Source organism: Cyprinus carpio, chromosome A22 (assembly GCF_018340385.1).
Source record: "Cyprinus carpio isolate SPL01 chromosome A22, ASM1834038v1, whole genome shotgun sequence".
Taxonomy (NCBI): domain Eukaryota; kingdom Metazoa; phylum Chordata; class Actinopteri; order Cypriniformes; family Cyprinidae; genus Cyprinus; species Cyprinus carpio.
In genome coordinates, this window is record NC_056593.1 from 331,171 (window position 1) to 391,170 (window position 60,000).

General features: G+C 40.1%; 11 protein-coding genes across 13 annotated transcripts in view; 4 read left to right on the forward strand and 7 right to left on the reverse strand.

Annotated features, from left to right (window-relative positions):
* Positions 1-567, reverse strand: part of necap2 (NECAP endocytosis associated 2) — a 4,851-nt gene extending 4,284 nt beyond the window's left edge. Inside the window, exon 1 of the mRNA XM_042711578.1 lies at positions 410-567. Within this exon, the coding sequence (XP_042567512.1) occupies positions 410-510 (101 nt within the window). The 5' untranslated portion in view covers positions 511-567. The remainder of the gene's footprint in view (positions 1-409) is intronic.
* A 624-nt stretch (positions 568-1,191) lies between these two features.
* tmem240b (transmembrane protein 240b) lies at positions 1,192-3,984 on the reverse strand. Its single transcript, XM_042711581.1, has 3 exons — positions 3,088-3,984; positions 2,112-2,314; positions 1,192-1,619 (listed from the first exon to the last, which is right to left on the reverse strand). Exons 1-3 carry the CDS (start codon positions 3,171-3,173, stop codon positions 1,447-1,449), a joined length of 462 nt encoding a protein of 153 aa, XP_042567515.1. The 5' UTR covers positions 3,174-3,984; the 3' UTR covers positions 1,192-1,446.
* A 1,064-nt stretch (positions 3,985-5,048) lies between these two features.
* On the reverse strand, positions 5,049-10,073 carry ssu72 (SSU72 homolog, RNA polymerase II CTD phosphatase). The gene is made up of 5 exons (XM_042711580.1): positions 9,876-10,073; positions 9,121-9,264; positions 6,895-7,034; positions 6,703-6,821; positions 5,049-5,811 (listed from the first exon to the last, which is right to left on the reverse strand). The coding sequence occupies exons 1-5, from the start codon at positions 9,953-9,955 to the stop codon at positions 5,710-5,712; spliced, it is 585 nt and encodes a 194-aa protein (XP_042567514.1). The 5' UTR covers positions 9,956-10,073; the 3' UTR covers positions 5,049-5,709.
* Positions 10,074-10,230: 157 nt separating this feature from the next.
* On the reverse strand, positions 10,231-12,362 carry fndc10 (fibronectin type III domain containing 10). Its single transcript, XM_019102650.2, has 2 exons — positions 12,240-12,362; positions 10,231-12,109 (listed from the first exon to the last, which is right to left on the reverse strand). Exon 2 carries the CDS (start codon positions 12,015-12,017, stop codon positions 11,196-11,198), a length of 822 nt encoding a protein of 273 aa, XP_018958195.1. The 5' UTR covers positions 12,018-12,109; positions 12,240-12,362; the 3' UTR covers positions 10,231-11,195.
* Positions 12,363-15,844: 3,482 nt separating this feature from the next.
* Positions 15,845-18,334, forward strand: LOC109073245 (olfactory receptor class A-like protein 4). Its single transcript, XM_042711582.1, has 2 exons — positions 15,845-15,931; positions 17,214-18,334. The coding sequence occupies exons 1-2, from the start codon at positions 15,845-15,847 to the stop codon at positions 18,162-18,164; spliced, it is 1,038 nt and encodes a 345-aa protein (XP_042567516.1). The 3' UTR covers positions 18,165-18,334.
* An 886-nt stretch (positions 18,335-19,220) lies between these two features.
* LOC109073246 (olfactory receptor class A-like protein 4) lies at positions 19,221-21,743 on the reverse strand. Its single transcript, XM_019089413.2, has 4 exons — positions 21,398-21,743; positions 20,607-20,870; positions 20,284-20,538; positions 19,221-19,451 (listed from the first exon to the last, which is right to left on the reverse strand). Exons 1-4 carry the CDS (start codon positions 21,653-21,655, stop codon positions 19,221-19,223), a joined length of 1,008 nt encoding a protein of 335 aa, XP_018944958.1. The 5' UTR covers positions 21,656-21,743.
* Positions 21,744-24,522: 2,779 nt separating this feature from the next.
* Positions 24,523-27,510, reverse strand: LOC109073243 (olfactory receptor class A-like protein 4). Its single transcript, XM_042712270.1, has 4 exons — positions 27,262-27,510; positions 25,913-26,176; positions 25,586-25,840; positions 24,523-24,795 (listed from the first exon to the last, which is right to left on the reverse strand). Exons 1-4 carry the CDS (start codon positions 27,508-27,510, stop codon positions 24,568-24,570), a joined length of 996 nt encoding a protein of 331 aa, XP_042568204.1. The 3' UTR covers positions 24,523-24,567.
* A 3,414-nt stretch (positions 27,511-30,924) lies between these two features.
* LOC109073244 (E3 ubiquitin-protein ligase dbl4-like) lies at positions 30,925-35,920 on the reverse strand. The gene is made up of 4 exons (XM_042711583.1): positions 35,729-35,920; positions 35,456-35,557; positions 32,590-32,759; positions 30,925-32,508 (listed from the first exon to the last, which is right to left on the reverse strand). Exons 1-4 carry the CDS (start codon positions 35,805-35,807, stop codon positions 32,065-32,067), a joined length of 795 nt encoding a protein of 264 aa, XP_042567517.1. The 5' UTR covers positions 35,808-35,920; the 3' UTR covers positions 30,925-32,064.
* Positions 35,921-37,278: 1,358 nt separating this feature from the next.
* Positions 37,279-47,104, forward strand: LOC109046425 (ubiquitin carboxyl-terminal hydrolase 47-like). Of its 3 annotated transcripts, XM_042711584.1 has the most exons (19): positions 37,307-37,590; positions 37,742-37,763; positions 37,966-38,039; positions 39,110-39,149; positions 39,283-39,351; positions 39,546-39,619; positions 39,897-40,019; positions 40,259-40,361; positions 40,455-40,585; positions 42,057-42,127; positions 42,244-42,363; positions 42,598-42,693; positions 42,862-42,990; positions 43,170-43,298; positions 43,387-43,409; positions 43,506-43,540; positions 43,647-43,750; positions 43,864-43,900; positions 46,006-47,104. In XM_042711584.1, the coding sequence occupies exons 4-19, from the start codon at positions 39,115-39,117 to the stop codon at positions 46,539-46,541; spliced, it is 1,815 nt and encodes a 604-aa protein (XP_042567518.1). In that variant the 5' UTR covers positions 37,307-37,590; positions 37,742-37,763; positions 37,966-38,039; positions 39,110-39,114; the 3' UTR covers positions 46,542-47,104. The 3 variants fall into 3 exon arrangements, with proteins under 3 accessions (XP_042567519.1, XP_042567518.1, XP_042567522.1); XM_042711585.1 differs by lacking the exon at positions 37,742-37,763 and having other exon boundaries at positions 37,279-37,679; XM_042711588.1 differs by having other exon boundaries at positions 37,308-37,763; positions 43,867-43,900.
* A 7,335-nt stretch (positions 47,105-54,439) lies between these two features.
* On the forward strand, positions 54,440-57,154 carry LOC122134830 (WAP four-disulfide core domain protein 2-like). Its single transcript, XM_042711589.1, has 3 exons — positions 54,440-54,653; positions 56,424-56,555; positions 56,863-57,154. The coding sequence occupies exons 1-3, from the start codon at positions 54,560-54,562 to the stop codon at positions 57,141-57,143; spliced, it is 507 nt and encodes a 168-aa protein (XP_042567523.1). The 5' UTR covers positions 54,440-54,559; the 3' UTR covers positions 57,144-57,154.
* A 53-nt stretch (positions 57,155-57,207) lies between these two features.
* On the forward strand, positions 57,208-58,671 carry LOC122134938 (glycine-rich cell wall structural protein 2-like; the record flags this gene model as incomplete). Its single annotated transcript, XM_042712271.1, has 3 exons — positions 57,208-57,343; positions 57,547-58,110; positions 58,290-58,671. Coding segments are annotated over 3 exons (936 nt in total), but the record flags the coding sequence as incomplete, so codon positions are not given.
* Positions 58,672-60,000: the final 1,329 nt, after the last annotated feature.

The following is a 60,000-nucleotide window of genomic DNA, read 5'->3' on the forward strand; positions in this document are numbered from 1 at the left end:
TTATTAACACACACACACAGTTATTAACACACAATACACACACACCGCACAGACTCACTCACAGTCACACTCTCTCTCTCTCTCTCTCTCTCTCTCTCTCACACACACACACACACACACACACACACACACACACACACACACTCTAAACTGTCTGTCTTATTCGTGTCTCATTAATATTCATGAGCTGGTGTTGTTGACAGCTGTTGATCTGACGCGAGCTGAAACATTATTCGGGTGATCACGTGATCGATTAATAGCAGAACCGGATCGTTTCACCGAACAGAAGATCATGATCAGCTTCAGTGAAGCAGGAACTCCGAGTGACCGAGTACCGAATGATCGGCGCGTGTGCGTGACTGCTGGTTAAACTAGTTAAACTAGTTCAGCTGATCGGTGCGAGGCTCACCGGTATCCGCGGTTGGAGCTTCTGGGCGGGATCCGGTAAACGTGAACCTCTGACTTCACACACAGAACCGACTCATACTGATCGCTGCTATCCGCCATCATCACCGCGACACAGCCGACACATCACTGCGCTTCCGCTTCCGCCAGCGCAGAACGCACTTCCGCGTGAGATAAAAGTCCCGCGCTCGATAACATCCGTGTTATTCAGTGATATTACGCTTCATAAACACAGCGTTCATAATTCATGTGAGCACGTGAGGTTACAGTTCGTCTCAATACATTACAAGCATCATTACAGAACTGATTCAGTAGAAACACTGGATTAATAATCAACGCTTTTAATGTTTCGCCTTCAGTTCTGCTCTTGTAAAACTGAGGATAACATCTGAAAATTATCTCATAAATATTTAATATTTAAAAAAATCTCATTTATAAATATTAACTTGAAATTACGTACTTTATATATATATAGGCACATACCTACATTTAAAACATAATGAATTTTAACACGATTCATTTCAAAGCAGAATTTTAAAGTTTTTGCACTTAATGTGGAAAATGGGTTAATGGTAGCCTAATACTTTTTTTATTATTATTATTACATGTATTTAACATTAAATTAGTGTTAAGCAAAATATGGAAGTTAATAATAAATAAACAGAAGGAGCAGGAGGAGTCTCATTGAGAGAGAGAGAACAAACACACTGAACTTTTCCTGAATATGAGAGCAAACACAAACGACACATTGATACTGTCCTGGAAACCAGTCACACAAAATGAAGAACAGAGCCTTCATCAAACGAGTCACTTTAATGTCACACAAACACTGAATACAGCAGCACATCTCACCGAACACCCGCTCACTGAAGATTACCCAGCATGCCGTGTTTCTAAAACAGACACTGTTATCCGGTACACAAAGATTGGTCTAAAAAATGCAAACCCCCCCCCACCCCCCGGTGACGTGTAGAGCCCTACAAAACTAACACTCAGTAAACCAGTGAAAAACACACAGCAAGCAGGAGGAGGCGGAGTCTGTCAGAGGCGGCGAGGGCTCGGGTGACCGTTGTGGTAGAGCTTCTGTTTGACCTGCACCACGTTATTCCCGCCACCTTCCTCCGTCCGGCGCGTCTGCAGGCGTCTGCGCAGCTCTCGCAGGTTACACACGCGCGACACCCAGCGCCACGAGCGCCACAGATCACCGTCCGCACCTGAACAACACCAGATACATCGATGAGAAACCTGATACCAATAGATCATCGTACGGAATTTATAAGATCATATAATGTGAGAATTACCAGTATTACCCTCATTACAATTAATACATTTCGACAACCGCACAAATTTATGTTCATCAACAAAATCCAGTCACAAAATCATATCTCACAAAATTCATTGTGTGAGATATGAGGAAAAAGGCTGAATTTTTTTTTACACGTTTTTGACACTAATTTAGCTTCATAGATCATTTAACAAAGTATTTTTGGCACTAACAGTGCTCCATACATACCTAATGACCTGAACATTTTAATTAGTTATTTCCCTTAAAAAAAATCTGTGAAAAAATAAATGACGCATGTTTTGCACAGGTTCATTCCCGTATTAAAAACTATTTTAAACATCTCTTCTGGTTGAAAACAGGCCTGAATGTGTTCGAGGGCTGAGTATGTGAGAAGGCTCCTCTGGATGCTGCTTGGTCTCACCGCAGTGTCTGCTGGACCTCCAGAAGCGCAGTGTGCAGTGAAGCGCTCGGTCCAGCCACAGCAGGATCCAGCTGATGCAGAAGCCCATCAGGAGACCCAGCACCAGGTCCAGCTCCTGCTTGCTCACGCTGCCCCCCGCGGAGGCGCCGACGGAGCTGGACGAGACCGAGCCCTCGTACGGGATCACGTACTCCACACGGTGCCTGAGCCAGAACAACATCGAGAGGCTTCATTATCTACAGCTGTTCAATGAAGAATGCTGGAGCTCTGACTAATCTGAAACAATTGACTACATTTAACCCTCAAAAACACACAAAAAAGACATTTGCTAAAATATGTTTTCAATCACTACATATTTGGACTTTTAGGGTTAGGGTTATGTAGTTTATTGTCTATAGCACATGAAAAACATATCTAAATCTAGGCTGTATTATGAATATAATACATTTTAAAATATTTTCGTATATGAAGGCTGAATATTCAAATATATATTTAGCAATTGCCTATTTTTTATATATTGTGACCAGAATTTAAATTTTTTTTTGGATTCATTTCCAGTTATTTTCACAGTACAAAAACAATCGCTGCTTGATATTGTAAACTGGTAGCTATACAGTATATTATCATATTATTTTATTATAAACACACTGGATTGTTGAGTAAATAGCTGTGACATTTAGGCTACGGCACTTTGTTATTCTTCTACTTATTTACTATTAATATATTTCGAAATAGCGGCTAATGAAGCGGAAGTCTCGCACACACACAGACAATGGGTTCTACTCTTAATTAATCGAAAGTCACGGTAACCTGGTCACCAAACCTAGCACTAGTTACATATGTGCCGTTACCGATAATAACGAATTTAACGCGATATGACATTTTGTCAACCAATCGGAAATTCAGTATTTTAATGATAAGATGCATTGCCGCTCGTGCTTCCATGACGCGCGCGCTCCGGTCCACCGCGTCTTACCTGCCGCAGGTGCAGTGACGCGCGCGCTCCGGTCCGCGCATGCGCGGTAGGATGAAGCGGTGAACTCGGTCCAGCAGCGCGTTCATATCGGACACACACACGATGGACAGGAAAACACCAAAACTACTGCCATTTCTCAGCGACCAGCGTTTAAAACTGCATTTCAACACGCGTGTCCACAGAAAAGCATACAATGGTCAGTAAAGTTCGGCTGCGGTCAGTGTGAGAGTTACGTAATCCCCAGCAGATCTTCTTACCAGCACCAGAACCGCTCCAGACACCATAAACATCATGTTCCTCACAGCAGCATCACCCGCGCCGGACACGGAGCTGCGCAGCCCTTCATCTCAGCGTCGCCCGCGGATGGAGCATCAGATGTCTCACCTGCGGCGCGTCTGTGTGTCGCGGAGCGTTGTAACGCTATGCTTCGCTCGCTGTCGCCCGACGCGCGTTCAGATCGGATCTGTAAGCGATCTGATGTGCTGCTGGAGTTGACTGTATCAGATCTCAGATCAGTCCATTAGCTTAATGAGGACTCCTGCGTCACGCTCATCTGGAATATCAGCCCCACGCGGCACACCTACACCACGCGTTACACCGCGGCTCTGCCACATGCGTGCGTGCCTTTCCCTTCTGTTTTTAAATGTAACGTGGTACTACAATGGTTTTATGAACAGTTCAGATCATAACTAAACAGTTTCTGTCTATTCTTTTTGTTCTCTGTCGCTTTAAATCGGGTGGATGGATTGTCACTATTATCGATCATCAGCTAGAAACGAATCGTTTTGAAATAGTTTACAGTTAATCCCTCTAATAGTGGATCCGCTACTCCTTTAACCCTTTAACTGTCACCCCCCGTTTTTTAAAATAGGCATTAAAGTGCACTATCCAAACTTAAATTGTTGTATTTTATGAACACTTTGGAATATAGACCTAAGGTTGGTCTCTTTTTAAAGAAGAAAATTAGCAGACTTTGGCAAAAGTGTAAAAAAGTATCAAAAAGTTATAGAAGTTTAAATGTACTGTAAATAAAATGCGCTATATTAATTTTATTTTATTTATTATACATATTTTACATAACAGGTTTTACTCTTAAATTGGTATAAAATTAAAGCCTTGTGTCTAAATAAGTTATGTTCTAAATTTGAAGTTGATATGAAAAAAAATCAAGGTTCCTGTGAGAGTTTATTTAGGGCGTCATACCACAAACAGCCACCGGGAGCCATCAAAACTACTTTGAATTTTGTTTAATGAATTTTTCTCTAGATTTCTGTCAATTTTACTTCAATACTCAAAATAACCACCAAATATGGAATCCTGAGACTCAGACCTTTCCAATGATATGTTTGTTGCCAAGATTATAAAAAGTTTTGATTCTAAAAGACCGTAATGCATTTTGTAATATGACACTTGACTCCGCCCACTAAGGGGGAGGAGACCGCCATACGATTTTAAAGTACCATTTGCATGGTAACGCTTGGCTGTCAATGTTTTCGGTTTCCACAGGATGAATCTTGGGCTTCTAAGCTTTCAAATGATATATAATTTATGATGATTACTAGAAGATTTTATAGAGAAAAAGGACAAAAAATAAAGAAAAAAAAAGAGAGCGCCAAGCGTCCCACAGGTAGGACAGTGACCGTTAAGGGCCATTTACACAAGAACAGTTATTATAGAGATAACTGTAATGATAAATAACAGCGTTCACACCAGCGCGCGCGGTAACGGTCCACATGAAATGTTCGAGCTCTTTAAAGCATTTATATATTAATTGGCTGTCAATGTTTTATCACTCATAAACAACAAACATAAAACCGAAAATCATTCGTTCGCGTTATTGTGGTAATACTTCTGAGATAACGTCAACATTACCGTTCTTGGTTTGAACGAGCATTTATATATTAATAATGCATAATAAATTTGACACCACTGTGCTGTTTAATAAAGAAAAACACATCCCATGAGATTCATTGCCGCTTTATTCATTCATTCATAGCGCAATATTTACAAGAATATTTTCAGGCACTCTGGGCTGCTTCATGTACAATTACAGAATCTTCTTTTCATTCACAAAACTAAAGAAAAACAAAACACAAAATATGCTCGATAGCTATCAAATCCCATGTTTAAATAAAGACGAAATAAATTCATGAGATCCCGTCTGCCAGAGTTATGAAACATATCATCATCTAAATAAAACATATTTAACCGTGTGATCAGATGAAGTCAGTGTCCGGCTGTAACAGACCCGTTAGACGCAGGAAACCCTGACTAATACCTGTAGGGCTTCATCGCTAACGGGTCTGTCGCAGGTGCTAATCGCTCAAACCAGGTTCTCACGACAGCGCTAGTTTTACTCTAGAACCGTTTCGGTCTCTCTGAATGTTCTTCAGTTCCGTTTACAGCAGGATTCAGCGTTCGAAGTCCACACCTCGGGACGCCGCGGGGAGTCAGAGTTAGCGTGGAGCCGCGGTGACGGCTCTGAGGAGTGTGTAAGCTGTAGACAGAATGAGAGCGAGACAGAGGAACGCGCGACTGCCAGCGACAGGGTTACAGTCCCGACGAGCTGGATGTGCGTGTCGCGTCAGAGTTTCTGCCGCTGCGCTGCTGCCATGGCGACGGTCAGTAGAAGCAGACGGTGTGGAGGAACGGCCGGTGGCTCTTCTCCTCAAACTCCTGCAGAAGTTCATCCATCTCGTTCTCCATGTCGTCAGTGTGCTGGATCTGAGAGGAGAGCACAGACCATCCTTCAGGGGACTCACACTTATGTAAGAGGTTTATGTAAGAGGCTGAATTATTGCATTTCTTCTGAACGGCGAAAGATTAGATAATCATTTACACAAGAACGGTTCACCAGCAGAACGGATGTAAAATGTTCATAAAACCTTTATGTGAAGTTATACATTTAATGTCAATATCTAAGAACGGTTCATAAAACACGAGTGGGGCATTACTCATAAAAGTGTTCTTACATAAGTACACAAGAATGGTGTGACAAACGTACATAAATATGATATAAACATTTTTTGTGTAAATTAACATCAGAACAGTTTTAACGACAGTTTACACGCTTATTTTATTATTTACTTTTATTATCACTGAGATGGTATTGGTTTTTATTGATATTTACAATCTTTGTTTTGTCTTATTTTTTAATTTTTATTATAAAATATGAGTACCTGGATAAATAAATTAGAATTTTAATTAATTAAAATTATAGTGAAAACAAAAAAGACTGATATGATTAATTAAAAACTAAGCATATAAAAAAAATTAAATGACAAAATTATGTAAACTTTAGTCATTTTTATATATTTATGTTTATATATATATATAATGTTATCAAGTTAAACTACATGAAAATGAGAAATGTTGCTTTGGCAACTAGCGGATATAAAATAAGTTAAAACTAAACTAAATATATGTAACCAAAATATAAACCAATTTTATTTAATTTCACAAAAGGTTTATTTTATTTCAAGTTTTTTATGGTATTCTTTTTGATTTTTTTTGAAGTGTAGATAACTATAATAACCATCATGAAACAGTTGTACACTGCTGTGGGGGGTTGATGTATTAAACTCAGAGTAACTGAGTGTTGGCGTCTCTACTCACACACTGGCACAGCTCACAGATGAGGAAGGCTCCCAGCGTGGCCTCCTCGTGGTTGTCCTGGATGTCCACGTTGATGACGTGCACGGGCTGAAACGTCTCCTGCTCGCGTGAGTTCAGGTCTGAAAGACACACGGGTTACTCTGGAACGAGCAGAACATATCTCACACACACACACACACACACACTCCTCACCCTCCAGCACCTGGTCGTACACACGCTCCTCACACGTGATGACCAGGTCAAACTGCTCTTTGCAGCTCTGGAAGCGCTCGGGCTGTGTCTTGATGCGCTTGTTGCGGTCCAACATGTGCAGGATCCCGTTCTGAGTGTATCTGAGGAGCACGGCGGTCAAGGAAGACAAAATACAGACCAAAGCACAAAACACTCCAGAACACACCAAACTGTGTGTCTACAAAGGGTTAAAACACTGGAAACCCGTACACCAGCGCCATCTACTGGTCAGCCTCCGGACATCACAATACAAACTATCCTCACTAAACCAGATCAAAGCAAACTACAGAGTCTAGGATTCAGACAATATGTAAACGAGCAATTCATAATTAGTGTCCAATTATTAGTATAAATAAACCAGTTTATGTGAACATCTAACTATGAAAAAAAACAAAGCAGTTTCTGATTCCTGTCTCCTGTACATCACTCATTATGATTGTTAATGAGGTATATTATCATTAAAACCTTCAAATTTGAACAAGAGTATTGGTTTTTCATGCCTTCCTTTCATATCACTGCAAATCCAATGTATTATTATTTTTTGTGAGTATGGATTATTAACTTTAACCAAAAAAATTAAACCTGAAAATCAGTATTTTTTCCACATTCTATCATTCATTAGGTGAATGACTAAAACACACCCAAATGTTAAAAACATGCTTTTAAAACCTGCCCAGATCCTCCAGCGCTCTGTCCGCTTGATTCATTTCAGTCAGAACAGGTTTGTGTTGCCTCAATGATTGGAGCTCAAACCTCAGTCTCTGTGTGAACACTGACAAAATGATCCACCAATAATGCTTTCCTCTCCAAATCTGAGGAGCGCAAGCTCAGATCAACGAGGTCTACGATCAGTCAGACACACAAACCTGTGCTCATTGAAGAAAACAGACTGATCTGGTGATGATACTTTGGATGAGAACACAAGAGTAACAAAGTGGGAAATAAATCCCAGAGAAAGTGCAACAATTTTTTTTGTGAGGTTGTTACACCGTGTGTGAGTAAAGTCAGTCTGTTTTAGTCTGATGTGAGGATATTAACTAGCCCTTCTAGACCCTCCCGGTCAACATAAGCTGATGTGACTCAACACACCTCGGGTTAGATCTGGTCGCACCTGCCTTCATGAATCTAGTCTGATTAAACGCTGTCTGATGGGAACAGAGTCGTGTGAGGTATTAGAGGAATCAGTCTGTGACCTGCTGTGAACTCCAGGAATCACACAACCGCATGCTAACAGCAGTAATAACCTCAGAACACACAGAAGACTGACCGCCCGAGCTCGACTCTGCTCCAGTGAACCTGGGCTTTCTTCTTCTTGCACCGCTTTAGACCGGCGTGTCATCAGCTGACTCATAAACCTGTCATTAAAGTCCCTGTAAAGTCAAATGTAAGTATGTGTTCTGAGTTTGTCATACCACAGAAAAATGTGTTATCAGCCACCCAGCAAAACCTGAATGATAAAAAAAGCCGGTAAGTATATAAAATAAGCTATTAAAATCTCGAAAAAATGAGCAGCAGTCTCAGCTCTCTAACGCTGGGGGCGTGTCCGCTGGCTGCGCTGAAACCACGCCCACTCGCGGGAACGCTGCAGTCGCCACACTCAACGGTCACCGCTACAGCCGGACCGGATGCTCATAACAGATTAACTGGTTAGTGACGAAGACATAGTAAGTAACAGTATGACAGTAACTCGCGGTTGAGCGGCGAACTGATGCAAATGTGCTCTGTTTATATTGTTAGGAGCTCAGGGGGTTATAGCCCCGCCCAAAAAAATCCAGATCACAGCGATGGTGAGAAAGTGTTTAACGCTCTAACTCCACAATCCAGTGTTTTACAGTTCAGTCTTTGTTATATGTTTTAGCAGTACATTTCTAACATGTAATATGTGTTTAGACATTTTTTTTAAATTGCCTTTACAGGGACTTTAACTCACCCTGATCTCGTTCCAAACCGGACTGTCTCTCTTTCTTACAAATAAAGGTTTCGAAAATGGTTTTGCCATAAAACAACCATTCAGGGTTCCTCAGGGAACCTTTCGATGAAGAGCAAATAACCAATTACCATTTTTAAAAAAATCTGAAGACCCTAAAGAATCTAAAGCGTTTGTGTGTGTGTTCTCGTCTGATCGGTCGAGGGTTTCGCTGCACTCGTGTGTGTGTGTGTGTGTGTGTGTGTGTGTGCTGGGGATACAGCTCCTTGTCTTTACGGACCAGGTCGTTGTACATCTGCTCGTACGTGGTCTTGAAGTCATAAATGTTGGGTTTGTCCGGAGCGGGTCCAGGGAGCTTGACGTGGGTCCCTGTGCCGAAGGAACGCACATCAAACCCTCGCTTGCTGTGGAGTGACAGAGAGACGTGAGAAACACAAGACATCAGACCGGCACACACACAGAACCCTCTCCACCTGACCCTACATCAACCTGAACACTGGGTTTAATCGGGTCACACGCCGTAACGAACGATGAAACCAGGCTGTGAGCATCTGACAGACGTCTGATTCACATCTTAAACACATCTTGTAGACGTCCTGTAGATGTGTGCTATCAGAGCGTGATTAACGTCTCATGACTGAGTCCCTCACAGCCTCATCCGTCTTCAGATCAAACACAGTCACTTCAACACACTAGTATGTACTAGTATTAGTACACTAACACACTAATGATTCAGTACGGTTCTATAACCGTCATTACCTCTGTATTATAAAACTACATCTGACTACTTTATTCTAGAACTTTCTCTATTTTACAATTCAAGCTTTCAGCTGATATTCATCAGCTTCCGTTAAAAACAAGCTTAAATCTTTTCTGTAAATGACTCCGGCTCGGTTCCATTGGTTTCTCGTGATCGATTCCGATCCGCGTTTGGACCTTCTGGACACCGAGCGAACGCTGAAGATGTGGAACGACGCAGAAACGGCTGCGGGTTCGGTTCGGTGCTCGTCGTTACCTCAGGATGTTGTGCGCTTCCATGCTGCGGTTCTGGTTGCTGGAGCACACGACCGCGACACGCAGCGGATGGGCCGGCATCGCTATCTAACGCCCGGTGAGAGTGCGGCGGGTTCGAGAGCTCGGTTCGACGCTTCTACTCGGTTCCGCGGAGGGAAGAAAATGGCGGCTGCGCTGCGCAGCTGTCAGTGACGCGTCACAATGGGGGAGGGGAGGGGCGGTGGGCGGAGCTTCCGCTGAGGCCTCCCCGAACCCCGCGAATCAGAATACAGAACACGTTATGACGTACTTACTTACTTTAGAGAGCACTATCTGTTTCATTAAAACATCACAAATAATCAAACTAAACAAGCCAGTTCATCAAATTCACCCTCGTTTATTGACACAAAAGGTTTGTATTACAGAGGGAAGAAAGCACAGTATTCAAATGGCTGTTCAGCCAGTCAGTGGGTCCTTATTTTGGTGAATATTACTACCTCAGAATTAGAAGAGTCACGTAGAGATAAGGCATACTGTAAATTATTGGGTTTGACATACAGGACATTAGAGCGTCGCTCGAATAAAACTAAAGCAGATAGCACACTTACGTCTACAAGATGTCAGTTTTACATCTTAAAGACATCTTCTAAACGTCTGTTTGACATCTGATAGGAAACGTTCTGTAGATGTATTGCAGATGAGCAAACGCTATAAAAATAATGCAGACGTCAAACAGACGCCTCCAATCAGAGTCTTTCTTACTACACTCACTAACATCGTTTTACCTTCCACAAAGTCATCATGTGCATTTCTAAAACGAATATTTATATAGCTGTCAGTCTAAATATGAATGAGTGCACAGTTTTTTGGTAAATGGGATTATTAAACGAGACTTTAGATGAAGATGCACATAAACACAGGAAAAAAGCTTGTTTGTGTGTCTGGCTATGTTCGGAATATATACTGTCATGTTATTCCTACTATCTCTGCGGTATACTGTATCCCACAATGCAGTGCCTCTGACTGGACCTGTGACGAAAGAAATGTAAAATTGCCCTAAAACATGCAAACAGTCTTTTCTGAGAACTGGACGCATCTCACAAGCAACGTGATGAGGTCACACCACTCTTTCAAAATAATGCCTACTGTTCTATTTCTCAAAAGTAAGAGATGTGCTAAACAGTAGGTTAGTATTCCACTCCGAACACAGCTGGTGTGTAAGCAGCGTCGTGAAAGTGCATCCCAGGAGCAGCGCGGTGGTTTTTACGTGGATTCTGATCCTGAGTTGTAGGAAGGTGAGTTTGCGTGACGATAACGATGTGTGACGTCAGTGCTTGTGCTTTCACAGGTGCGTGTGTAAGTGCGATCTGTGCGAGTGTGGCACTGTCGGGTTCATGATGTTTTCGGTGATGTACGCCACCAGCAGGCAGATGATGACCAGCATCACGCAGATGGCTCCGCCCACTGTCGTCATGGCGATAACGATGTCCTGCATCCCGCCGGGCGCGAGGCTGAACTCCACGCAGGCTTCGGTCAGCTCGAGGGCGTAGGGCCGCACGCACAGCCGGTAGGGCACGTTCGTGTGCAGCTCGTTGAGTAAATAATCCCTGCAGCTGCTGCCTAGATGCACCCCGGCGCATTCGAACTGCGTGTAGCTGCCGTTCCACCAGCAGCTGAGCCTGAACCCGCCCGTCTGCCCGGGCGTGAGGCTCTTTGGTGGGGCGGTAGAGTCATGTGGGACCTCGTGAGCGACCGTCCACTGAATTAACACACTTCCGTTGGACAGAATATTCGCCGTGAGCTGCCCACCAGGTGAGCTCACCTGTCGACAGGAAGTGCTCGTGCACCTGAAGTCAGGTTGGGTGTAGCGGAAGCACAGACGCCCGGGGTCACCTGCGTCAAGAGTGCGGTAGGCGCACAAAGGCCCGGCTTCACCCAGAACACGCCACCGTCTCACAGCACTGCTGTTGTCCTGTAGCTGTGGTACCCGCTCGGTGATTCCCAGAGAGTCTGTACTGGCGTATTTATTCGTGTTATTACTGTCGGCGGTCCGGTACTGCGCATCACGCGCGCTGCTGGTCTGGTTCGGTAAAGCAGAACTCCCGCCGCTGAGAACCAGCAGAACCGCGCAGCGGAGCAGAACCGATCCCTGACGGCGTGCCATTTCCGTTTTATGGGTCAAACATTCACAAAGGGCGGAATGATGCGGAGGGTAGCGGAGCGCGAGCGGTCGTCATCACACCGGAGCGCGCGCACCTGCGAGAAGAGCAAGGAATGAACAGCCGAACCGAACCCGAAACTCATGCTGCACACCGGCCTCCAAACAACATCAATGAACTTTATTAAGCAATCTAAAGATTTAATGTAAATAAAGATTAATTATTACCCCAGAGAACGAGAAAACCTTCCGCTGCAGCCGCCGAACGGGAGCGAGCATCTGTCCGCGCGCACGCGCGTGCGTCTGTATAAAATCCCTATTAATTATCATATTTCCTCTCGCTTTCATTCATTCTCATTACATCTCCGTCACGAACAATTATCAGTTCTACAAAAGACATGGTTTGAGAAATATGTTCTGCATCGTTCATAATTCTGAACTGATTAACTGGTAACCAAAAGGAATCTGTCATTATTAACTACAAAATACACTGGTAATACCACATATTCCACATTTTTGGACACGTATCATGATATTCTAGGAAGTATATAATGGAAGCAAATATACAACTGGATTGATTTCATGAACTTTTTATTTCATTGTTTTATTGAAAATATGTGAAAACATAATAGCTAAACGATATCTTCAACGAAACATCTTATATCAGAAAAATTCTGTAGCCTACTTCTGCATTTAATTTGGCATTAACTTATTTATTTTCACTGTGTATTTTCAGCTGTTGTTCTGTTTGAATATGACGCCGTCTAGTGTTAGTAGACTAAAACAACCTCTCAGAGACAGAAGAGAATCATTCATCAGCAATTTAAAACAAGTTGTTGAGATAAAAAAAAGAATGACGCACAGTGAAAGAGAGACCCAGACCGTCTGCAAAAGGTCTGTTAAAGATCTCTTCATCTGCTGTGTACAAACATCTGACAGATGTCTCTAAGATGTCAGTTTTACATCATAAACATCTTAAAGACATCTTCTAAACGTCTATTAGACATCTGATAGGAAACGTCCTGTAGATGTATTGCAGATAAGCAAACACTCTAAAAAACACGTCTTGCAGACGTCAAACAGACGTGTCTGTGATGTACTTATGCTGTCAGGGGAATGAAATACTCATGATGATGAGCTGATGTGAGTCAGAGATGGTGATGTTGGTCCAAACACACGCGTGTTCATCTGGAGGACGGAGTCAGCGCTTCGACTAATGACAGGAACATGCCGAATCAGAGCGAGTTTAATAAGACCCTGGAGTATAGGAGCCTAAGGCGTCTTCATCAGCACTTTCCTCACTCACACACACTCTTTACTCCAGGAAAGATTTCTGAGAGTGAATATTTCTGGAAGTCAATTTCTAGACACAAACCTTGAGACCTACAAACAAACAACCCAGCAAACAAAAACATTCAAAACGTCCAGGTTTTTCGGCTATGCGAACATTAAGGGAACATTGAATTTTATCACCCTAGCACACATACATCACAGACACGTCTATTTGACGTCTGCAAGACTTATTTTTTATAGTGTTTGCTCATCATCAGATGTCAAACAGACGTTTAGAAGATGTCTTTAAGATGTTTATGATGTAAAACTGACATCTTAGAGACGTCTATCAGATGTTTGTACACAGCAGATGCTTTCCAGGGGGGTATTTGACATACCCGGGACCTGGGTAGTTAAGAGTCTGGGAAACCTTTAAAAAGGTTCCCAACTAAATCATTTCAGGGTAAACAAGTCATAGCAACTCACCTCTGAACTGCTCAAGCAGCTTCTGTTCTGCACTCAGCGAGACTTCAGTGGGCATGACAGATAGTGCACAACATTATTAAATTACAATATGAATATAGCCTAACATATATTGCTAATAAATGTTCCATTATATGTATACTTATTTGATATGAATGAGGAAGCGCTAATATAAGTTCATAAGGTTTATTATTCTAGATTATTTCTTTTATTGCCATAATTAAGTTATCTGAGAATTATAAAACACTTGTTAAGCTAATGTTTAAGATACTGAATTTTTTCCAATGTTATATTATCCACAACATGGGCGGCATGTTGTATTCTCTAAATTCTAAATCCAAAAACATATCTGATATGACTTAAATTCTGAATAAAACAAACAATATAATCAAATTCATCTCAAACAACAAAAATAGAAAAAAATAAAAATGATTGCACACCATCACACACGATATTCACTACACACACACACAACAAAAGAAGATACATACACATATATATATTTTTATATAGCGTATATATATATAGTGACTCGTCAATTCGTCGCTCTATAAAGATCTAGCTTCAGGAAGTTTGATGTTGAACCGTTTTTACCACTAATTAATTAAATAATAAAATCAATTAAACATCAAAATCCCTAAAAACTCAAAAAACATTAAAATCCCTTGGGCAGAAAAGAAAGAAAAAAAACAACTAAACGGGAGCCAAAAATGACGTCTGAGAACATTTTAGCTATAAAAAAACTGAGACCAAGGTTACTGACATAAATTATGAGATGATGTGAAAGACTGCCATTAACAACCAATTCTGAAACACAAATCAAACCATAAGCGTTAGCTGGATACTGAATGTATATTCTGAGCTGAAGACACGCTGCCAGGAACGGCCGTACAGGAGCCATAAAACACAAAAAATGAAAAAGACACACAACGGACGCACACAGACAGACATATATGATATAGACAGACAGCTGTGAGACAGACAGGTGTCATCTAGCTTCAAAGACAGATGTGGCCGTTTTACAGACATTCTCGAACTGATCAGACTCAGGCACATTACAAAGATTAAAATCAGGTGGAGAAGGAACGGCCGTAAGGAGCCATGCACACGATGGACAGAACGGACGCGGAGACAGACAGACCCATAAACAACATCCACAAAAAGACAAGCAAACGACCGAAAACAGACACGCAAAACATACACAGAACGAACGACAGACAGCCTGAGACAGACAGAGATACAGACAGGTGTGAGACAGACAGACAGACAGAAAAGACAAACAGACAGACAGCAGGCAGACAGACAGACAGACAGACAGACAGACAGACAGACAGACACAGACAGACAGACAGACAGACAGCTCACCCTCCAGGAGACAGACAGAGATACAGACAGGTGTGACAGACAGACAGACAGACACAGACAGGTGTGAGACAGACAGAGACAGACAGACAGACAGACAGCGACAGGTGTGAGGACAGACAGAGACACAGACAGACAGACAGACAGAGTGACACAGGATGTGAGAAAACAGACAGACAGACAGACAGACAGAGACAAAAAAAAGTACAAAAAAAAAAAAAAGACTGACAGACAGACAGGTGTGAGACAGACAGAGACACAGACAGACAGACAGACAGACAGACAGGTGTGAGACAGACAGAGACACAGACAGACAGACAGACAGACAGACAGAAAAAAAAAAAAAGACAGACAGACAGACGCAGTGAGACAGACAGAGGACACATACAGACAGAGAGACAGACAGACAGACACACAGACAGACAGAGACACAGACAGGTGTGAGACAGACAGACAGACAGACAGACAGAGACACAGACAGGTGTGAGACAGACAGACAGAGACACAGACAGACAGAGACACAGACAGACAGAGACACATACAGGTGTGAGACAGACAGAGACACAGACACACAGACAGAGACACAGACACAGAGACACAGACAGGTGTGAGACAGACAGACAGAGACACAGACAGACAGAGACACAGACAGACAGAGACACAGACAGGTGTGAGACAGACAGACAGAGACACAGACAGGTGTGAGACAGACAGACATGTCTGAGGTCCTGACGGTGGACGCCATCCTCTTCGGTCTGCTGGTGTTCTCCGGCATTTTAGGAAACATTCTGGTCATCAGTGTGGTGAGAGAGAACAAAAACTGAAGATTAATGTTTTTATTTCAGTTATTTAATTTTTATATGTTTTGGCAGATTCTTTTATCCAAACTGATTTGCATTGCATACAGGTTTGCTGTACTTTTTTTCAGTTCTTGTTTTTTCCAGTGAGCTTAGCGTTGCTACTGTAATGATGTAGATTTGACTGAACAATGATACAGACGAACGTTTACTCATATTATCTTTGATTGCGGCTCACAAAAACTCAAGAATTATATATCACCTTATGATCAACAGAAGAAATTTTGTAACATTATAATTATATTTTGCTTAAAGAACATGAAGCCTTTTAGGACCACTGAGATTTTTTTGACATGTCATCTTCATGACAATAACATTTTCATTAAAGTGATGTGGGGAAAAAAAATTATTAAAAAATTGCAACGTTTAATTTTTGCTGAAATTAATATTTAAAACAAAATTACAATTTATTAATTAAAATTTAATACAAGATTTGTTTTGCTAAAACATTTATATGTAAAGGTTTTTTTATTTAACCTAAATATTTAATACATTTAAAAATTATTTATTATTAAATCAAATTTATATCAAATGAATATTATTAATTAATAAATATTAATTAAATATTAATTATTTAATGGTATTTATTTAATCTAAAATGAATATTTAATATTGAATTATTAAAATATAAATGTTATAATATTCATTTAATGTTACATTAGATAAAATCAATCTAAATATATAATTGAATATTTAACAGTAAATCAAATTAATACTAACATGACATTATTGATTCATAATTATTCATTTAATAATGTTTAATATTTTCTTATAACATTTAATAATTTTAATTTAATCTAAAACAAATATTTAATATTAAATTATTACAAATATTAATAATATTTCATTTAATTTTTAATTAAATAAAAACCATTAAACATTAAATGTTTAAAGAGAAGGAAATACTTTGTCAAAGTAAAGTAACCATGCCATTTTCCCAGGATTTCTATATTGCCTAAAATATCCAGGTTTTGGCTTTGTTTGCACTGCGCAGACCAATTGTTGTATGACAAAGTATGGTGAGAGCTCTAGAGAGCGGACAGCTTCTTGTGCTTTTGAATCGCTCTCACAGTACTACCTGGGAAAATGGCACGTTTGGTCACCCTAAAGTAAAGAGAATCTAATGAGAAATAAGCAAATCTCAAGACTAAATGATATGGATGCCACAAAATATTTTTTAGCCTTTGATTTTGGGGTGAAATGCAATCTCTTGAATCTGTGTTCGCAGGTGTTCCAGTGCGCTAAAGAAAGCGCCTCCCGCCACCTGCCGCCGTCAGACACCATCCTGGTGAACCTGTGCATGGCCAACCTGCTGACGTCGGTCTTCCGGACGGTGCCCATCTTCGTGTCGGATCTGGGTCTGGAGGTGTCGCTGTCGCCGGGCTGGTGCCGCGTCTTCATGCTGCTGTGGGTGTGGTGGCGCGCGGTGGGCTGCTGGGTGACTCTGGCCCTCAGCGCCTTCCACTGCGTCACCCTGCGGAGGCAGCACGTCACCATAGGTCCGCTGGGACATCAGCGCGAGCGCCGGCGCGTCTGGGGCGTCCTGGCCGCCGTGTGGGCCTTTAACCTGCTGTTCTCTCTCCCGGCGCTGGTGTTCACGACTCACGTGCGCGGAAACGCCACGGTGGAGCTGATGGTGATCAGCTGCACGACTCGCCCGCTGCTGGGCTGTGTTTGGGAGTTTCCCACCGACCAGCAGGGCTACGCGTTCGCCTCCACGTCGCTGGCGCTCAACGAGGTCATGCCGCTGATTCTGATGCTTGGGACTAATCTCGCGACGCTGCACTCGCTGGCCAAACACATCCGGGCGGTTACGGCGGGCGGCGGCGGCGCGGTGGAGCTGGACCGGCACGTGTCCAGCGAAAGGAAGGCGGGTCACGTGATCATGGCTCTGGTCGCGCTGTTCGTCGGCTGCTGGGTGCTGCAGGTCGCCGCGGTCACGTACTACAACCACAACGGCGGGAAGCATGCGGAGGGCCTGCTGACCGTCGCGCACTTCTCGGCATCGCTCTTCGTAGGGTTCAGTCCGCTGGTGGTGACGTTCGGACACGGGAAACTGCGCCGGAGAATCAGCGTGATGATGCAGCGCTGGACGCACTGGAGCAAACACCCGCGAGCGGACGCCACCGCGCAGAAAGACACGTCCGGCGTGAAAACTGTACAGAGCGGGAAAACGTGACTCACATGTGCCGAAAGGTTCAGAACACGTGTGCAAATTTAGAACTGATCGCAATTTGTGATGCATTTTACTTTTCAGGATTCACAGATGAATAGAAAGTTTGAAAGAACAGCATTTATTTGTAACATTATAAATGTCTTTACTGTCACTTTTGATGAATTTAATGTGTCACTGATGAAAGTATTATTTCTTTTAGCGAATCACGGTTTCCACAAAAATATTGTGCAGCACAACTGTTTTCAACATTGATAATAATCAGAAATGTTTCTTGATCATAAATCATCATATTAGAATGATTTCTGAAGATCATGTGACACTGAAGACTGGAGTAATGTACCGAAAATACAGCTGCACATCACAGAAATAAATTACACTTTAACAGAGATTCACATAGAAAACAGCTGTTTTAGATTATAATAATATTTCACTATTTGTACTGAATTTTTGATCAAATAAATGCAGCCTTGGTGAGCAGAAGAGACTTAAAACGTAAAAAAAAAGATTATTACAAACTTTTGGCTGCTATAAAAAAAAAAGAAAGAAACCAAATCAGTGATAAAAAGGATTCCTGCATTAACACAATGATCTTAACTGAAGTAAATAATAATAATACATTTAGTTTTCTTCTCAGAAAGCGTCTTATGAGAACTTATGAGATCCAAGTAAACATATGTTGTTTTAACACTTGTACTGCTTAAGGATGGTATTTTCTCATTTCTGTTCTAACTAAAGCAGATGTGACACGTTTGACATCTCGGGTGATTTTTAAACATCTGAATATGTGTCAAGTTCAAATAAATTATACTTTTATATGATCTGCAGTGTCTCACACCACACAAGAAAGCAATTGTAGAGGGAGAGAAAAAAAAAGAGTCTGTACAGATTGATAGATGTTCATTCAGGAGTTTAATCTGTTAAACAGCCGCCAACAACACACAATACAAACCACTCTCAGACGAGCAAACAAAACAGCTTTTCTTCAGTCAGAGAATTCAGTTTCACTGGCTGCTGCAAACGTGTGAATTCATAACGCAGCATGTCTCTGAGATCTGATGTCTATCCAAATACAGAGATTATACGCGACAGGACTGACTTTATGAACGCCCGCAGCTTCCTGTGGCCCACGGCGAGGACGATGGGCGAGAACGCGATGAAGCTCATGTTGGCGAAGCGAGCGACGATCAGCAGGAACTCCGTGGAAGATCCGCGGTTATAGTTGAAGTAGTTGACCGAGATGACGTTCGTTCCCCACGACGAAATGAAGAGGACATTCAGAGCCAAGATCACCTGAGAAAACACAGAGAGGCTCTGTTTGTGGAGTTCAGGTCCGTTCTGAACCGGAAGAAACAGATAAACATTTCTAAAAAACACAAAGTTTTTAGTAAGGGAATGAAACTTGGCAGATGCTTTAAGATCCTCAAAATACACTTCTTACTCAGGTATGTTTAGGAACACCATTAGCTGTCAAAAATACTTTCGTTAAATGATCTACAGGTTCTCACACTGAATTGTATTGATGAACATGAATATGTGCGTCTATTGACGAACCATTACAGCAAATTGTATTGATGAACATGAATATGTGCATCTATTGACGAACCATTGCAGCATAAAAAACTGATCACTTTTCATTCAAAAGTGAAAGTTTATGCAAGTAAAATGAATTTAGTTATGTTGTTTTGTTGGACATAAATATGCAGGTTTTATAAATTCGAACTGCAATCATTAGTAATAAAAAAGTAGTTTAATTAAACTGCATCCATTCCAATGCAGTTAATACTGATAATTCTCAGACTATATGTTCATATAAATTTCCTACAACGATATATTGAAATTAAATTTCTCATCAATATTGACTTTTTTTTATATATATTTTGCATCAGGTTTTTTTTGATGTGGCTCATTTGTAATTTGAAATTTCAAAGAATTCCTCAATAAGATTAAAATGCAATTATAAAATGGTAAAAACCTTTAATTTTTTTCAAGTGCACTCATTAATGAGAAGTTGCTGATCAGATATATTACAATATGACTGTTTTATAAAATAACTATTATTTGGGTCCAAACAGACCCAGAATACGAAACAGAAAACAGATTATAAATGCATTTTGAGGGTTACTTTAGCCGCCCGTCGCTCCGCGGGGATCCGGGTGACGACTGGTGCGTCCTGACTCTTGTTGGTGGTGTTGCGCGAGTGTCCGTGAGCGTAGAGCGTCAGCAGCGAGCCCAGGTTGGTGATGTTCATCAGACAGATGGGAAGGGACTCGTGGATCACCATGGAGGAGGTGGCGAAGGCCAGGCCGCTGTAGACTGACGGAAAGTCCCAAATACAGCCCATCAGCGGCCGAGTGGTGCTGCTCACCAACATCAGCGTCTGCAGGAGAGGTCAGAGGTCAAACGAGGTGGTGCACAAGTTCAGTTTAGATAAAGAGACGGACTGACCTCGGTGGAGTTCTCATCTCCGTTCTTGGAGAAGATGAACCCTGGGATGGCGTAGATCAGGTTGAGGCTCCAGATGAGGAAGAAGCAAAGGATGAGGGACTTAGGGGGCCCGCGGGGGCCGTGCAGGGTGATGACGGGCGGGGCGACCCGACGCAACGTTTGGAAGTGAAACGCGCTGAGAAAGAACGTCGACCAAACGTTCGCAGAGCGCAGCCAAACCCAGATGCCCATCATGAGGTGACACATATCTCTACTGAGGAAAATCTGTGAGGAAACACACGTTGACGTTCGAAAGTAAACTCAGAACATAAAACAGCAGACATAAAGAGTGAATGCAGAAGAACCATCACATGATACATCGACAGTATCCACCAACCACAAACAAAGCAAGTTTTAACATTTCAAACCCAACAAACTTCACTCACTCAAGTGTTTTGAATGTAAAGCATGCTTTTATTCAATAAATGAGACTTGATTTGAATCCAACTGGTATTTTAGTTGCTTTTAAATGTTCTGAACAATCAATAGCTCTAGAAAAGAATCAAACTGCCAGCAATAATCTTTGAAGAATTGATCAATAGACCCGGTGCTGAAGAAGTGAGGTGTCTGAAACACTCTGATGTTCTTATTTTATGGTCAAAAGCATCACAAAGCTGGACCTGATAGAGAGCAGGTTGGGTTTACGCTATAGAGATTGAACCCCGATCCCAACTTCATACCTCAACATCTATCCATTCATCAATAATTATCCATCCAACCAAATGTCCATCCATGTGGTCATGCCAGCGTACCTCCACTCCCAGATCGGACACCATCACGACTGTGTTTCTAACCAACGACACCATCATGTTGGAGAAAGCCATGTTGACCAGAATCACATCAGAGCTTCGGACGGCTCCGGTCTCCCGCAGAAGGCTTTGCCCGACCACTGCGATGACCGTGCTGTTCCCCACGTTCCCCAGCACCACCAGAATGACGTAGATGGCGAAATAGAACGGAGATGAAGAGATATGCTTACTGACGCTCAAGGGTTTTCTTTCAGGGGCCATGTTTCTTCTAAAACTCCACCAGTCGAGTGTTCAAACGTCTTCAGACTTCAATCATAAATAGAGCATCTCTCAGAACGTCTCAGTGGTGTTGTCATTTCTCCATCCCAGCGCCTCCCTCTCCACCCACCGACCGCAAGCCCCTTTTATGGGCAATGGTTACCATATAAATATCCACCCAAAACAACATCAGCTCCATTCTGATCCTGCTGTCACTGAAGAAGATGCTGTGAATGGCAGGCGAGATTCCACCAGAGATATGGATGTTTTGGGATACATGAGCTGAACTTGCATCTTCACACACGAGGGATTAACTATCCCCACCAGGTTAATTAAACTCGCACTAGTTAGCAGTCTAATTCATTAGTAAGCCCACCACAATCCCACAGAGTGTGGGTCCAAAAACAAAAAAACTCCTGAAGTTTGCAGTTGGAGCTGTGATTTAACAACAATGTAGATGGTCTGCATTGGTCTTTAGTTCTTTGTACTTGCTATTAGCAATGGTCAGTCCTCTGGACACATAAAACTACTGATTCTGAGTGTCATGAGTGCATTGTGTAAATTATGAATCTTTTACATAATGGAAACTTTTTCACACAATCATGGCCATTATTATGATGCTTCCATTTTATTTGTACTCTATTTAGATGCAGAGTAGTTTCCACCAACCTGATGACCTGATTAACATCTGTTTTTCCACACTGTTGGCATCTATGGGGACCAAGAGACACAGACAATGATGGAGATGACCACTGACCAATGAACACCATGACCTCTGACCTGAAAGACATACAGAGAGATCTGAAAGAAGTAAATTTGAACACATTAATTTTCATATTAAATCATTTAGATTGAAAATTTTTGAGTATGACAATTTGTATTCATTCAAATCAGTTTTAACAAATATAGCTACCGCAACCTAGAAGACCAGCAGCACTTAAAAAAAAAAAAGAACCATGGTTTTACTAGAAATAAAACAAAAAACCCATGGTTATTGTCGTTAAATCATGGTAACCACAAATAAACTTTGCCTTTGCTAAACTAATCATACTTTAACCATGGTATTTGTAGTAAAACTGTGGTTATACAAATGGTAATCAATCCACCAGAAATAAAAAATACAACCTTGGTGTACTTTTATTGTAATAAAAATAGGAAAATCTGTTGGTTTGTTAATATATTTTAAACAAACGTACAATGTATTAAATGCATACACACATAAATACATATTCATATACAAATATATAAAGCAATCGCGAAGTAAACTTGTGTAAATAGACTGATTCGCGTTCATATTTTAAATCATTTAACGGTCTCCACTGAAAGCGCGCGAAGGTGGATCGTGAAACAGCGCGCGCTAAAACTACCAAAAAACGCAAACTGACGCGTTTCAAATGTTTTCTGAGTAAATAAACGATATTAATCAATGCGTAGATCCTGTATCAGTCATTGTAACGTGTTGCGACACTGGCGGTGATTAGTGGGAGACTGATCGGTGTCAATCTTTACCGAGAGAGCCGCTTGAACCGCAGACTCCGTGTGAAGAGGTAAACACGATAAACAGTATGACATTTTGACTGAAAATATGCAAATGCATTTCATTCAGACATGTGAAATTAACAGATGTAGGCTATTTTGACCAAAACTGTGGTTATTTTGTAAGGTTTAGTACGGAACAATCTTCCGCTAGTCAAATATGTAAAATGCAAATGCATTTCATTCAGACATGTGAAATTAACAGATAAACTAACTTATTTAACATCTAGTTATGAATTCTGAGTTAAATCAGTCCTGTGGTGTGGTTCAGTGTTGTTTAAAAAACAACTCAATACAACACACATCTGACTGACTGACGCAGAAACAGAAATTTCTTAACAAAGTACAAGAAGAGAACTTACCTATTTCTTGATTGCTTTGTGTTGTTTGCCATTTTAAAGACCCTGCTCTGTAAAACATGCTGGGTTAGAAGCAAAAAATAAAACCAAACCTGTGGATAAATATAAAAAAGGGAAAACCTATAACAATAAAAAAAATAGACCCACACAGTTAACCTAACATTACTATAAACTTGCTAATATTCATGTTTGCAAAGTAAAAAAGGGTGAACAAACAAACAAACATTTAAAACCCAACTAGGAGGACAGAAGCAGCAGCTCAGGACGCTGGAATCCGTGGAAGACAGGCACATGTGATTTTACATGACTATAAACTTGCTAATATTCATGTTTGCAAAGTAAAAACAGAAAACAAGTTTACCTTGTGTCGTATTTCTGTCAGACATTGGCGTTCTTCTGTGAAGGCAGTGGTGCGACATGACGTGACACAATTAGATCACTCCCATTATAATCAATGAAGCTGCCCACACCGCAATCCCTTCGTTAATTATAACAGAAGCAATCCAGTGTATGTCTGCATTCGTCCAAAGCCAGAGGCCCTAGCAGACATGAAATTAGAGAAGTATAATGTGAGCCAGCAGGCGCTTTCAGTCTCTACTGCAACTTGATAGAAACACAAGAGAGTACAAACCTTCAGTTCAGGAAGTTTCTTCTCAGGACAAATGAAATTACTCAAATGATTCTTCAGCTTTTTATTAATACTTACTGATACTTCAGTTTCAGTCAGGTTGGTGCCGATAAACCAGATGCTCTTACAGCAGTTATATGATTTGATATGCATTAATTCCATTCTATTTAATGCATCATATTTGGATTGTCAATTCATATAGAATTCAAATTCAGGAATCTGGATTCTCAGCTGCATTTTGAAATGCACACAACCCTAAGTCTTCGTTCTTGAGTAAATACATGCAACTTTATTAAAAATAAATAATGTGACACACAGAAACACACTATTATGATGCAGGAAATAATATGACGTCTGTAGTTTGTCTGTCCATATAGAGAGAGGTCTGTCTGTCAGATTACACGCGACAGAACTGACTTCAGAAACGCTCTGAGCTTCCTGTGTCCCACGGCGAGGACGACGGGCGACAGCGCGATGAAGGTGATGTTAGCGATGCGAGCGACGATGAGCAGGAACTCCGTGGAAGAGCTGGAAGATTTGCGGTTGTAGTTGAAGTAGTTGACAGAGATGACACTGGCGCCCCAAGACAAAATAAAGAGGATATTCAGAGCCAGAATCACCTGAGAAAACACACAGAGATGTTCTACTATCACTCGTCCTTTTAATCTGTGATTACAGCCGTGTCTCATTTTAAAGGCTGCATCCTTCGAAAGCTGTGAAGGTCGGACCGAGCATTGTTAAATGGGATGGTCTAGCCTACCGAGGATTGTTCTAGATGTTGCCGTTGACGAGCGGCAGTAACGTTTGTACTGGACTGTTTTAAAACTTATATTCATCTGCCTAAAAACAAGATTCAAAACCTGTCTAAATATGTTCACCATGGAGAACCAAAAACATGAAGCGACTTGCTCACAGCCAGTGCATCTGTTCCCAGTGGACTGTGATCTGCTCTTCCCAGAGGATTACGGCCCTAATAGAGGATCCATGAAGATCATTAGTTCATCATCACAGTATAATTAAGGTTAGGGAATGGCACTGTACTGCTTAGGTCTCGTTGGTTCCTATCAACTGGTTGGATTTGTACACTAGATTGGAGAGAAATCCAAATCCAGATTGATCATGTCTGTAACACTGAAGTCATCAGCATGCTACTGTCCCAATTAAAATAATAGTAGATATTTAAATACTGTTTCTCTGTTGGGAAAATTAACCAAAAACATTGATGACATCATCTTGCACTTGGGGGCGTATCCGAATTTCACTGTGCATCAACGCAGGAAAATGCACAGAAAACTGCTTGCCAAACCATTTTGTGGGGTCTTCACGGATGCAGATGTCACACACTAGGTCTTCAGTTAAGAATAAATACTAAGAGTTTGGTCAGGACTGGTCTAGGAACATGGAGCTCACCTTAGCCGCCCGTCGCTCCGCAGGGATCCGGGTGATGACTGGCGCGTCCTGACTCTTGTTGGCGGCTCTTCGTGTTTGTCCGTGAGCGTAGAGCGTCAGCAGCGAGCCCAGGTTGGTGACACTCATCAGGCAGATGGGAAGGCATTCGTGGATCAGCATGGAGGAGGTGGCGAAGGCCAGGCCGCTGTAGACTGACGGAAAGTCCCAGATGCAGCCAAGCAACGGGCGAGTGGTGCTGCTCACCAACATCAGCGTCTGCAGGAGAGATAAACACTAGTTAAAAACCAGTCTATGGACACTGATCGATCAATAAAAAGAAAGACTGACCTCGGTGGAGTTCTCGTCTCCGTTTTTGGAGAACACAAACGCTGGGATGGAGTAGATCAGATTGAGACTCCAGATGAGGCACAACCCGAATATGAGGGATCTGGGGGGTCCGGGGTGGCCGTGCACGTTCGTGATGGGCGGGGCGACCCGACGCAACGTTTGAAAATGAAAGACGCTTAGAAAGAACGTCGACCAAACGTTTGCAGAGCGCAGCCAAACCCAGACACCCATCATGAAGCGACACCAGTTTTTATTGAGGAAAACCTGCGAGGAAAGAGCCATGTTGATGGCTTCAGGCTGAAAGCAGCTGCAGAATCATAATCACATACATTTAAACACTCATAAGCAGTGTTTGGGAATCAAACACAGTACGAAATCCAACTACACTTTTACAGTTTCCCAGTAATATTGGTTGCGACACTGTTCTACATCATCAAGTCACTACATTTAGACGCAGTTGCTTCATCCAAGCTTATGCGACTGAAAACTCTCAGTCGATGAAATACGAGTACTCATGCAGGTCTGCGGAGTGGAAACGGCAAAACAAAGACTTCAAATTTACAGACTGAACCAACCTGTAGAACCTAACATTCGGTTTATAAATAGCATTTCTTTAATAGCATTTACCCATGTTTTCAGAGGACAACACTGTGGATACATTTCAGTCAGGATTTACAACCAACGTAGCTCAAAGTCTATTTTGACACAATGTTGACCGTTGGTCCTGGACATGCTGATTTATTCACTGCTGCCTTTGACGTGACCAACTAAGATTTGGACTACTCTAATTTTTTGTAATTTTTTGGGACTCTACATCCTTCCTACCTGCAACTTGTTCAAAACCATCTGCCAGGCACTAATACACCAGCCGAGGCGTCTCTCTACTAGTTTCCAGTTCAAGATTTCATATGGTTCAGCTCCCGAATGTCCCTTTATACCTCCATCAGATCTTCTCCTACAGATCTCACATTAGGACTGGATTTACCAAACATTTCAAGTCAACGTCAATTGGACCGATGGGACTTACTAAATGTTTCATGTGTACTTACTCTTAAACCAGTATTTTAATGGTCAACCATTTGTTTTTAAATGTACTAGTGTATTGTGTTGATAGGTGGATCAAGGTTGGATTTTGAAAATTTTAATAAATGCTGGTATTGCACCATCGTTTCAACATCTTGCTTTTCAGCATAAGAGAATTCAATTTCAATGTTGATTTACATGTAGTCTGTTAACCTTTTACACCATTTAACATTACACATTGTTTCAGCGTTTCTTTCTTAATCATTGAACATGTCAACTTTCGGTCGGGTCCATTCATCCATCAAGCCACAGTCATTCTTCCGTACCTCCATTCCCATGTCGGAGATCACCAGAAGAGAGTTTCTTGCCAACGACACCATCAGGTTGGAGAAAGCCATGTTGACCAGAATCACGTCAGAGTTTCGGACGGCTCCAGTCTCCCTCAGAAGGCTTTGCCCGACCACTGCGATGACCGTGCTGTTACCCACGTTCCCCAGCATCACCAGAAAGATGTACACGGCGATGTAGAGCGGAGACGACCCCATGCGCTGAGAGGGCTTCGCTTGAGCGGCCATGAGTCACCTGATCACTGGACAATCGAGTGTTCAAAGCGCTTCAGAATTTCTTAGTATTTATAAAGCTGCTCTCAGTGACGTCTCAGTGACCTCGCACCCTCATCACCATCGTTACCACATATATATCAACCCAACACCACATCAGCTCCATCGCAGTCCTGCTGGTGAAGGAGAAGATACCACAAGGAGCCGGCGAGATTCCACCAGAGATACACATGCATTAGGATCCACGAGGGATTGAACACTCCCAACAGGCTCATTAAACCCTCACTAGTTAGCAGACTACTTCATTAGTGAGCCCACCATGATCCCACGGGGCTTAATATCAAGGGTCCAAACAAACTTCATAGTTTAGCAATGATGCTAGAATGGAATAGAATCAGGAGTTGATGCTGCGATTTTATTTAAACTCCTCTCAGAAGGGCACTAGATTTCTCTTAAAAATACACAATACAAAGCACTTTTTTCAAGGCAGTTTAGGTTCACAGGCGCCAGCTGATTGGTCAGTTTTGGGGGCCCCTCCCCCCACCCGATGACATCATCTCCTGTGAGATGAATATGCCTTTTTCCGCGCTCGTTCCCGTTCCCTCTGTCGGTGTCTGTGGGACAGGAGATGGAGAGGAACGCTACGACTGCAGCAGAAACACAAGACAGGTGGACCGTTTAACTCAGGTGTGCATGAGACAGGTGAGGTGTTACCTGCGTCTGGGGGGTGATGGGATGCAGAGAGCCTTTCGCCTTCCGTCAGTGCGACTCAGACGCTTCCTCATGAGAGAGAAACATGTGAAATACTAGTGCACTGCATGTGCTTTTTTACAAATAGCTTGTGAAACTGAATGAATAGTATGCAGACTTAAACTACTTATGCAAATTACAAATCACTTCCAGTTCATTCATTACACTGGAAACTGAAGTTCAAGTGCAGTGCACCAAACACGTGCAAGAAATTACAAAACTGACATCTCACTCATCCGTCTCTGCTTGTGATCTTTCGACAGATAGATATGACCACCATACATTTAGAGAAAATTACTGGCCCTTTGAGTGCCGAGGTTTGTCACAGTCGCAGTAATGCAGTAATGTAATTAGCAGGCCCAGGTATACTTTTTCACCTAAACGCAGCACACGCATGTGAAAATGCACCGGTCTAACTGGCATCCCAGACAGCAAGCAGTTTCAGCCCAGATCCGGCCCACATCTGGACCGCATGAAATCCATGCGGACCAGATGTGGGCCGGATCTGGGCCGAAACTGCTTGCTGTCTGGGATGCAAGTATGCGATGCATTAGCAAAGAATTTGTATACTTCGGTGAAAAATGCTTTTATGGCCTAAAATGCAGCATATGCATGTAAAAAAAAAAAAAAAAAAAAAACATGTGTCGGTCTAACTGTGGCACACAAGCTCACAATGCATTAGCCAAGAATGTGCATACTTACATAAAAAGTACATTTCTGGCATAAAACGCAGGATGTAAAAAATGCTTCAGTGTAACCGTAGCACACATGTTTGTCATGCATTATAGCATACTTTTGTAAAAAGTGCATTCTTGGTGTAAAATGCAGCTTGTGTGTAAATAAAATGCTTCAGTTAAGAATCTGCAACACAAACATTTCTGGCAAAAAAAAACAACAACAACAAAAAAAAACAAAAAGCAGGATGTACAGGGTGTGGCATGCATTACTTAAGAATTTGCATCCTTGCATAAAAATGTATGCATAAAACATTTCTAGCATAAAATGCAGGATATGCTTGCAAAAAAATGTGTATGTGTAAACATAGCATGCAAGCATGCAATGCACAGCAAAGAACTTGCATACTAGCATAAATAGCATGTTTTATGCCTAAAAATGTAGCAAATGCATGTGTGAATGCACCAGTCTAACTTGTGATGCATTAGCAAAGAATCGGCATACTTGTGTAAAAAGTACATTTCTGCTGTGAAATGCAGGTTGTGTGTAAATAAAATAACAACCTGACAAACTGTTTTCGTGCTACTAGGATGTGAAATCTTAACTAGCTCAAGCGCTCAAAACCCTTGTCTAGCAGTTTTGAGCTTTGTGTTTCTTAGCAACAGCTGCACATCGTACAGTGAAGTGTTTCTTCTGTGCTTACTGAAACAGCCCTGCTGAAAAAAAGTTGGTTTACTGTTGCACACGTGTGTAAAACCTGATTAAAAAGAGCATTATAATAAATCCAACTTAACCAAAAGTGAGCATTAATAGTTTGTAAAACCCCACAGTTAATATAGACATTCTCACTTCAATCCCAGCAAACAGATCGTTCCTCTAACGTCCCATTTGGTCATTTTTGGGAAACAAATAAAAACATTCTGGGAATCAGAAATTGTTTGCTGGGATAAAGCTGTGGTTACAACAAAATAAACAAATCAACATGACAAAACCATTATGACAGGCATTATTTTTAATACGGTTGGAACAAAAACTGTAAAAAGAACTCATAGCTATTATATTAATAAGATCAAATTATACACAAAATTGGAAGAATATGTGTACGAATCTTTGCAGAAACTATGATATAGTTGTAATTGTACCTTACATGTGCAATGACAATAAAGTTGAATCTTATCTAATTGACTTCAAAAAGAGTGTTTCATTCAGACGTGTGAAATAAACAGATGAAATATGAACAGTGAAATAAACACTCATCCAGTGGTTTGAACGGTACTTTCGTGTAATATTGCAGATTTGCAGTTCATTCTTCTTCATCTCAGTTGCTGTGGTTATGAATTATGAGTTAAATCAGTCCTGTGCTGTGGTTCAGTGTTGTTTAATGGTCTCTAGGTGGCGGTAGAAACAACTCAATACAACACACATCTGACTGTAAGTGTGTGTGTGTGTGTGTGTGTGTGTGTGTGGTTCTCACAGCTGTCAATCACTTCCCTTACGTGACCTATGACCTGTGACGGATGTGTTGACCTCTTACACACAACTCTTTGTACTGATTACATTTATTTTTATTTTTTTTATTATGAACCAGTTCATCTGTATAAAGACAGTTGCTACAGTTCAGTATAAAACACTGTAAAAATATATTTAAAAGGTGTTTTCAGATCCTTTTCTCTACAAATGAACGTGTGAATACATAAATGAACTATATGCATTCAAATTAAAACTATATTAAAATGCTTAAAATTATGTCAAATATATATAAATGGCAAGTTTTCACACTGCTCTCATTACAAATTAATATATTTACATATATATATATATATGAACTAAATATCTTTGAATTAAAATTACATTAAGTAATAAAATACTTTTAAACTGTGGTTTTCATATATCCAAAATGTGTTTTCACTGTAAATAAAAATGTTAATGTATAAAAGAAACAAATTAAAAAAAAATATAAAAAGAACAAAATTTAAATGAGAATGACATTAAATACTAAAATACTTTAAAATGAGAAAAAGTTGTGTTTATTAGAGCAGCTGCTGTGTTTACAGTGGTAACCATGGAAACGCTGTATCAGCTGTTCCGTAAGCGCCACCTGCTGTCAAGTGGTACTCACTGCAGAGTCAAAAGACTTCCAGCTCCTAGACAAGACACATTCTGCCACAGTTATAGATACAGCTGAGACCACATTCACGCTGCAATGGCTACAACTACTAGGCCTATAGAACTGAATTGCTCAAGACATCATAACAAGTGAAGAATGATTTCCTATCAAGTCTCCCTGCACATTCCCATGACAGATTTCATCAAGGTTAAGTCAAATATAATAAATGTAGCCCAATATAATGCTTCTGTCTAGAGTTATTTTTCAAGTTTATGTACAATGCATGTCTTTCCTGAGGTAAATGCGGCTTATTTACTTTACTGGCGTCTTTCTGTGGCTGAAAAAACACGTTTATAATTTGTATTTTGTGATAAATTGACAGAATTTGAAAGCTGATTTATTTCTGATTAAAAGTAACAAAGCACAAAACTTATTGGGATTATTGGATGGCATGCATGCTACAAATAATGAATGGAATTAAAGACGTGAAATATTTCCGAGCATTTACACCGTCAAGCAGCTGTCAAGCGGTTCAGTTTCTTTTAATAATCCCAGTTCATATGTAATATTTAACTGCATAATTATCACATGCTGTACAGAAATATATTTTGTATTCAGTTACTGTCGGCAGTGTGGTATAGTCTACATCGAGCTTTGTGATTGATATCCTGCCCGAAAAGACCATAAACATTACAGTTCACGTCTGCAGTAAGACATGAATCCTTAAAACTAATAACTCTGCAGTGAGCAGCTTCTCAGCATAGTTTCACAAAGCGTATTCTGTTTTTGCTTCAAATTTTGAAAAAATACGATCTAATTTAGGTATGCATTGTGATTAAGATGCAATGGTTGCCTCTAATTTTAACAGACAAAGCCTTAGTTTGAGATTTCAGAGAGATTTTTTTTTTTTGTCTGAGAAATAATAAAAGGATGTTTTCATTTATAATTTGTCTTAAATCTCATTTTGTTAAAAAAATCACATGAGAAAATCATATCGTGAATCGTATCGCATTGCGAGTTGAGTCCCGTCTCTAACATTATCTCTTCCAAACTGGTATTTCAGTCTGCCGTGGTGCCACTGAGCAGACAGTATAAGGTCCACTGATCGGATTGCAAACACGCTTCAGCTGTAGGCAGAGGAAGCAAAACTCCACCTTGCAGCGCTTACACAAAAGGTTTTTACAAGCGAAGCCGTTGTGTTCTAAAAGCAGTCCGCAGGTGGGGCAGGCTCGGATGGCAGGACACTCCACATTGTTCACATAAGACAGCCTCATATTTGTACATTTTGCTAGCTTGTCAACATCTGGGTGGACACAGTCTTCATTACTGCAGCGTAGAGAGTGAGCCGCTGGTCCTTTCCATTCCCTCAGACACTGCCAGCAGAACTGGAAGCGCTTCTGTTTCACAGCGGTGCAGATGGTGCATTTCACACACAGGTTGCTCAGGTCTTCTCGCTCCACGTAGGACTCACAGCTTGGACACTTACAGAGAGACACACCAGACAAAGTTCATTAACTGTCAATGAATTCACATGAGTTTGTTGAAATGTTATTTGTACTCACTGATTTAAACTCGCAGTACTCAGTTGCTGCCAGAAGAGCCATATTCTCCTCGAAATGAGCCTGCTCTGAATCACTAAGCACTGCCAGCTTCCTCACCTCCAGGTACGGCCACTCTGCGCTGCATTTCTCTGTCCCATGTGTGATAGCTGGACAGTAGAATTTATACTGACACATTTAAAAACAAAATAATAAAAAAAATGAATATACACGCGGTGGTTATAGGCATTTTGGTTTGCAACCCACTGTACATCTCAGAGACGTCTAACAAATCACTGTAGGCCTAGATTAAATATTCAATATTCACTGATGCAAATTTAGTATTTATGAAAGTTATGTGCATTTCTCATTTAGAACAAATTTAAGCAGGATAAATGTCAAGTCTATGAGCCTGTGGTTATATTTAAGCTAAGCTAAGTATTACACCATATTTTAGATTTGAAACCTTTAACAGGTGTGCAGCATTATTTATATAATATATCATGTGATATATTGAAAGAAATGGTGGTCTACTTTGGATCGGAGCATTAAAAGCGGTAGGCCTTTCAGGCTAGGGATACATACATGGATTCTAAATGCCAACATTCTTTGTCATTACTTAATAACTGTCACAAATCCATTTTGAATTTATACATTAAAAATCTTTTAATAAAACAGTATGCATTTTTGTCATGCTCATACTTTGATATTCATTACCTGTCCTTTATTTTGACAAAGAACTACGTGGGGAAAAGATATCTGTTCACTAATGAAGAAATTGTTGCATATTTTATGAAATCTTTCCTTTATTTTAGTGAGCAACTGTATAATTTCACACCCAATGATAATAGCACTGTTTCTGAAAAACCTCACATAAAAATTATTAATTGAACAACTTTTAATTGAAAAAGTCGTTTCTTAAATATGAACTAAAGCGCGATCATACCTTATAGATGTCTTACTGTCATTATAGCCATTCACGGATCCAGTCTTACATGTATTCTGTAGCTTATTGTGAATATAAACCATCAGTTTAGGACACGGCGAAGCTAAACTGCACTGATTTTGGGGTTTGTATTTCAGCCCGAGCTCAAATTTTCTCTGTTCACACAGACGAGATGGCAACGCGCATCCTGCTTATTTTCTCTATTTTACAAAAACGTTTTTTTTTCGATTACTGTGAGTGCACACAAAAATAAGGGTAGAAAGCACTTACAGTTCCGAATGAAGTATTAGTCTTATCTGTATGAGCAAAAATGACACGTAGCCTACTTGTTTCCACTGAGGAACCAAATTAAGTGATTGCACTGGCGCCCTCGTGCATTAATGCGCTTCAGCTTCCACTCTCTGCACAAATGCTTAGATAACACCGCACTTTTATTTAGGTTAAATGTTTAAGTTAACATTGTACTATGGCTTTATGTGTTTAATATCAACAGATTTTATTTTAAGCAAGTCATGATTATTTGAGAATGCTAAACTGATCAAACGTCATCAACCCAACTGTCTGCTGCTATCCGCTTGGTCATCCCTTAAACAACAACAACAACAACAACTTTGAAACAATAAGAAATATAACTTTGCAATTAAAAAAAAGAACTGACCTATTTTAATGGCTGCAAGAGCAGTGTAATTAGGAAACAAAAAAGAGAGGAAAAAAAAAGACATGTGCTCCAGTCGGATTCGGTTCTCAATTTACAAAACAAAATATAAATTTCAGTCAGTTTGCAAACTGTCCCTTAGTGCCACCTGGCGGTAGGCAGAACATGAATATACACGCGGTGGTTATAGGCATTTTGGTTTGCAACCCACTGTACATCATACACGCGGTGGTTATAGGCATTTTGGTTTGCAACCCACTGTACATCTCAGAGACGTCTATTTGACGTCTGCATTACATCTGCAAGACATATTTTTTAGAGTGTTTGTTCATCTGCGATGCGTCTACAGGATGTTTCCTATCAGATGTCAAACAGACGTTTAGAAGATATCTTTAAGATGTTTATGATGTAACACTGACATCTTAGAGATGTCTATCAGATGTTTGTACACAGCAGATGCTTTCCAGATCTTTAACAGACGTCTTGCAGACGTACCTGTGCTATCTGTGAATATGGAACTACTGATGTAAACTCACTGTATTTTATATGTACAATTAGCAAAATAATTGCAAAATGATTAGAAAAGGTGGAGGTAAGGTTAGAAAGCATGAAGCTTGTGCTGTCAGAATGCCAGTCTCTCAGTCAAATCCGAAGCAAGACACAACGAGTAATAACAACGTCTCAGATGGATCAAATACATTGAACACGGAAGCTCAAACGCGTGTGAGGTGCTAGAACAGACCTCACTGGTTCAGCATCATGCACACACATTTCTTCTTCTTTTTTGGTTTTAATGGCAGCTGAATAATTTGAGCGTCTTCTTTTCCTTTAAATGATTGGTTGGCAAATCTCCTGGAAGGAGAGTACTGCATGACAGCTGACATAAAATAAGGATCGGCTTAGGAGAGCTGATACCAATCATTTAAAAAATGCTTGATTGGCCCCGATCCTGATCCTTGAGATCGGCTCAGGACATCCCTAATTTACAGAGACACATTCTTGTGAACGACTGAGTTTAAAAAAAAAAAAAAAAAGATCTAGCCTAAAAAAACCTTAGATGCCAGTCTTCTGGATGCTGAGCTCTGCCTCCAAGTTATTGATAATTGTCATAAATGCTTACGTGATTTCATAAGAAGCAAATATGTCTTAGTTCGGCAAATGAGCATCTTTTTGAAACAATAAGCTAAATAAAGGTACTCAGATGCATAGCAAATTACTAACTTAGCTATTACATAAAACAACTAGTCCAGACGACCCTTTTTTTAATTGCATAGAGAATTTCGGACGCACCTGGTCCAGCAGACTGCGACACCAGGCGGTCAGCGATTGAGGGGACACTGCATGGCCACAAGACATCTCTGCTCTCAGAATGTCGGGGTCATCATCTAAAGCTAAGAGTCACAACACAGCGTCAACAGATGCACTGAAAACACTAAAACACAAGGTTTTGTCTAAATCATTGGCATATATGACCCAACAGCTGTCAATTTTTCAAAGTTTCTCATTTTAATCTCTCTGTCCATAAACTCCCTGCTACAGAGATGTTCGGGAAAAAAACATACTTATGTCATCTTTCCGTCTGACAAATCTCAGCGTCGCATCATTCACGTCGTACTGTCCGCTGCTTTGGTTGTCTTGCATCTTGACGAAGTCTCCTTGTTCAGTTCGTCTGGAGTAACTACAAGCATGAATGAGAAAGCTGGAGAGTGGACCAATACTTTACCTGTGAAGTGAACCAATAATACATTCACTTTCAGTTCAGAAAATAAGAAAGTGAAACCATCACTCAGTTGTTTTGATAAACAATTAAATATGAAACCTTTAAAGAAAAACTATTTTCCTCAATTAAAGATAAGAGTTTAAGTTGAAGAATACATATAATGGTATGAAGAATCTTTTAATATTCAGAATTGTGCCGTTATCTTCGATATAACGAGCTGTCCTTTTACTTTCTGTTTTGCAAGCACTTTCGGAGAAATCAAACTCTTTCTGAAAAATATCAGACAGGTCTTTCACTTTGATGCCGTGCACTCCTTCAGAACTTGTTTTGTTTTGTTTGTGCAGTCAAAAAGAGAAAGTGTGGCACGCTTCACATCAGTCTGTGTGTCGGTGAGATATGGGGAGAACTTATCAAGTGTTTGTGATCGGGATGCAAGGCGAGAAGAAAACTATAGACGTCGCCAATTCAGAGGAAGAATTCAATAACATGACGGTGGAGAAATTCAAAAAAAAGCTTGCTGAAAAACTGCCACAGGAGGCTTCAGGTACTGTGACTATATGAATACACAGCAATAGAGTTTAATCATATACATCTGAAGCTGACATGTTTCAGCTGAAGTGTAACTGTTGCCACGACTAAATGTTTCATTTGATTCTCACAGACCCGTCTGCATTACGATTACTCTACACCAGTAAACAACTGAATGACACGGACAAGTTCTCTGACCACGGCATCAAGGATAAAGCCATTATCTGCATCATAATTCGTTTGCCGGGTGGAAGATGAACCAGAAGTCGTCAGGCTCAGGACAAGTGTGCTGTTTATTCATTCTTCATGTATCTTCAACGAACTACAAATATAGACTTTAGGATTTCCCTCTGAGACTGAAGAACCCATTATACTGTTAGAAGCTCTTTCTTTTATGTTGATGGTAGATGAGAAAATGTTTACTCGGGTGAGAACATATCTTGATGAAACAATTTAAAGTTTTGATGTTTACTCGGGTGAGCTATGCAATGAAATCTTTCTTGTATTTGCTTCCTAATCGATTTTGTGATATTTTTGTATAGGGTTAAATAAATGCTTATGTCTAATCGATTTTGTGATATTTTTGTATAGGGTTAAATAAATGCTTTTGGGGGAAATAAATCAAATGTTTTTACTCATGTCATGTTTAATAACTTTTAAGTGCCTCAATAAAAAAGAATGAAACAAAAAGTAATTCTGATGTTTGATTGTGTTTTCATGCTGGAGAGACAAATTTCTGGAGACCGGTTTAACCATTAATTCTCATAAGGTAAACGAGCTGATTTGGGATCAGGGGTTACTCTCGTATAGGTTATGATGGTCTCAACGCTGGGGTGTGCTTTTGAGTCCTTACTGGGAGTCTGAGCTTTACACTCTCAGTTCTGAAGAGGACCGGTGGCATAAGAAGCTTGTTTCTGAGACTTTGGGGAACATACTAAATGGTGTATTCTCTAACAGCAAACAATAAGCAGTTAAATAACCCGTCCTCTTCTGAGGATTTTGTCCCTCCTTGATGTAAGGAGTGCATTTTCATGAAAGCGAAAGCTTATGTCTTCATTGGAAATGTTTTCGCTTAGCTGTACTTTTGCTTTTGTTTATCTAACAAAAGATGTTTTGGACTGAGGACATTCCATGCGAGGGAGGAATAAAGCACATACTTGAATCATTAGCTGACGGGTGTGTTTCCATTACTGAAACTATTGTATTTCTAAGTTACAGGTCCAGCTGTAGTTTTGATTTTGCACATCGAGGATCTGTTGATACTAGTGAGTTACATGAAACATAGTGACGAAACCTTATTGAAATGTCTACTCTTTTTTTACTATAGTTCTTTCCGTGCTGTGTGTGAGGTAAGTGTTCTTCAAGCTTTTTTCTCGATGGTAACTAAAGTCATCTAAAACGAAGTCGCACTTTGCGGTGAATATTTTCAATGCATGATAACAGATGTTGTTAATTAGCTATTTTAAGTCTCAACTATGATGTCATTCCACTGAAAATAAGTCACATGATGTGGCTGCTCATAAAGTTTATATTTGTGCTTTATCTTTATAGATCTTATACATTTGCTTATATTGGCTGTTTTGTAAACTTTGCAAATACAATACATGCACAGTCCTTAGATTCAGGTAACAATACATATATCACTATACATTACACAATACTACACAATTACATTTATATGGATGTATATACAGTACAGACCCAAAGTTTGGAAGCATTACTATATTAATGTTTTTGAAAGAGGTCTCTTCTGCTCATCAAGCCCGCATTTATTTTGATCAAAAATACAGAAAAAGTAAAATAATGTTGAAATATTATTACAACTTAAAATAATAGTTTTCTATTTGAATATACTTAAAAAAAATAATTTATTCCTGTGATGCAAAGCTGAATTTTCAGCATCATTACTCCAACCTTCAGTGTCACATGTAACATCCAGTCTATCACATGATCATTTAGAAATCATTCTAATATTCTGATTTATTATGAGTGTTGGAAACAGTTCTGCTGTCTAATATATTTGATGAATAAAAGGTTAAAAAGAACTGCATTTATTAAAAAAAAAATTCTAATAATATATATTCTAATAATATATTTTCTTTACTATCACTTTTTTCAATTTAACACATCCTTGCTGAATAAAAGTATTGATTTTATTTAAAAAAAAAAAAGAAAGAAAAAAAAATTAATGACCCCAAATTACTGACCAGTAGTGTATATTGTTATTACAAAATATTCTTTTTTTCAAAACATAGCCTCTTTTTTTTTTTTTTTTACTTTTTATTCATCAAAGTATCCTAAAAAAGTATCACATGTTCTGAAAAAATATTAAGCAGCAGAACTGTTTCCAACTTTGATAATGAATCATCATATTAGAATGATTTCTAAAGGATCATGTGATAATGATCCTAAAAATTCAGCTTTGCATTACAGAAATAAATGATAATTTAAAGTATAATAAATTTAAAAACTATTATTTTAAGTTGTAATAATATTTCACAATATTACATTTTTTTCAGTATTTTTGATCAAATAAATGGTACTGTATATATTTATATATGTGATTCAGCTAGTTGCAAAGGCAACAAACTTTATACCAATACAGTATATATATATATATATGCCTGATGGTATAGCTGATTTAATAGTTGTTTATTATTGGTATGTTAAAAGTGATTTATTTCTTATTCTGTAGATGAAATGATGACCAAAGTAGATACAGCTGTGCTAAAGCAGTAAGTGTCTTAAGTAATTCACTAGACACATCTAAAACATGACTAGAGTAAACTGTCATGCTGATTGTTTACTGATGGTCAACGCTAGATAATGCAGTAGAATCTTACAATGCATACCTTCATATATTTGAAGATCTCTCAACCCGGACTCTGCTGTAAAAAAACTGAACAGATCTTCGTCATGGCCACTTCTAAGTCCAAGGTAAGGCCACATTGATGCAGCTATTCATCTTCTTAAACATTATATATATATATATATGTATACAGTATGTGTGTGTGTGTGTGTGTGTGTGTGTTAGATTATATGTTATGTATACATTTTGTATATGTTTCCAGATGCAGTTGTGTGTTACATATATAATGATATATAATGATTTCTCCTGTGTCTTATAACAGCAGTGTTTCCTTCAGTGAGGCTCAGGCCAAAATGCCCAGCACTGGGTCAACTGCTCTGCAGTCCTTAGCTTCAGGTATACACTTCCACAGGATAATCGGTTTAATTGTTACTACAGTTGCATGTGAATGTTGTGTATATTTTCTTGACTTTTTTTTTTCTTTTTACAAAACATATTAGATTCGGTTTTACAGTAATTACATCCAAATGTATTACTGAGAGGTCAAGTTTGAACTGGAGTTTACTGACACTGTTTTCCTGTTTGGCTCTGACACAATCAAAGCACTATACAAATAAAGGTGACTTGACTTGGAGTGCAGTATGAATGTCATGAAAGTTGTGTCTCTCTGCAGGCTATTCAGGGGCAGTAAACCAGTTGGCAAATGACACTAAAAAGATGAAAATAAAGGATCCAGTCGACAGATCATCAGTCTCTCACACACAGAATGACAGGCTGACAGCAAACCACGATCCTTGTGAGTTGAGATACTTTCTCAAAACATCAGAGAGAGAAAAAAAAGGTCATTTAAATATGAAATTAAACCCTTAAATAGTGTGCTTTATGCATAACATGAAAGTGCAAAGAAGTGCAAAGAAGTTATAGTGCAATGAATAATGAGTCAAAACCAATACTTCTATCAGAGCCCAAAGTTCATGAATTAGATTTAGTAAATATATCATGAATTTGTTTTAAGCATCTGCTGCCTCTCTTTAGGTCCATACAGAGGTTTGTGCAATCTAGGTGCCACCTGCTATCTGAACGCAACCTTGCAGGTGCTCTTCATGACCCAAGCGTTCAGAGAGAGAGTGCTGCGGCGGTCAGTGCTGGTCTTTTTCATTTGTCTGAACTCTTAGTGTCTTAAATGAAAAATCGTGCTGAAATGAGAAACAGTTATTGTCTATCCTTTCAGAACTCCTGGTGACACAAGTGAGAAATTAGAGACAGCATTAAAGGAACTATTTGAAGAGCTCAGTGATCAGGACGGGGGTGCTCAGAGCGTCTCAACCAAAGGAGTAATCAAGGCTCTCAGTATACAGAGAAGTACGCTTATGATGGGCGTAATTGAATGAAGTCTTTTATTGTAACTGCACTGTTCCCTTTCGATATGGTCACTCTACATTGCTATGGGAATTACCTTTTTCTCCAAATACTACTGAAGCGTTATTGAATCACACCAGTGAAACTGGCCAATGGTGAGAGTTCTCCCAATCTATATAAAGCACCGCTTGTACATCATCCATTCAGAATCTTTTTCTTCAGCCAAACTTCTACGAGAAGCAAGAAGCCTATCAACAAGAGTACTCACCATGATCTACACGCCGCAGCGGACACACCTTCTCTTCCCCGTCTCAGGAGACGAGGGAACGAGACATTGCTCTTATTGCGTGTCACCTAGCTCAGGATCTTAGAATGCCAAGTGCTTCAGTCAAGATTCTGAATGGATGACGTACAAGCGCTGCTTTATATAGAGTGGGGGGGGCCCTCATATTTCACGCGCTTGAACGTCATTGGCCAGTTTCACTGGCGTGATTCAATAAGGCTTCAGTAGTATTTGGAGAAAAGGGTAATTCCTACACTGTAAAATCTAATAAGTTGGGCTTATTTAAAAAAAGCATGCAAACCGATTGCCTTGAAAAAACTAAGTAAAGTGAAACAGGAATAGTATGTTGTACTGACAAATGCTTAGTTAGTATAGTTAACTTACACAAGAGTTCTAGTAACTAAAAAAGAACTGTAGGGGGTACTTGATCCTTTCATTTAGGTTTACTCATGACTTAGTATAGCTATTTACTGACTCCCAGAATGCATTGCGCAGAATAAATTATGCAGTTGCTTTGTTTTACAGTTGTTGTTTTTATTTGCCAATTTTATTTGCTGTCTTGTGTCAGTAGTAGCACAACAAAAAGAGCAAATAAAATGGCTATTGTTACAATTAATGAAAATAAATTAAATTTAATTGTTACCATTGTTGTGATTCACGTGATGAATGTTTAAGTCTGTGTGTGACTTCAGCACATTACCACATGCTATTTAAGGATTATATAAATAGCACATCAAGCTATTTATGAAAACTAAAATCTCAAAAAGGTCATTATTAAACGCACACAAAAAACAGTTTAATTAAAAAATAGGTCATTTTATAAAAGCAACCTATTTATTACTTTTCTTTTAAATCAAATAACTCTGATTTCACGATGCATTGCTGCATTAACAGAGAGAAAATTATTAATGTCATTGGTTCCTTTGTGGCTACTTGAATATTTTAAGTAAGTGTCACTCAAAACACAGTAAGTAAATTGTTTTATTTGCCTTGAAAGTAGCTGAAACTTAATAAAACCTAGTAAGTATAACAACTAAGTAAAGATAACTAATTAAATATAAGTAAGGTAAACTATTGGATTTTACAGTGTATAGCAATGTCTTGTTCCCTCATCTCAGGGAACTGAGGTTACGTTAATAACCGAGAGTGTTTGTGTGTATGAAGCGTGTTGTATTTTCTCTTTAATTTCAGTATATGAGCAGCAGGATGCTGTGGAATACTTCCTAGATATCCTTGAGAAAGTAGGCCCTGATTTGGCCAAGGTAGCCTATTTCTTTTCAATGTGTAACAATGCAGAAAAATACCAGAACGTTTGCTTGTTAAACAGTAAAGACAGTCCTGTGCAGTGCGTGCTCTGTGACTCTTGTAACTGAAACAGGTCTTTAGTGGAACTATGAGGAACAACAGAAAATGTTCAGAAGATCACGAGTCTCACGATGACAGCTCGTTCAAGTCACTACAGATCGCTCTGAACAGCACAGACGGACCGTACAGACTGGTGAGGGAACACTCCTTTTGTATTTATGATTATGTATGGAAGCTCGTTTCGCCACCGCATAAATAATAAATCAAGGTAACTGCAACGTTTTATCTCACAATTTGCATTTGTGATTTATGCCCAATGCCCAATTTTTACGATTGTGAGTTAATTTCTGGAAATGGGCTTCTATAATTATGTGCCAAACAGAGGCTTGTGTGCAGGTCATCATAAACCGTTACATTTTGATTTCAGGAAGATGGGGTTCAATCATATTTTGAATCCACAGCATTAGTTGGAGAAGACCAGATGTACTGTGAAACCTGTGATGAGAAAAGAGATACAACATGGGTAAAATAACTTTTTGCTGCTGTCGGTGTACGTTTAAAAGCCTAATTTTTCCAAAGCTGGTATAGTGCTCAAAGTACTGCACTCTATTCAGTTATATTTGTGTGACGCTTTTCACAATGCAAGTTCTTCCAAAGCAGCTTTACAGGTTTGTATTGCTGTTTTACACAGGGTTGTGAAATACACGAGTATCCAACAATACTGCCTTTGCTCCTGAAAAGGTTTGTGTACGACTATTGGTCATGTGGGTTTGTGAAGAATGATTGCCCCATGGATGTACCGCTTCATTTATCTCTCGGGGTATGTAACTAACCACTCTTAACCCCACACGACAAACCCTTTTATTTGGCTATGATAGGATGAAGTTATATCAAGCTTGACCAACACATAAAAACTATTAGAGAATACAGCCAAATGTAAGTTTTCTTCACATCTGTGATCTCATCTTTAGTGTTAAACCCTGCGTGATGTTGTTTCAGGAGCAGGAATATCATCTCTATGCTGTGATCAATCACAGGGGGAGCCGTTACGGAGGTCACTACACCGCTGACATCCGCTCTTTTACTGATAACAAGTGGTACTCTTTTGATGACAGTCATGTCACAGAGGTAATGTGTTATTATTATATATTAAAGACTTAAATAAATACCACTGGTGCTTTATATCACTCAGCTGTGCTCTTGTGATTTGCTTCAGACTGATGAGAGCAAACTGGAACGGTAAGTGCAGTCAAATGTCTCTTATTCAGCTATGAATGAATGCATATCATATCACAGAACTAACTTACAAAGTAACGGTAGTTTGTTTTAATGTAGCTCTAGGGAAGCTTACTTGCTCTTGTACCAGAAACGTGAGTACATTCACAATTTTGCGTTTAATCTGAGATTCTCTTGTGTTGAACAAAGGCTGGTTTTTAAAAAAAGTACTAATGAACATGCTATTGCATATGCAATCAGATGTGGGCAAACCTTCTAGTTCAGTTGCACAGGTGAAGAATGAAGAAGAGCCCAAAGCGAAAACCGCTGAAGCAGGAGAACCGGTGGAAACAGGCAGCGCTGAGGTGACAGAGTCTGAGCTGATTTATCATTGAACAGAAATCCAGAAACACTTGTTAAGGGGAATGACTGCAAATAATTCTTTTTTATCCTTTCCATATTTTAACTTATTTTTCAGCAGTATGGTGCAGCTCATAATAAACCACATCTGGAAGGTAAGGATGGAGAAGCCGACTGAGAATTGATTTGATTTTACTTGTGATGTTATTATAAATATGGAAATTATTGATTTGATTAGATTCTTAGGAACCTACAAAGAATTCAGAAGGCATGGTCTTTTTAATCAAATTGTAAAAAACATGAAATTATTTTCTTACTTAATATTTCTTACTTAAAGTTTTCTAGTCCAACGATTTAAAGGGATACTCCACCCCAAAATGAAAATTGTCATTAATCACTTACCCCCATGTCGTTCCAAACCCATAAAAGCTCTGTTCATCTTCGGAACACAATTTAAGATATTTTGGATGAAAACCGGGAGGCTTGTGACTGTCCCATAGACTGCAAATAAATAAATCGGGTCACGGTCCAGAAAAGTATGAAAAGCAAGGAGCGTCAGAATACTCCATCTGCCATCAGTGATTCAACCATAACGTTATGAAGCGACGAGAATACTTTTTGTACACGAAGAAAACAAAAATAACGATTTTATTCAACAATTCCTCTCCAAATCTGCGTAGTGCCATTTTGACAAATCTGGGCCAGGTTTCCCGATAACGATTGATCTTACAGCTTAAGAGCGTTTTCTACGAGTCATTTTGCGATCGTTCGTTATTGTTTCCCGTGCGTTTCCCAACAATGCACGTAAAGCAATCGCACGTAGCTGTGCTTGAAGTGCTACTTAGGAGTCGCTATCCGTTTATCAAGTGCTGAAATGTCACCTTATAGAATGGTTCGTAATTGTAGTAAACGATCGTTTATTGACGTTAACCTAATGCTGCGTTCCAGACAGACAACTTGGATATAATAACTATAATACAGTACAATGTTATCTTATATTTATCTCATATCAGGATCATATTATATATTATACTTTACATAATAATATATAATATACTTTATATACTTTATTTATTTATATATAATGTTAAAAATGTTAGCCTGAATGCACTGTAAATCACTTTGGATAAAAGCGTCTGCTAAATGCATACATTTATTTACATTTATTTATTTATATACAGTAGAGAGAGAGAGAGAGAGAGACGTTATTTCCGGGTCCAATACATAGCTGGTTTTCGTGTACTTCAGCAAGTCATTGACATATTTTTTCCGAAGTCTTTGAAGCACTTCCTACATTACTTCTTTTATTCTTTTTTTCCCCAGTCATTTAATTTAAATGTCTGTTTCTATTTTTTCTGCCCTTTTTAGTTTTATTTATAAATTAATAAAAAAATAAAGAAAACGAGTCATAAAGTGTACAATAAAGCACAATCAAATGCTTATATTATAATCACATTGCACTTGAATCAAGTTAAAGGTGTAATCTGTAATTTTCTTCGTGTACAAAAAGTATTCTCGTCGCTTCATAATGTTACGGTTGAATCACTGATGGCAGATGGAGTATTCTGACGATGCTTTTCATTCTTTTCTGGACCGTGACACTGTTATTTATTTGCAGTCTATGGGACAGTCACAAGCCTCACGGTTTTCATCCAAAATATCTTAAATTGTGTTCCGAAGACAAAGGCAGCTTTTACGGGTTTGGAACGGCATGGGGGTAAGTGATTAATGACAACATTTTCATTTTGCGATGGAGTAACCCTTTAAATATAGACATTTAAACACCATTTAAACACTGGATCAAGATGCTTAAGAAACCAAATGACTTAAAGTGTTTAGTCTTATTTTCTGAATTTTTTTCACAATTTTGTTAGTTCATGAAAAATATCAGCCAGTGGGGTCAGAAAAATCATCTTAAATTAAAGGAAAAACAAGATCATTTTTTTTGTTTTAATCATAAAAAAAGGATAGATTTTTCAGAAAACAAAACTTCGTATTTTAAGTCATACAGCTTCTCAAGTAAATGTATCTTGTTTCAAAAATGTTAAGATGTTTGTAATGGAAAACAAGACAAAATTACAGAGGAAGAAGTGAATTCCTCTTGCTTTTCCTTGGTTGGTAGCTAAATAGCAAATATGAAGCATTTTTGTTTAATAGTAGTGCCTTATGCAAATGTTCCTTGCAGTTTCCTAAGATCTTAAGCACTTGATATATGCCAGTGTTTGATTGAGATGCTCATGATAGATGGATATTTCCTCAGTGTCTGCTGTGACGGGCCGTCTGAGGATCCTTGTTCTGGGCAGACCAAAGATTCACAAAACTCCTCTGGCAGAGATGATTATGAGAGACGCTCGGTTCTGCCGTGAATCACAGCTGCAGCACGCTGAGACCATCACAGACGCTCTAGAAATGTGCAGCCCTGGTCCACACATGGTCCTTTGGGTGACCCGATTAGGGAATAACAAGAAAGATTTCAAAGCGTTTGAAGAAATCTACAGGTCATTTGCGGCCAGGGAATATATTATGATTGTCTTCATCAGTGAGGGGCATCCCACAGAAAGCAGCATTGAAAATGCAACGCAGTGTTATGCAGGCATAAATAATTATCATGTTCTTGACAATAGTGCGGACTTGTGTGAACAGGTGAAAGAACTCGTTACCAAACTGTTAAAGATTGTAGATCCGAATGAGAACCAAAGGCCACGTTGTGAAGATGCCAAGAAACCACAAAAAAGAAAGCATGAGGAAACTAAGAGCATGCATGAGAAGGAAAAAAACAGTAAAAAAAATGTGTAATCAAATCATGGAGAGACAGAGAAGAGAGAGAGATCTCTGTTAGTCAGCTTGAGAAAGATGTAAAGTATCACGAAAAAAAGAGACAAAACGTTGTGTGATAAATTGTAAAAGTTTTAGTTAATGTGCATTCAGATTTTATTTTTTTTTTAATATAAATATATTCATATTGGAATGTACAGGAACTGCTGATCTGTTAAATATTGTATGATGTCTATACTGTGTGACATTGAAATCCCAAGGTTTTTGGATGGAGTTTTGCTTCCTTTGGCTAAGTCGAGGACACGTGACTGATCGCACAGACACTATTGGACGAGAGCTGAACTGGATGATGACATCACTGAATCAGTCAGTTCATGAGTTTCTGATATGATTTATAATTCACCATATGTGTTTACCTTATGAAAGTGTATTGTATTCGTCAAGTCACACAGCAGCTATCACCAAAGAACTACTTCTGATGGTTAGTTTGCGTGACTTTGTATACCATCAAGGTGCGATGCAGCTTATACTTCTTTCCAGCTGTTCGCAGAAAATAAAACACAACACTGGTGTCTCACTGGAGATATATACTGTATAACTGTTTTTATAGAGGATTTAATTCAGTCATCAAACAAAATTAAAACTATTGCAACATTTATTGCAAAAATTACTATATTGCAAAATTCAAAAAAACACAAAACAACACACAAAATTAAAAAACAAACAAAACATGAAAAAAATAATAACAAAAGCAACAAAAAATAATAAAAGATGAGAATTTCTTAGGCCTACACCAGAAATTGATAAAAATGAAAACGAAAAACCTTCGGCCTAAATTAAAAGCAAATGAACACTTATACAGTTAAACCAAAATGCTTTTGAAAAGTTTAAAACTGAATAACTTCTGTTTAAGGACTAGTATTGAGCAGTAATGCTTGCAGTGTGGACGGATAGCCTTAGTCTAATTAGTGATCAACTCAGAGAGACTGTAATTGTGTATTCAGTGTCTTCACAATGAAACACCTTTAGCATGAAGTACTTCTCTACCCTTTATTGTTCTGTTTTTAAAAACACCAGCAAAAATAGATATATCAAGAGGTAGAACTGTTTAGATAGCGTTGTTCTGTTCTGTCGAGCGATTTTTAAACGATTCAAGCGCAAGAAGATGCGAAAGAGAACGCTAATGAGCTGCCAAATTTAACCAAGTTTATCATTTGTACTGTACGTGTTTGTCTTGAAATAAAAAAAATTCGAGCGATTTTTAAACGATTCAAGCGCAAGAAGATGCGAAAGAGAACGCTAATGTTTTGTGTGTTTCAGACAGCGCACAAACACAGAGTTGATCCCTCTTTCATTTGAACAGACACATACACATGAAATTAAATCAAAATAGCAGTCTCTGCAAGTCTGTTTTTCCCCAAGTGAACAAAAACAGCCGAGAAAGAAATCGGAAATTCAAAATTAGGTCTTAAAGTGACAGCAGCATATAAAGATTACAATATGCTTATGTTATGCACTGTTACTTTACACTTAATTATGACATCTCTTTCCTTGAATACTACTGTTAGACATTTATTTGTAAAGTTTTGTTATAAATTATATAGGCTTTTATTTATTTAATTTTTTTTACTGACTGACTGTTCATGTGTCTTTAATCATGAGATTTGTCTGTGGTATTGAAGAAGTACTCAAAGTGCGCTTTAAATAATGAACAGAAAGCAAAGTTACATTCGTTATATGACATAATCTGATCTGAAAAATGATCTGAACCATGACTCAAAAACCACAATATGATCCGAACCACATTGAACCACTAATATTTACATACAAATATATATATATGGACACGAAAAGTGCTACGGACACTTTTTGTTCCACTCTGACCTCTTGCTTGGACAACTTCTGCCCACTGTCGTCTAGACCAGCACGCACCACCCCATCTGCCCCTTGGTTCTCCGATGTACTCCGTGAACATCGCTCTAAACTCAGGGCTGCAGAGAGGAAATGGCTTAAATCAAGAAACTCTACCGACCTCAGTGTGTATCAGTCTCTCCTCTCTTCCTTCTCTGCAAACGTCTTCACTGCTAAAGCATCCTATTACCACGACAAGATTACAAACTGTTGTGACGCTCGGACACTCTTCAAAAACCTTCTCTTCTCTTCTTAATCCGCCTCCACCTCCTCCTCAATCGACTCTTACAGCTGATGACTTTGCAGTTTTTCTTCACGAATAACACAAGAACCATCAGCGACCAATTCTCCACACCGCAGACTGAGGATAACTTCACAGCGACTAATGCTCACTCTTTCTCCTCCTTCTCTCCACTCTCAGAGACGGACGTTTCCAAACTTATCCTGTCCAGTCATCCTACTACTTGCCCACTGGATCCGATCCCCACTCACCTCCTTCAAGCGATTTCTTCTTCAGTCATACCTTCACTTACTCATATTATCAACTCCTCTCTTCACTCTGGAACATTTCCCTCAAGCATTTAAGCAGGCTCGGGTAAGCCCACTGCTGAAGAAACCATCTCTAAATCCAGCACTTCTAGAAAACTACAGACCGGTATCCCTTCTTCCATTCATTGCAAAGACACTCGAACGAGCTGTGTTCAACCAGCTCTCTATGTTTCTTGTACAGAACAACCTCCTGGACAGCAACCAATCTGGCTTCAAAAGTGGCCACTCAACTGAGACTGCCCTGCTCTCGGTTACTGAAGCCCTGCGACTGGCAAGAGCAGCTTCAAAATCCTCAGTTCTCATTTTGCTGGACTTGTCTGCTGCTTTTGACACTGTTAATCACCAGATTCTCCTGTCCACCCTCAGAAAGATGGGCATCTCTGGAACTGCACTCCAGTGGCTTAACTCCTACCTTTCTGATAGATCCTTCATGGTGTCTTTGGAGGGGTGAAGTTTCTAAGTCCACAAAAACTTGCAACTGGGTTCCTCAAGGCTCTGTACTTGGACCGCTTCTCTTCTCCATCTACATGACATCATTAGGATCTGTCATTCAGAAGCATGGCTTTTCCTATCACTGCTACGCTGATGACACTCAACTCTACTTCTCATTCCAACCAGATGACCCGACGGTAGTTGCTCGCATTTCAGCCTGTCTGAGTGACATTTCTAGCTGGATGAATGACCATCACCTTCAGCTCAACCTTACTAAGACTGAACTGCTGGTGGTTCCAGCTAACCCATCGTTTCATCACAACTTCTCTATACAGCTGGGTTCGTCAACCATAACTCCTTCCAGGACAGCCAGAAACCTAGGAGTTGTGATGGATCATCAGTTAAGCTTCACAGACCATATTGCTACAACGACCCGGTCCTGCAGATTTGCCTTATACAACATTAGGAAGATTAGACCCTTCCTGTCAGAGCAAGCCACCCAACTACTTGTCCAAGCTCTTGTTCTCTCCAGACTGGACTATTGCAATGCTCTCCTGGCGGGCCTTCCTGCATGTACTATCAAGCCTCTACAACGGATTCAGAATGCAGCAGCGAGGGTTGTCTTCAATGAGCCAAAAACAGCTCATGTGACTCCTCTCCTCATCAGGTTACACTGGCTACCAGTAGCCGCTCGCATCAAATTCAAGGTACTGATGCTTGCCTACAAAACGACCACTGGCACGGCGCCAAGATACCTAAACTCACTAGTTCAGTCTTATGCGCCCCCTCCAGAAGTTTGCGCTCTGCAAGTGAACGACGTCTTGTGGTGCCATCCCAAAGAGGTTCAAAATCACTCTCACGGACTTTTTCCTGGACTGCTCCCAGCTGGTGGAATGACCTTCCGATCTCAATTCGAACAGCTGAGTCTTTACTCATTTTCAAAAATCATCTAAAGACTCATCTTTTTCGCCTGCACTTAACCAGCTAATACTAGTACTTACCTTTTCTTTTTCTTGTCTATCATATTCAAAAAAAAAAAAAAAAAAAAAAAAAAAAACCCTGGCTACGTGTTCTGTACTAGACTAACTGAGACTTGTCATAGCACTTGTATACCGTTGTTGTTCTCTCGTTGATCTGATTGTTTCTACTGTTCTCATTTGTAAGTCGCTTTGGATAAAAGCGTCTGCTAAATGATTAAATGTAAATGTAATGTAAATACATATATATATATATATATATATATATATACATATTCAAATCAGTATATATATATAGTGTTCATATACATACACTACTGTTTCAAAAAAAAAAAAATGATGAATAAAGTCGTAATTTTTGTTATTTTTGGAGCAAATTGTATTTTTGATGCAATATTATGATATAAAATAACATTAACAGCTGTATTTTCAGCATCATTACTCCAGTCTTCAGTGTCACATGATCTTCAGAAATCATAATAATATGCTGATTTTTTATCAGAGCTTGAAACTGTTGTGCTGCTTCAGATTTTTTCTTCAGGATTCTTTGATGAATAAAATGTTAAAAAGAAAAGCATAAATATAAAATAAAAATAAACAATAAAAATAAAAACTACATAACAATAACTCTGGGTCAGTAAATATTTATTCTTTTTTTTTTTTTTAAGAGATTAAAACTTTTATTCATCAAGGATGCGTTAAATTGTTAAGTGATAGCAAAGATTTATATTGTTAGAAAAGATTAATATTTTCAATAAATGCTGTTCTTTTAAACTTTTTATTCATCAAAGAATCCTGAAAAAAGTATCAGTTTCCAAAAAAATATTTGACAGCACAACTGTTGATAATTCTAATAATAAATCATCATCATAGACTGATTTCTGAAGATCATGTGACACTTTATACTGGAGTAATGATGATGGAAATACAGCTGCGCATCACAGAAATAAATTATATTTTAAAGGATATTAAAATAGAAACCATTATTTTATATTGTAATAACATTTTGCAAGATTACTGATTACTTTTTTTGTATTTTTGATCAAATAAACGCAGCCTTGATGAGCAGAAGACACTTCTTTAAAACCATTACAAGTCTTACTGATCCCAGACTTTTGAGCGGTGTGTATATATGTATAGTGTATAATGTGCGGTGAGGTCTCTTAGTGTGTGCACAGTGTAACCGAGACCCTTCAGCAGTCGCTACATAGTCAACTCAGACCCAATCATCTCCATATTCAAACTCCACATTGTTAGACGTTTTCTGTCAGAGGACTTGTCCTTCACTGGGTAAATCTTGAGAGAGAAGAGGAAAAGGGAGTCAATACAAATTCAGGACAGTTACCACAATAATAAAGGTTTTTATAAATATAGTTTTAAAGGGTTAGTTCAGCCAAAAATGAAAATTATGTCATTAATGACTCACCCTCATGTCGTTCCAAAACTTTTAAAGGGTTAGTTCACCCAAAAATGAAAATTATGTCATTAATGACTCACCCTCATGTCGTTCCAAACCCGTAAGACCTCCGTTCATCTTCGTAACACAGTTTAAGATATTTTAGATTTAGTCCGAGACCTTTCTGTCCCTCCATTGAAAATGTATGTACGGTATACTGCCCACGTCCAGAAAGTTAATAAAAACATCATCAAAGTAGTCCATGTGACATCAGAGGGTCCGTTAGAATTTATTGAAGCATCGAAAATACATTTTGGTCCAAAAATAACAAAAATTACGACTTTATTCAGCATTTTCTTCTCTTCCGGGTCTGTTGTGAGTGCGTTCACAACACTGCAGTGACGCCACTGACGTACGACACTGCTGACGTGTTTTCTTTGTTATTGGGCGCACCAGAGAACACGTCAGCAGCGTCGTACGTCAACAGTCACAGCAGTCGCATTCACAACACAAACATAACATAAAACAAATGATGAATAAAGTCGTAATTTTTGTTATTTTTGGAGCAAATTGTATTTTTGATGCAAATATTTCCTTAATTTTTTATTCTGAAAATAAATTCCTTTCTGATATGATATGGGGAAAGGGAGAAGAACGAGTGTGGCAAAAGGCGGATTCGAACTTGGGTCGATCACATCAAGTAAATGCATGTAATATTGAAAATTATGCTGTATTCAATTTGTCTTATATTTTTGTACATGGGTGTTTTCGCTCATTAATACATTTTCACCTTTGCTTTTTACTGTTGCCTCCAGTAGTTCTGTCTGTGTGTGTGTTAGGGTTAGGGTTTTTTTTAATTCCAATTTATTTTAAGTTCATTTTGAGCCAGCAATAGTCATTTTCAAACAACCCAGTGTGTTGGGTCAAACATTTAAGGCAAACCAGCTGGGTTTGTCCATATCTGACCCAGAGCTGGGTTGGCAAAATAACCCAAATTGGGTTGTTTTTAAGCTTTTTTATAGCACAGTTACGCCAAAAGAGTATGCTGTCGTATTTGAGCCCATACCCCAGCAAGTAATACAATTTGTTAGAGCTTATGCAAGTGATTCTTCTTAGGAGATGCTGATATTCTTAAACACAGCTGTACTAATAAATATATGAATGTTATAACAGGTGATACAGGTCAAAAGCTTATTGTGGACCAGTGTATTTAGAATTGGAATAAAGCTTGGCATGTTTATGAAATATACTGTTTAAATATTAAAGTGAAAGATGCTATATTTAAAATGTTTCATGGTATTTGCAGCTAAAAGTGTGTTAGAGAGATTTAATCTGGATATTGATTTTTCCTGTAATTTGTTTGCTCAGTGGAAAAGGAGTCTATTTTATCTGTTTTGTAATTGTGTCTAAACAAGGATTTTTTATTTATTTATTTTTTGGGGGTGGATATGGAAAATGTAATTAGAAGGAAAACAAATATTACATTCAAGTTAAATAATTTTGATATGTTTGTATTATTCCAATTAACGTAATAATAGCAACTTTACTTTTCTTGTACATCTTTTTATAATTTTGGGAAAATTTCACATACATAAGAAGAAGGTCTGGGTCCAAGCCAAATTTCATCCATTTTCTTCAGGAGACTGTACCACCTGACCATTGCAGATTCATTTCACAGTTGATAGTGTCGCCATAGAAACACACAATCCTCTCCTAATTAGGCTACCTTAATAATTATTCGTCTCAATGTTCATACTATCCATCCTAAATAGTATGTGAGATTAGAGTAAGTGTGTCCCAAAGCATAGTATGTTGAAAAGAGTATGCCAAAAGTCCCCAGATGGTCTACTATTTCAGGTCGATTTTTAAAGTGTGGATCCGCGCACACTCTAATGGCTAAAATTGCCCACAATCCATTGCGCTTTGGCGAAGGATTCGGTCCAGAACTACAAACATAAATAAAACATGTTAGAAAACTACAAACGTGGCAAATGCGCGCTATCGAACGTTAGGTAGAGAGGTTTACAAAAGGGGGTTTGAGTTACTAAGAATCAACATTTAACCTGGTAAAAATATTTATTTATTGTTATCCGTGTTATATTTCATCTGCAATGTGAACTCTTATAAACATCCATTTGGTCGTTAACTTTTAAATGCATCATTATGCAGAAAATATGAGCAGAGTTCTCGCATGAAAGACCCACGACCGGCAGACCAAGGAGCTACTTCTTTTCTCTCCAGTACGGTAGGAAGTTAAATAAAAATTAAATATGGAGGATGTTAACTGTGACAAGATGATTGACAGACCAGTTTACAGTGACAGGGTGCGTGTAATAGGTGCAACAGAGCGGTCCTTTAAAGACGCAATTGTGTGATATGATAGTATGTCCCAAAGCTTGCCTACTCTTCTACTACACACTTTAAAGTGTGTACTTTTTCTTCACCAAAAGAGTACATACTTTAAAGGCATAGTATAAGTAGGCTTATTGAGATGCAGGGTCTGACATGGCTTGAACGCAGCATTCAGTTCATCCAACCCCAATCAAACACACCTGAACAAGCTAATTAAGGCATTCCAGATTACTAGAAAGCTACAGGCAGGTGAGTTTGATCAGGGTTGGAATTTACCTGTTCTCTTTGGATCTTTAAAACCCCATTTTACAGAGGTTGATATTGCAGCAACACATAATTGTTTTAGTTTTGTGCACTTCTCCTGACGCACCAATTCAGCGCATTTTCCAGCACTGATTGTTGTGAGATCACAGGCTGGGAGGATGACTGCTCGAGTGTATTTCTCTTTGATTGCTGTTTTGTTGTGTCTGTTTGGATACTTGAGTGTAACTCACGCTATTCAAAGACGAACCACAGGTGAGAAGATCTGTTGACTTCATTACGCAGCTTGAAGAAATGCAGAAATAAGTGACTCTCAGTCTTTGAGAGTAGCCTAATTAACAGTTTAAGGAGTAGTAGGTTTGAAGACACTTTTGATTTGAATCAGATTAGATTCAACTTTATTGTTATTGCACATGTAAGGTACAAGGCAACAAAATGCAATTAGCATCTAACCAGAAGTGCAATAAGTACAGAATATACAGTGTCTACAACAGGGATTTTCCAACCCTGCTCCTGGAGAGCTACCATCCTGCATACTTCAGTTCAAACCCTGCTCCAACACACCTGTCTGTAATTATCAAGTAGCCCTGAACACCTTGATTAGCTGCTTCAGGTGTGTTTGATTGAGGTTGGCGCTGAAATCTGCAGGACAGTAGCTCTCCAGGAGCAGGGTTGGAGACCCCGGTCTACAGTATATTACAAATGTACAATAAATATACAAATAAGGCAGTATTATGGACACCACTTATAGATTTTAAATACTATCAGCATGATATACAGATAGGTCTACTATGAACATGTAGTGATGAGGGGGGTTTTGTAATCTGTGTGTATGGTGTGGGGGTGTCAGAGTTCAGGTTCCCGAATCTGCTGGTCCTTAGGGTTAGGACAGGAGCTTAAAAATTCTGCGAGCTTGACATAGACAGCGTTTTCTTTGGACAGGAGGTTAAACGGTCTATGGTCAGGGTGAGAGGAGTCCTTAAGAATGCTGCGAGCTTGACATAGACAGCGTTTTCTTTGGATGTCCTCAATAGCAGGAAGTGGTGTCCGTGTGATGCATTGGGTGGTCTTCACCACTCTCTGCAGTGCCTTGCGGCCAGCAACTGAGCAGTTCCCATACCATACTGTTATGCAACTGGTCAGGATGCTCTCGATCGCACAACGGTAAAAGTTCACCAGAATGGCTGAAGACAGCTGGTTCTTCAGTGTCCTGAGGAAGAAGAGGCGCTGGTGAGCCTTCTTGACCAGGCAGGAGGTGTTTGGTCCAGGACAGGTTCTCCGAGATGGTGGTTCCCAGGAACTGAAGCTGGAGACACGTTCAACAACCATCCCATTAATGTGCATGGGGTCATGCGTGCTTTCTTCTTCCTAAAGTCCACAATGAGCTCCTTTGTCTTGCTGGTGTTAAGGAGTAGGTTGTTGTCAGTGCACCATGTGGCCAGGTGCTGTACCTCCTCCCTGTAGGCAGTCTCATCGTTGTCTCTGAGGCCAGTCACCGTGGTGTCATCCACAAACTTGGAGCTGGATCCATACACAGCTTTGCAGTCGTGGGTGTAGAGGGAGTAGATGAATGGGCTCAGCACATAGCCCTGAGGTACGCTGGTGTTGAGTGTGGTGGTGGAGCAGGTGTGGCCTGACCGAACATGCTGAGGTCTGGTCAAAGTCCATAATCCAGTTGCAGAGGGAGGTATTAATGTCCAGGTCTCCAAGTTTTGTGGTCAGCTTGGAGGGAATGACAGTGTTAAATGCTCAGCTGAAGTCAACAAACAACATCCGTACATGTGTTGTCCAAGTGTGAGTACAGAGTGCAGCACTGTGCATACTGCATCCTCTGCTCTTATTTCTACGGTAAGTAAATTGGTGTTGGTCCAGTGTGGGTTGGAGGCAGTATAATCTGTAGGTATGACAATAGGTATTTATAATCTGTAGGCTATTTAGGTTTGAGACCCATTGCGAAACTCCTAATTTACAAATGCTGAAACCGCACTCCCTGGCCTCTCCTAATGATCCTCTTGAATCCTCTAGTGGACGGTTATTGTCCAGTGACGCTGACGGTCGTGCCATCCCGTCGAGGATGTTCTTCTGATGAAGACTGCCCTGGAGGACACAAATGCTGTCGATTTGACTGTGGGCCTGTTTGCGTGCTGCCTGTTTTAGGTGAGTTTCAGTTAATATTGGATGCTAAGGGTCCAAAAAAAAAAAACACGCACACGAGTAACGCACTGAATTCAATGTAAGTTTTTAAGCAGAGACTTTGCCTTTTGTTGTTGTCTAAATGGGTTTGAATTTATCCTTTAGGATAGTTTTAAGCACAGGATGGCTTTACAAAATAGTGGAATAATACTTGGAATATAATTCTCTCTGTAGGTAAAACTTGCCATTCAAGCTTTGAGTGTTTCATGCTGTATATTGAAGTGGATACTGTCTATATGCACAAACTAAAGCTGACCATCTGTCCACACAGTGAAGCCGGGTCAGTGTCCCCTACCGGAGATGATTCCACTGTGTGCGGAAAGCTGCTTCCGTGATGCCCAGTGTCCTGCCACACAGAAATGTTGCCCAACCACCGGTAGCTTTGCATGCAGTGAACCACGTGGTCAGGGAAGAGGTCAGGCAAGTTGCCAGGGCCATGGAAGCGGTCAGGGAAGTGGACAGGGAAGCGGCCAAGGACAGGGTCATGGAAGCGGTCAAGGACAGGGTCATGGAAGCGGCCAGGGCCAAGGACAGGGTCATGGAAGCGGTTAGGGCAAAGGACCGGGTCGAAGAAAAGGTAAGTGGACAGGGACAGGGTCAAGGACTAGGGTCGTGGACAGGTCAGGGCCAGGGTCAGGGACGCGGACAAGGCCAGGGACAAGGTCAGGGAAGTGGCCAGGGACAAGGTCAGGGAAGTGGACAGGGACAAGGTCAGGGAAGTGGACAGGGACAAGGACAGGGTCAGGGAAGTGGTCAGGGTCAGGGACGCGGCCAGGGACAAGGTCAGGGCCAGGGTCATGGAAGCGGCCAGGGCCAAGGTCAGGGACAGGGTCATGGAAGCGGCAAGGGTCAGGGAAGCGGCCAGGGACAAGGTCACATTCACAGAAGCGGCCAGGGTCAGGGAAGCGGACAGGGTCATGGAAGCGGCCAGGGACAGGGTCATGGAAGCGGCAAGGACAGGGTCAGGGAAGCGGCCAGGGACAAGGTCAGGGTCATGGAAGCGGCCAGGGACAAGGTCAGGGAAGTGGACAGGGACAAGGACAGGGTCAGGGAAGCGGTCAGGGGCAAGGTCAGGGACAGGGTCATGGAAGCGGCCAGGGACAGGGAAGCGGACAGGGTCATGGAAGCGGCCAGGGACAAGGTCAGGGTCATGGAAGCGGACAGGGCCAGGGACAAGGACAGGGTCATGGAAGCGGACAGGGTCATGGAAGCGGACAGGGTCAGGGAAGCGGACAGGGCCAGGGACAAGGTCAGGGTCATGGAAGCGGCCAGGGACAAGGACAGGGTCATGGAAGAGGACAGGGTCATGGAAGCGGACAGGGGCAAGGTCAGGGACAGGGTCATGGAAGCGGCCAGGGGCAAGGCCAGGGACAGGGAAGCGGACAGGGCCAGGGTCATGGAAGTGGACAGGGTCAGGGAAGCGGACAGGGCCAGGGACAAGGTCAGGGACAGGGTCATGGAAGCGGCAAGGGGCAAGGACAGGGAAGCGGACAGGGTCAGGGAAGCGGCCAGGGACAAGGTCAGGGTCAGGGAAGCGGTCAGGGACAGGGAAGCGGACAGGGACAGGGAAGTGAAGTGGTCAGGGCAAAGGTCAGGGAAGTGGACAAGGTCAGGGACAGGGAAGCGGACAGGGCCAGGGTCATGGAAGTGGACAGGGTCAGGGAAGTGGTCAGGGCAAAGGTCATGGAAGTGGACAGGGTCAGGGTCATGGAAGTGGCCAGGGACAAGGTCAGGGAAGTGGACAGGGTCAGGGAAGCGGTCAAGGACAGGGTCAGGGAAGTGGACAAGGTCAGGGCCAGGGTCATGGAAGCGGTCAGGGAAGCGGTCAAGGCCAGGGACAGGGCCATGGTCAGGGAAGTGGACAGGGCCAGGGGACTGGTCAGGGATGTGGTCAAGGAAGCAGTCAGGGAAAATGTCAGAGATGTGGTCATTGAAATGGTCATGGGATTTTTGCTTAACACTTACTGGAGATCTATTCTGTTCAGTGCTTTATTCATATGGCATGTTTCCTGTTTGCTCAAACAGATTAGATTTTCATCTCTCTCCACCTCAAATAAAAAGAATTGCTTGATTTTGAAGAGTTGGTGTTTTTGGTATCATTTGGTGGTTTCTTACACAGCTGCTTTCTGGAATCAGTGCTTTAAGTTCCTCTCCCTGAGACCTGGACATTAGCAGAGTACACGTGTTCCAAATTATGCAAGTGACGATAGGATTTTGGTACAATAGAGTTGAATTTGTTTCGCATTGTTTTAGATAACTGGTATCCATCTCAGACAGGTTTGTTCAATAGTTTGCCAGGTCTTGGGTAAATGGAAACCCTACATAAAGAGGTTGTCAATGTATTAAAGGGGTCATATGATGCTGCTAAAAATAACATTATTTTGTGTTTGGTGTAACGAAGTGTTTAAGGTTATACACTTTTCCACATACTGTATTATTGTTTCTCCTCTATGCCCTGCCTTCTGAAACTCCTAGATTTTTAAAGCTCATTGCTGTGATTGGCCAAATGCCTCAAGCGTGTGATGGAAATGTTATGCCTCTTAACATACTGTGCCTTGTCCAGCCAGAGCGACGAGACAAAAACATTAAAATGCATTATAAATGTGATATACATGATTTCAAGTCGTGTTTTCTTTTGAAAGGCAAAAACAAAGTTTCACTTTCTCAACGAAACTGCGTCACACACTGTGGCCTTGAGTGAGCCGCAGGCAGATTCCACGAAGGAGCGTACCTTGGTCTTGCGGCAATCACACGTGACGACCCTGGGCTGGACGCCGCTTCATCCACGGTGAAAGCCAATTCAGCAATCCACAGTACAAAGTATTTCCTCTGCGACCAGCATGGATCAGCTCCAGGCATGACTAAGTGAATATTGTTCTCTTTTGGAAGGACAAAGAAAGTAGTTTCACTTTCACAGTGGCCTCGTTTACACTGCCAATTAAATGTGACCCAATTCCGATTATTTATTTATTTTTTGCTCATATGTGACAGATCGGATCTGTTCTATGACAGTGTAAACGGGGGAAAAAAATGCATTTGGATATTTCCAGATCAGTTTCAGGCCTCATTCATCAAAAACTATAAAAATTCCACCATCAAAAAAACAAGAACATATTATTATGAATCACTTCTTGAACGACAAAAACTGTGACAATTTGGTACTTCTCCGTTCAAACTTTGCAAGGACAGTCCGGCACTTCTGAAGTGCGTTTTTTAGATTTAAATAATTTGCCAATGATGATTCAAATGTGAGTTTTGAGCAGTGTAGAGTAGCGCTTGTTTGTCGTTTCTCAGATCACAAATGCAGACATGGTTTTATGTTTACGCAGCGCGATATGCAACGCAACACGTAAAAACACAGTATAAGTCATTACAATCAGTAATTATGTCCCCACTGGATGCAACAAAT

Excerpts from the sequence above, each read along its gene's own strand:
- LOC109073245 (XM_042711582.1), top strand. The coding sequence starts at position 15,845 with ATGTCTGAGGTCCTGACGGTGGACGCCATCCTCTTCGGTCTGCTGGTG. Across the intron at positions 15,932-17,213 it reads ACATTCTGGTCATCAGTGTG|GTGTTCCAGTGCGCTAAAGA; the intron begins GTGAGAGAGAAC and ends CTGTGTTCGCAG.
- LOC109073243 (XM_042712270.1), bottom strand. The coding sequence starts at position 27,510 with ATGGCCGCTCAAGCGAAGCCCTCTCAGCGCATGGGGTCGTCTCCGCTC. Across the intron at positions 25,841-25,912 it reads GAGACGAGAACTCCACCGAG|ACGCTGATGTTGGTGAGCAG; the intron begins GTCAGTCTTTCT and ends TCTCTCCTGCAG. Across the intron at positions 24,796-25,585 it reads CGGAGCGACGGGCGGCTAAG|GTGATTCTGGCTCTGAATAT; the intron begins GTGAGCTCCATG and ends GTGTTTTCTCAG.
- ssu72 (XM_042711580.1), bottom strand. The coding sequence starts at position 9,955 with ATGCCGGCCCATCCGCTGCGTGTCGCGGTCGTGTGCTCCAGCAACCAG. Across the intron at positions 7,035-9,120 it reads GTCCGTAAAGACAAGGAGCT|ATACACTCAGAACGGGATCC; the intron begins GTATCCCCAGCA and ends CGTGCTCCTCAG. Across the intron at positions 5,812-6,702 it reads TCTGTGAGCTGTGCCAGTGT|ATCCAGCACACTGACGACAT; the intron begins GTGAGTAGAGAC and ends CTCTCCTCTCAG.
- LOC109073244 (XM_042711583.1), bottom strand. The coding sequence starts at position 35,807 with ATGCAAGACAACCAAAGCAGCGGACAGTACGACGTGAATGATGCGACG. Across the intron at positions 35,558-35,728 it reads CAGACGGAAAGATGACATAA|CTTTAGATGATGACCCCGAC; the intron begins GTATGTTTTTTT and ends TGTGACTCTTAG. Across the intron at positions 32,760-35,455 it reads TCGCAGTCTGCTGGACCAGG|GTCAGTATAAATTCTACTGT; the intron begins TGCGTCCGAAAT and ends GTTTTTAAATGT.
- LOC109073246 (XM_019089413.2), bottom strand. The coding sequence starts at position 21,655 with ATGGCCCCTGAAAGAAAACCCTTGAGCGTCAGTAAGCATATCTCTTCA. Across the intron at positions 20,871-21,397 it reads TGTCCGATCTGGGAGTGGAG|ATTTTCCTCAGTAGAGATAT; the intron begins GTACGCTGGCAT and ends GTTTCCTCACAG. Across the intron at positions 19,452-20,283 it reads CGGAGCGACGGGCGGCTAAA|GTGATCTTGGCTCTGAATGT; the intron begins GTAACCCTCAAA and ends GTGTTTTCTCAG.
- LOC109046425 (XM_042711585.1), top strand. The coding sequence starts at position 39,115 with ATGATGACCAAAGTAGATACAGCTGTGCTAAAGCA. Across the intron at positions 39,352-39,545 it reads TGGCCACTTCTAAGTCCAAG|CAGTGTTTCCTTCAGTGAGG; the intron begins GTAAGGCCACAT and ends GTCTTATAACAG. Across the intron at positions 42,991-43,169 it reads CGCTTCATTTATCTCTCGGG|GAGCAGGAATATCATCTCTA; the intron begins GTATGTAACTAA and ends ATGTTGTTTCAG.
- fndc10 (XM_019102650.2), bottom strand. The coding sequence starts at position 12,017 with ATGGCACGCCGTCAGGGATCGGTTCTGCTCCGCTGCGCGGTTCTGCTG.
- tmem240b (XM_042711581.1), bottom strand. The coding sequence starts at position 3,173 with ATGAACGCGCTGCTGGACCGAGTTCACCGCTTCATCCTACCGCGCATG. Across the intron at positions 2,315-3,087 it reads CGTCACTGCACCTGCGGCAG|GCACCGTGTGGAGTACGTGA; the intron begins GTAAGACGCGGT and ends GTTCTGGCTCAG. Across the intron at positions 1,620-2,111 it reads GAGGTCCAGCAGACACTGCG|GTGCGGACGGTGATCTGTGG; the intron begins GTGAGACCAAGC and ends GGTGTTGTTCAG.
- LOC122134830 (XM_042711589.1), top strand. The coding sequence starts at position 54,560 with ATGACTGCTCGAGTGTATTTCTCTTTGATTGCTGTTTTGTTGTGTCTG. Across the intron at positions 54,654-56,423 it reads TATTCAAAGACGAACCACAG|TGGACGGTTATTGTCCAGTG; the intron begins GTGAGAAGATCT and ends TGAATCCTCTAG. Across the intron at positions 56,556-56,862 it reads TTGCGTGCTGCCTGTTTTAG|TGAAGCCGGGTCAGTGTCCC; the intron begins GTGAGTTTCAGT and ends CTGTCCACACAG.